Source organism: Pristiophorus japonicus, unplaced genomic scaffold, assembly GCF_044704955.1.
Source record: "Pristiophorus japonicus isolate sPriJap1 unplaced genomic scaffold, sPriJap1.hap1 HAP1_SCAFFOLD_199, whole genome shotgun sequence".
Taxonomy (NCBI): Eukaryota; Metazoa; Chordata; class Chondrichthyes; family Pristiophoridae; genus Pristiophorus; species Pristiophorus japonicus.
In genome coordinates this window covers 669,388-740,804 of record NW_027251684.1, presented here as the reverse complement: position 1 = coordinate 740,804, position 71,417 = coordinate 669,388, and positions in this window count along the sequence as shown.

Here is a 71,417-nt window from a genome sequence, read left to right as displayed (position 1 = left end):
ATAGGCTGCTCCGACACTGCTCCCGCTGGGTCTTTTATCGGCCTATCCGACACTGCTCCCACTGGGCCTTTAATAGGCTGCTCCGACACTGCTCCCACTGGGCCTTGTATAGGCTGCTCCAACACTGCTCCCGCTGGGTTTTTTACAGGCCTCTCCGCCACTGCTTCCACTGGGCCTTTTATAGGCTTCTCTGACACTGACTCTCGATCTGCCGCTGGGCCTTTTATAGGCATCTCCGTCACTGCTCCCGCTGGGCCTTTTATAGGCCTCACCGACACTGCTCCCGCTGGGCCTTTTATAGGCTGCTCCGACACTGCTCCCGCTGGACCTTTTATAGGCTGCTCCGTTACTGCTCCGCTGGGCCTTTATAGCCTGCTCCGACACTGCTCCCGCTGGGCCTTTTATAGGCCGCTCCGACACTGCTCCCGCTGGGCCTTTTATAGGCTGCTCCATCACTGCTCCCGCTGGGCCTCTTATAGGCTGCTCCGACACTGCTCCCACTGGGCCTTTTATAGGCTGCTCCGACACTGCTCCCGCTGGGTTTTTGATAGGCCTCTCCGACACTGCTCCCGCTGGGCCATTTATATGCTGCTCAGACACTGATCCCGCTGGGTCATTTATCGGCCTCTCCGACACTGCTCCCGCTGGGCCTTTTATAGGCTGCTCTGACACTACTCCCGCTGGGCCTTTATAGGCTGCTCCGACACTGCTCCCTCTGGGTCGTTTATCTGCCTCTCCGACACTACTCCCACTGGGCCTTTTATAGGCTGCTCCGACACTGCTCCCGCTGGGTCTTTTATCGGCCTATCCGACACTGCTCCCGCTGGGCCTTTAATAGGCTGCTCCGACACTGCTCCCGCTGGGCCTTGTATAGGCTGCTCCAACACTGCTCCCGCTGGGTTTTTTACAGGCCTCTCCGCCACTGCTTCCACTGGGCCTTTTATAGGCTTCTCTGACACTGACTCTCGATCTGCCGCTGGGCCTTTTATAGGCATCTCCGACACTGCTCCCGCTGGGCCTTTTATAGGCGTAACCGACACTGCTCCCGCTGGGCCTTTTATAGGCTGCTCCGACACTGCTCCCGCTGGGCCTTTTACAGTCCTCTCCGACACTGACTCTCGCTGGGCCTTTTATAGGCCTCTCCGACACTGCTCCCGCTGGGCCTTTAGAGTCCTCTCCGACACTGCACCCTCTGGGCCTTTATAGGCCGCTCCGACACTGCTCCTGCTGGGCCTTTTATAAGCCTCTCAGACACTCCTCCCGCTGGGCCTTTATAGGCCTCTACGTCACTGCTCCTGCTGGGCCTTTTATAGGCCTCTCAGACACAGCTTCCATTGGACCTTTCTACGCTGCTCGACACTGCTCCCGATGTGAAGTTTATAGGCTGCTCCGACACTGCTCGCGCTGGGCCTTTTTAGGCTGCTCCGATACTGCTCCCGCTGGGCCTTTGTAGGCTGCTCCGACACTGCTCCTGCTGGGCCTTTATAGGCTGCTCCGTCACAGCCCATGCTGGGCCTTTATAGGCCGCTCCGACATTGCTACCGCTGGGCCTTTTATAGGATGCTCCGACACTGCTCCCACTGGGCCTTTATAGGCCGCTCCGACATTGCTCCCGCTGGTCTTTTTATAGGCTGCTCCGACACTGCTCCCGCTGGGTCTTTTATACGATGCTCCGACACTGCTCCCACTGGGCCTTTATATGCAGCTCCGACACTGCTGCCGCTGGGCATTTTATCGGCCGCTCCTACACTGACTCTCGAGCTCCCGCTGGGCCTTTATAGGCCTCTCCGACACTGACTCTCGAGCTCCCGATGGGTCTATTATAGGCTGCTCCGACACTGCTCCCACTGGGTCTTTTATAGGCCTCTCCGACACTGCTCCCGCTGGGCCTTTTATAGGCTGCTCCGACACTGCTCCCGCTGGGCCTTTTATAGGCCTCTCCGACACTGCTCCCGCTGGGTCTTTTATACGCTGCTCCAACACTGCTCCCACTGGGCCTTTTATAGGCCACTCCGACACTGCTCCCGATGGGCCTTTGATAGGCTTATCCTACACTGCTCTCGCTGGGCTTTTTATAGTCTGCTCCGACACTGCTCCCGCTGGGCCTTTCATAGGCCTCTCCGACACTGACTCTCGCTGGGCCTTTTAAAGGCTTCTCCGACACTGCTCCCGCTGGGCCATTTATTGGCTGCTCCGACACAGCTCCCGCTGGGCCTTTTATAGGCTGCTCAGACACTACTCCCGCTGGGCCTTTTATAGGCCTCTCCGACACTGCTCCCGCTGGGCCTTTATAGGCTGCTCCGACACTGCTCCCGCTGGGCCTTTATAGGCTGCTCCGACACTGCTCCCGCTGGGCCTTTTGTAGGCTGCTCAGACACTACTCGCGCTGGGCTTTTTATTGGCCGCTCCGTCACTGCTCCCGCTGGGCCTTTATAGGCCGCTCCGACACTGCTCCCGCTGGGACTTTTATAGGCTGCTCCGACACTGCTCCCACTGGGCCTTTATATGCTGCTCCGACACTGCTGCCGCTGGGCCTTTTATAGGCCACTCCGACACTGATTCTCGAGCTCCCGTTGGGCCTTTATAGGCCTCTCCGACACTGACTCTCGAGCTCCCGATGGGTCTATTATAGGCTGCTCCGACACTGCTCCCACTGGGCCTTTTATAGGCCTCTCCGACACTGCTCCCGCTGGGCCTTTTATAGGCTGCTCCGACACTGCTCCCGCTGGGCCTTTTATAGGCCTCTCCGACACTGCTCCCGCTGGGTCTTTTATACGCTGCTCCAACACTGCTCCCGCTGGGCCTTTGATAGGCTTATCCTACACTGCTCTCGCTGGGCTTTTTATAGGCTGCTCCGACACTGCTCCCGCTGGGCCTTTCATAGGCCTCTCCGACACTGACTCTCGCTGGGCCTTTTAAAGGCTTCTCCGACACTGCTCCCGCTGGGCCTTTTATTGGCTGCTCCGACACAGCTCCCGCTGGGCCTTTTATAGGCTGCTCAGACACTACTCCCGCTGGGCCTTTTATAGGCCTCTCCGACACTGCTCCCGCTGGGCCTTTATAGGCTGCTCCGACATTGCTCCCGCTGGGCGTTTTATAGGCTGCTCTGACACTGCTCCCGCTGTGCCTTTATAGGCTGCTCCGACACTGCTCCCGCTGGGCCTTTTTAGGCTGCTCCGACACAGCTCCCGCTGGGCCTTTATAGACCGCTCCGACGCTGCTACCACTGGGCCTTTATAGGCCTCTCCAGCACAGCTCCCGCTGGGCCGTTATAGGCCGCTTCGACACTGCTACCGCTGGGCCTTTATAGGCCTCTCTGACATTGACTCTTGCTTGGCCATTTGTAGGCCTCTCCGACACTGCTCCCGCTGGGCCTTTTTAGGCTGCTCCGAAACAGTTCCCGCTGGGCCTTTATAGGCCGCTCCGACACTGCTACCGCTGGGCCTTTATAGGCCTCTCCGACACTGACTCTCGCTGGACCTTTTATAGGCCTCTCCGACACTGCTCCCACTGGGCCTTTTATAGGCCGCTCCGACATTGATCCCGCTGGGCATTTTATAGGCCTCTCCGACACTGCTCCCGCTGGGCCTTTATAGGCTGCTCCGACACTGCTCCCGCTGGGCCTTTTACAGGCCTCTCCGACACTGACTCTCGCTGGGCCTTTTATAGGCCTCTCCGACACTGCTCCCGCTGGGCCTTTAGAGTCCTCTCCGACACTGCACCCTCTGGGCCTTTATAGGCCGCTCCGACACTGCTCCTGCTGGGCCGTTTATAAGCCTCTCAGACACTCCTCCCGCTGGGCCTTTATAGGCCTCTACGTCACTGCTCCTGCTGGGCCTTTTATAGGCCTGTCAGACACAGCTTCCATTGGACCTTTCTACGCTGCTCGACACTGCTCCCGATGTGAAGTTTATAGGCTGCTCCGACACTGCTCCCACTGGGCCTTTATAGGCTGCTCCGACACTGCTCGCGCTGGGCCTTTATAGGCTGCTCCGACACTGCTACCGCTGGGCCTTTGTAGGCCGCTCCGACACTGCTCCCGCTGTGCCTTTTTGGCTGCTCCGACACTGCTCCTGCTGGGCCTTTATAGGCTGCTCCGTCACAGCCAAAGCTGGGCCTTTATAGGCCGCTCCGACATTGCTCCCGCTGGGCCTTTTATAGGATGCTCCGACACTGCTCCCACTGGGCCTTAATAGGCCGCTCCGACACTGCTACCGTTGGGCCTTTATAGGCCTCTCCGACACTGACTCTCGCTGGACCTTTTATAGGCCTCTCCGACACTGCTCCCGCTGGGCCTTTTATAGGCCGCTCCGACATTGATCCCGCTGGGCCTTTTATAGGCCTCTCCGACACTGCTCCCGCTGGGCCTTTTATAGGCTGCTCCGACACTGCTCCCGCTGGGCCTTTTACAGGCCTCTCCGACACTGCTCCCACTGGACCTTTTATCGGCTGCTACGACACTGCTCCCGCTGGGCCTTTTATAGGCTGCTCCGACACTGCTCCCGCTGGGCCTTTTACAGGCTGCTCCGTCACTGCTCCCGCTGGGCCTTTTATAGGCTGCTCCGACACTGCTCCCACTGGGCCTTTTATAGGCTGCTCCGACACTGCTCCCGCTGGGTTTTTGATAGGCCTTTCCGACTTTGCTCCCGCTGGGCCATTTATAGGCTGCTCCGACACATCTCCCGCTGGGCTTTTATAGGCTGCTCCGACACTGCTCCCACTGGGCCTTTTATATGCTGCTGCAACACTGCTCCCGCTGGGCCTTTTATAGGCCTCTCCGACACTGCTCCCCCTGGGCCTTTTATAGGCCTCTCCGACACTGCTCCCGCTGGGCCTTTTATAGGCTGCTCCGACACTGCTCCCGCTGGGCCTTTTACAGGCCTCTCCGACACTGACTCTCGCTGGGCCTTTTATAGGCCTCTCCGACACTGCTCCCACTGGGCCTTTTATAGGCTGCTCCGAAACTGCTCCCGCTGGACCTTTTATAGGCTGCTCCGTTACTGCTCCCGCTGGGCCTTTATAGCCTGCTCCGACACTGCTCCCGCTGGGCCTTTTATAGGCCGCTCCGACACTGCTCCCGCTGGGCCTTTTATAGGATGCTCCGTCACTGCTCCCGCTGGGCCTTTTATAGGCTGCTCCGACACTGCTCCCACTGGGCCTTTTATAGGCTGCTCCGACACTGCTCCCGCTGGGTTTTTGATAGGCCTCTCCGACACTGCTCCCGCTGGGCCATTTATATGCTGCTCAGACACTGATCCCGCTGGGTCATTTATCGGCCTCTCCGACACTGCTCCCGCTGGGCCTTTTATAGGCTGCTCCGACACTACTCCCGCTGGGCCTTTATAGGCTGCTCCGACACTGCTCCCTCTGGGTCGTTTATCGGCCTCTCCGACACTACTCCCGCTGGGCCTTTTATAGGCTGCTCCGACACTGCTCCCGCTGGGTCTTTTATCGGCCTATCCGACACTGCTCCCACTGGGCCTTTAATAGGCTGCTCCGACACTGCTCCCACTGGGCCTTGTATAGGCTGCTCCAACACTGCTCCCGCTGGCTTTTTTACAGGCCTCTCCGCCACTGCTTCCACTGGGCCTTTTATAGGCTTCTCTTACACTGACTCTCGATCTGCCGCTGGGCCTTTTATAGGCATCTCCGACACTGCTCCCGCTGGGCCTTTTATAGGCCTCATCGACACTGCTCCCGCTGGGCCTTTTATAGGCTGCTCCGACACTGCTCCCGCTGGACCTTTTATAGGCTGCTCCGTTACTGCTCCGCTGGGCCTTTATAGCCTGCTCCGACACTGCTCCCGCTCGGCCTTTTATAGGCCGCTCCGACACTGCTCCCGCTGGGCCTTTTATAGGCTGCTCCATCATTGCTCCCGCTGGGCCTCTTATAGGCTGCTCCGACACTGCTCCCACTGGGCCTTTTATAGGCTGCTCCGACACTGCTCCCGCTGGGTTTTTGATAGGCCTCTCCGACACTGCTCCCGCTGGGCCATTTATATGCTGCTCAGACACTGATCCCGCTGGGTCATTTATCGGCCTCTCCGACACTGCTCCCGCTGGGCCTTTTATAGACTGCTCTGACACTACTCCCGCTGGGCCTTTATAGGCTGCTCCGACACTGCTCCCTCTGGGTCGTTTATCTGCCTCTCCGACACTACTCCCGCTGGGCCTTTTATAGGCTGCTCCGACACTGCTCCCGCTGGGTCTTTTATCGGCCTATCCGACACTGCTCCCGCTGGGCCTTTAATAGGCTGCTCCGACACTGCTCCCGCTGGGCCTTGTATAGGCTGCTCCAACACTGCTCCCGCTGGGTTTTTTACAGGCCTCTCCGCCACTGCTTCCACTGGGCCTTTTATAGGCTTCTCTGACACTGACACTCGATCTGCCGCTGGGCCTTTTATAGGCATCTCCGACACTGCTCCCGCTGAGCCTTTTATAGGCCTCACCGACACTGCTCCCGCTGGGCCTTTTATAGGCTGCTCCGACACTGCTCCCGCTGGGCCTTTTACAGTCCTCTCCGACACTGACTCTCGCTGGGCCTTTTATAGGCCTCTCCGACACTGCTCCCGCTGGGCCTTTAGAGTCCTCTCCGACACTGCACCCTCTGGGCCTTTATAGGCCGCTGCGACACTGCTCTTACTGGGCCTTTTATAAGCCTCTCAGACACAGCTTCCATTGCACCTTTCTACGCTGCTCGACACTGCTCCCGATGTGAAGTTTATAGGCTGCTCCGACACTGCTCGCGCTGGGCCTTTTTAGGCTGCTCCGACACTGCTCCCGCTGGGCCTTTGTAGGCTGCTTGACACTGCTCCCGCTGTGCCTTTATAGGCTGCTCCGACACTGCTCCTGCTGGGGCTTTATAGGCTGCTCCGTCACAGCCCATGCTGGGCCTTTATAGGCCGCTCCGACATTGCTAACGCTGGGCCTTTTATAGGATGCTCCGACACTGCTCCCACTGGGCCTTTATAGGCCGCTCCGACATTGCTCCCGCTGGTCTTTTTATAGGCTGCTCCGACACTGCTCCCGCTGGGTCTTTTATAGGATGCTCCGACACTGCTCCCACTGGGCCTTTATATGCAGCTCCGACACTGCTGCCGCTGGGCATTTTATCGGCCGCTCCGACACTGACTCTCGAGATTCCGCTGGGCCTTTATAGGCCTCTCCGACACTGACTCTCGAGCTCCCGATGTGTCTATTATAGGCTGCTCCGACACTGCTCTTACTGGGCCTTTTATAAGCCTCTCAGACACAGCTTCCATTGGACCTTTCTACGCTGCTCAACGCTGCTCCCGATGTGAAGTTTATAGGCTGCTCCGACACTGCTCGCGCTGGGCCTTTTTAGGCTGCTCCGACACTGCTCCCGCTGGGCCTTTGTAGGCTGCTCCGACACTGCTCCCGCTGTGCCTTTATAGGCTGCTCCGACACTGCTCCTGCTGGGGCTTTATAGGCTGCTCCGTCACAGCCCATGCTGGGCCTTTATAGGCCGCTCCGACATTGCTACCGCTGGGCCTTTTATAGGATGCTCCGACACTGCTCCCACTGGGCCTTTATAGGCCGCTCCGACATTGCTCCCGCTGGTCTTTTTATAGGCTGCTCCGACACTGCTCCCGCTGGGTCTTTTATAGGATGCTCCGACACTGCTCCCACTGGGCCTTTATATGCAGCTCCGACACTGCTGCCGCTGGGCATTTTATCGGCCGCTCCGACACTGACTCTCGAGATTCCGCTGGGCCTTTATAGGCCTCTCCGACACTGACTCTCGAGCTCCCGATGTGTCTATTATAGGCTGCTCCGACACTGCTCCCACTGGGTCTTTTATAGGCCTCTCCGACACTGCGCCCTCTGGGCCTTTTATAGGCTGCTCCAACACTGCTCCCGCTGGGCCTTTTATAGGCCTCTCCGACACTGCTCCCGCTGGGTCTTTTATACGCAGCTCCAACACTGCTCCCACTGGGCCTTTTATAGGCCACTCCGACACTGCTCCCGATGGGCCTTTGATAGGCTTATCCTACACTGCTCTCGCTGGGCGTTTTATAGTCTGCTCCGACACTGCTCCCGCTGGGCCTTTCATAGGCCTCTCCGACACTGACTCTCGCTGGGCCTTTTAAAGGCTTCTCCGACACTGCTCCCGCTGGGCCATTTATTGGCTGCTCCGACACAGCTCCCGCTGGGCCTTTTATAGGCTGCTCAGACACTACTCCCGCTGGGCCTTTTATAGGCCTCTCCGACACTGCTCCCGCTGGGCCTTTTAGGCTGCTCCGACATTGCTCCCGCTTGGCGTTTTATAGGCTGCTCTGACACTGCTCCCGCTGTGCCTTTATAGGCTGCTCCGACTCTGCTCCCGCTGGGCCTTTTTAGGCTGCTCCGACACAGCTCCCGCTGGGCCTTTATAGACCGCTCCGACGCTGCTACCAATGGGCTTTTATAGGCCTCTCCAGCACAGCTCCCGCTGGGCCGTTATAGGCCGCTTCGACACTGCTACCGCTGGGCCTTTATAGGACTCTCCGACATTGACTCTCGCTTGGCCATTTGTAGGCCTCTCCGACACTGCTCCCGCTGGGCCTTTTTAGGCTGCTCCGAAACAGTTCCCGCTGGGCCTTTATAGGCCGCTCCGACACTGCTACCGCTGAGCCTTTATAGGCCTCTCCGACACTGACTCTCGCTGGACCTTTTATAGGCCTCTCCGACACTGCTCCCACTGGGCCTTTTATAGGCCGCTCCGATTTTGATCCCGCTGGGCCTTTTATAGGCCTCTCCGACACTGCTCCCGCTGGGCCTTTATAGGCTGCTCCGACACTGCTCCCGCTGGGCCTTTATAGGCTGCTCCGACACTGCTCCCGCTGGGCCTTTTGTAGGCTGCTCAGACACTACTCGCGCTGGGCTTTTTATAGGCCGCTCCGTCACTGCTCCCGCTGGGCCTTTATAGGCCGCTCCGACACTGCTCCCGCTGGGACTTTTATAGGCTGCTCCGACACTGCTCCCACTGGGCCTTTATATGCTGCTCCGACACTGCTGCCGCTGGGCCTTTTATAGGCCACTCCGACACTGATTCTCGAGCTCCCGTTGGGCCTTTATAGGCCTCTCCGACACTGACTCTCGAGCTCCTGATGGGTCTATTATAGGCTGCTCCGACACTGCTCCCACTGGGCCTTTTATAGGCCTCTCCGACACTGCTCCCGCTGGGCCTTTTATAGGCTGCTCCGACACTGCTCCCGCTGGGCCTTTTATAGGCCTCTCCGACACTGCTCCCGCTGGGTCTTTTATACGCTGCTCCAACACTGCTCCCGCTGGGCCTTTGATAGGCTTATCCTACACTGCTCTCGCTGGGCTTTTTATAGGCTGCTCCGACACTGCTCCCGCTGGGCCTTTCATAGGCCTCTCCGACACTGACTCTCGCTGGGCCTTTTAAAGGCTTCTCCGACACTGCTCCCGCTGGGCCTTTTATTGGCTGCTCCGACACAGCTCCCGCTGGGCCTTTTATAGGCTGCTCAGACACTACTCCCGCTGGGCCTTTTATAGGCCTCTCCGACACTGCTCCCGCTGGGCCTTTATAGGCTGCTCCGACATTGCTCCCGCTGGGCGTTTTATAGGCTGCTCTGACACTGCTCCCGCTGTGCCTTTATAGGCTGCTCCGACACTGCTCCCGCTGGGCCTTTTTAGGCTGCTCCGACACAGCTCCCGCTGGGCCTTTATAGACCGCTCCGACGCTGCTACCACTGGGCCTTTATAGGCCTCTCCAGCACAGCTCCCGCTGGGCCGTTATAGGCCGCTTCGACACTGCTACCGCTGGGCCTTTATAGGCCTCTCTGACATTGACTCTCGCTTGGCCATTTGTAGGCCTCTCCGACACTGCTCCCGCTGGGCCTTTTTAGGCTGCTCCGAAACAGTTCCCGCTGGGCCTTTATAGGCCGCTCCGACACTGCTACCGCTGGACCTTTTATAGGCCTCTCCGACACTGCTCCCACTGGGCCTTTTATAGGCCGCTCCGACATTGATCCCGCTGGGCATTTTATAGGCCTCTCCGACACTGCTCCCGCTGGGCCTTTATAGGCTGCTCCGACACTGCTCCCGCTGGGCCTTTATAGGCTTCTCCGACACTGCTCCCGCTGGGCCTTTATAGGCTGCTCCGACACTGCTCCTGCTGGGCCTTTGATAGGCTGCTCAGACACTACTCGCGCTGGGCTTTTTATAGGCCACTCCGTCACTGCTCCCGCTGGGCCTTTATAGGCTGCTCCGACACTGCTCCCGCTGGTATTTTTATAGGCTGCTCCGACACTGCTCCCACTGGGTCTTTTATCGGCCTATCCGACACTGCTCCCGCTGGGCCTTTTATAGGCTGCTCCGTCACTGCTCCCGCTGGGTCTTTTATCGGGCTCTCCGACACTGCTCCCGCTGGGCCTTTATAGGCCAATCCGACCGTGACTCTCGAGCTCCCGCTTGGCCTTTATAAGCTGCTCCGACACTGCTCCCGCTGGGCCTTTTATAGGCCGCTCCGATGCTGCACCCACTGAGCCTTTATAGGCCGCTCCGACACTGCTCCCGCTGGGCCTTTTTAGGCTGCTCCAACACTGCTACCGCTGGGCCTTGATAGGCCTCTCCAGCACAGCTCCCGCTGGGCCGTTATAGGCCGCTTCGACACTGCTACCGCTGGGCCTTTATAGGCCGCTCCGACATTGATTCTCACTGGGCCTTTTATAGGCCTCTCCGACACTGCTCCCGCTGGGCCTTTTTAGGCTGCTCCGAAACAGTTCTCGCTGGGCCTTTATAGGCCGCTCCGACACTGCTACCGCTGGGCCTTTATAGGCCTCTCCGACACTGACTCTCGCTGGACCTTTTATAGGCCTCTCCGACACTGCTCCCGCTGGGCCTTTTATAGGCCGCACCGACATTGATCCCGCTGGGCCTTTTATAGGCCTCTCCGACACTGCTCCCGCTGGGCCTTTTATAGTCTGCTCCGACACTGCTCCCGCTGGGCCTTTTACAGGCCTCTCCGACACTGACTCTCGCTGGGCCTTTTATAGGCCTCTCCGACACTGCTCCCACTGGGCCTTTTATAGGCTGCTTCGAAACTGCTCCCGCTGGACCTTTTATAGGCTGCTCCGTTACTGCTCCCGCTGGGCCTTTATCGGCTGCTACGACACTGCTCCCGCTGGGCCCTTTTATAGGCCGCTCCGACACTGCTCCCGCTGGGCCTTTTCTAGGCTGCTCCGACACTGCTCCCACTGGGCCTTTTATAGGCTGCTCCGACACTGCTCCCGCTGGGTTTTTGATAGGCCTCGCCGACTTTGCTCCCGCTGGGCCATTTATAGGCTGCTCCGACACATCTCCCGCTGCGCTTTTATAGGCTGCTCCGACATTGCTCCCACTGGGCCTTTTATATGCTGCTGCGACACAGCTCCCGCTGGGCCTTTTATAGGCCTCTCCGACACTGCTCCCGCTGGGCCTTTTACAGGCCTCTCCGACACTGACTCTCGCTGGGCCTTTTATAGGCCTCTCCGACACTGCTCCCACTGGGCCTTTTATAGGCTGCTCTGAAACTGCTCCCGCTGGACCTTTTATAGGCTGCTCCGTTACTGCTCCCGCTGGGCCTTTATAGCCTGCTCCGACACTGCTCCCGCTGGGCCTTTTATAGCCGCTCCGACACTGCTCCCGCTGGGCCTTTTATAGGCTGCTCCGTCACTGCTCCCGCTGGGCCTTTTATAGGCTGCTCCGACACTGCTCCCACTGGGCCTTTTATAGGCTGCTCCGACACTGCTCCCGCTGGGTTTTTGATAGGCCTCTCCGACACTGCTCCCGCTGGGCCATTTATATGCTGCTCAGACACTGATCCCGCTGGGTCATTTATCGGCCTCTCCGACACTGCTCCCGCTGGGCCTTTTATAGGCTGCTCCGACACTACTCCCGCTGGGCCTTTATAGGCTGCTCCGACACTGCTCCCTCTGGGTCGTTTATCGGCCTCTCCGACACTACTCCCGCTGGGCCTTTTATAGGCTGCTCCGACACTGCTCCCGCTGGGTCTTTTATCGGCCTATCTGACACTGCTCCCGCTGGGCCTTTAATAGGCTGCTCCGACACTGCTCCCGCTGGGCCTTGTATAGGCTGCTCCAACACTGCTCCCGCTGGGTTTTTTACAGGCCTCTCCGCCACTGCTTCCACTGGGCCTTTTATAGGCTTCTCTGACACTGACTCTCGATCTGCCGCTGGGCCTTTTATAGGCATCTCCGACACTGCTTCCGCTGGGCCTTTTATAGGCCTCACCGACACTGCTCCCGCTGGGCCTTTTATAGGCTGCTCCGACACTGCTCCCGCTGGGCCTTTTACAGGCCTCTCCGACACTGACTCTCGCTGGGTCTTTTATAGGCCTCTCCGACACTGCTCCCGCTGGGCCTTTATCAGCTGCTACGACACTGCTCCCGCTGGGCCTTTTATAGGCCGCTCCGACACTGCTCCCGCTGGGTCTTTTATAGGCTGCTCCGTCACTGCTCCCGCTGGGCTTTTTATAGGCTGCTCCGACACTGCTCCCACTGGGCCTTTTATAGGCTGCTCCGTCACTGCTCCCGCTGGGTTTTTGATAGGCCTCTCCGACTTTGCTCCCGCTGGGCCATTTATAGGCTGCTCCGACACATCTCCCGCTGGGCTTTTATAGGCTGCTCCGACACTGCTCCCACTGGGCCTTTTATATGCTGCTGCGACACTGCTCCCGCTGGGCCTTTTATAGGCCTCTCCGACACTGCTCCCCCTGGGCCTTTTATAGGCCTCTCCGACACTGCTCCCGCTGGGCCTTTTATAGGCTGCTCCGACACTGCTCCCGCTGGGCCTTTTACAGGCCTCTCCGACACTGACTCTCGCTGGGCCTTTTATAGGCCTCTCCGACACTGCTCCCACTGGGCCTTTTATAGGCTGCTCCGAAACTGCTCCCGCTGGACCTTTTATAGGCTGCTCCGTTACTGCTCCCGCTGGGCCTTTATAGCCTGCTCCGACACTGCTCCCGCTGGGCCTTTTATAGGCCGCTCCGACACTGCTCCCACTGGGCCTTTTATAGGCTGCTCCGTCACTGCTCCCGCTGGGCCTTTTATAGGCTGCTCCGACACTGCTCCCACTGGGCCTTTTATAGGCTGCTCCGACACTGCTCCCGCTGGGTTTTTGATAGGCCTCTCCGACACTGCTCCCGCTGGGCCATTTATATGCTGCTCAGACACTGATCCCGCTGGGTCATTTATCGGCCTCTCCGACACTGCTCCCGCTGGGCCTTTTATAGGCTGCTCCGACACTACTCCCGCTGGGCCTTTATAGGCTGCTCCGACACTGCTCCCTCTGGGTCGTTTATCGGCCTCTCCGACACTACTCCCGCTGGGCCTTTTATATGCTGCTCCGACACTGCTCCCGCTGGGTCTTTTATCGGCCTATCCGACACTGCTCCCGCTGGGCCTTTAATAGGCTGCTCAGACACTACTCCCGCTGGGCCTTTTATAGGCCTCTCCGACACTGCTCCCGCTGGGCCTTTTAGGCTGCTCCGACATTGCTCCCGCTGGGCGTTTTATAGGCTGCTCTGACACTGCTCCCGCTGTGCCTTTATAGGCTGCTCCGACTCTGCTCCCGCTATGCCTTTTTAGGCTGCTCCGGCACAGCTCCCGCTGGGCCTTTATAGACCGCTCCGACGCTGCTACCAATGGGCCTTTATAGGCCTCTCCAGCACAGCTCCCGCTGGGCCGTTATAGGCCGCTTCGACACTGCTACCGCTGGGCCTTTATAGGACTCTCCGACATTGACTCTCGCTTGGCCATTTGTAGGCCTCTCCGACACTGCTCCCGCTGGGCCTTTTTAGGCTGCTCCGAAACAGTTCCCGCTGGGCCTTTATAGGCCGCTCCGACACTGCTACCGCTGGGCCTTTATAGGCCTCTCCGACACTGACTCTCGCTGGACCTTTTATAGGCCTCTCCGACACTGCTCCCACTGGGCCTTTTATAGGCCGCTCCGACATTGATCCCGCTGGGCCTTTTATAGGCCTCTCCGACACTGCTCCCGCTGGGCCTTTATAGGCTGCTCCGACACTGCTCCCGCTGGGCCTTTATAGGCTGCTCCGACACTGCTCCCGCTGGGCCTTTTGTAGGCTGCTCAGACACTACTCGTGCTGGGCTTTTTATAGGCCGCTCCGTCACTGCTCCCGCTGGGCCTTTATAGGCCGCTCCGACACTGCTCCCGCTGGGACTTTTATAGGCTGCTCCGACACTGCTCCCACTGGGCCTTTATATGCTGCTCCGACACTGCTGCCGCTGGGCCTTTTATAGGCCGCTCCGACACTGATTCTCGAGCTCCCGTTGGGCCTTTATAGGCCTCTCCGACACTGACTCTCGTGCTCCCGATGGGTCTATTATAGGCTGCTCCGACACTGCTCCCACTGGGCCTTTCATAGGCCTCTCCGACACTGCTCCCGCTGGGCCTTTTATAGGCTGCTCCGACACTGCTCCCGCTGGGCCTTTTATAGGCCTCTCCGACACTGCTCCCGCTGGGTCTTTTATACGCTGCTCCAACACTGCTCCCGCTGGGCCTTTGATAGGCTTATCCTACACTGCTCTCGCTGGGCTTTTTATAGGCTGCTCCGACACTGCTCCCGCTGGGCCTTTCATAGGCCTCTCCGACACTGACTCTCGCTGGGCCTTTTAAAGGCTTCTCCGACACTGCTCCCGCTGGGCCTTTTATTGGCTGCTCTGACACAGCTCCCGCTGGGCCTTTTATAGGCTGCTCAGACACTACTCCCGCTGGTCCTTTTATAGGCCTCTCCGACACTGCTCCCGCTGGGCCTTTATAGGCTGCTCTGACATTGCTCCCGCTGTGCCTTTATAGGCTGCTCCGACACTGCTCCCGCTGGGCCTTTTTAGGCTGCTCCGACACAGCTCCCGCTGGGCCTTTATAGACCGCTCCGACGCTGCTACCACTGGGCCTTTATAGGCCTCTCCAGCACAGCTCCCGCTGGGCCGTTATAGGCCGCTTCGACACTGCTACCGCTGGGCCTTTATAGGCCTCTCTGACATTGACTCTCGCTTGGCCATTTGTAGGCCTCTCCGACACTGCACCCGCTGGGCCTTTTTAGGCTGCTCCGAAACAGTTCCCGCTGGGCCTTTATAGGCCGCTCCGACACTGCTACCGCTGGGCCATTATAGGCCTCTCCGACACTGACTCTCGCTGGACCTTTTATAGGCCTCTCCGACACTGCTCCCACTGGGCCTTTTATAGGCCGCTCCGACATTGATCCCGCTGGGCATTTTATAGGCCTGTCCGACACTGCTCCCGCTGGGCCTTTATAGGCTGCTCCGACACTGCTCCCGCTGGGCCTTTATAGGCTGCTCCGACACTGCTCCCGCTGGGCCTTTATAGGCTGCTCCGACACTGCTCCTGCTGGGCCTTTGATAGGCTGCTCAGACACTACTCGCGCTGGGCTTTTTATAGGCCGCTCCGTCACTGCTCCCGCTGGGCCTTTATAGGCTGCTCCGACACTGCTCCCGCTGGGATTTTTATAGGCTGCTCCGACACTGCTCCCACTGGGTCTTTTATCGGCCTATCCGACACTGCTCCCGCTGGGCCTTTTATAGGCTGCTCCGTCACTGCTCCCGCTGGGTCTTTTATCGGGCTCTCCGACACTGCTCCCGCTGGGCCTTTATAGGCCAATCCGTCCGTGACTCTCGAGCTCCCGCTTGGCCTTTATAAGCTGCTCCGACACTGCTCCCGCTGGGCCTTTTATAGTCCGCTCCGATGCTGCACCCACTGAGCCTTTATAGGCCGCTCCGACACTGCTCCCGCTGGGCCTTTTTAGGCTGCTCCAACACTGCTACCGCTGGGCCTTGATAGGCCTCTCCAGCACAGCTCCCGCTGGGCCGTTATAGGCCGCTTCGACACTGCTACCGCTGGGCCTTTATAGGCCGCTCCGACATTGATTCTCACTGGGCCTTTTATAGGCCTCTCCGACACTGCTCCCACTGGGCCTTTTATAGGCCGCTCCGACATTGATCCCGCTGGGCATTTTATAGGCCTCTCCGACACTGCTCCCGCTGGGCCTTTATAGGCTGCTCCGACACTGCTCCCGCTGGGCCTTTATAGGCTGCTCCGACACTGCTCCCGCTGGGCCTTTATAGGCTGCTCCGACACTGCTCCTGCTGGGCCTTTGATAGGCTGCTCAGACACTACTCGCGCTGGGCTTTTTATAGGCCGCTCCGTCACTGCTCCCGCTGGGCCTTTATAGGCTGCTCCGACACTGCTCCCGCTGGGATTTTTATAGGCTGCTCCGACACTGCTCCCACTGGGTCTTTTATCGGCCTATCCGACACTGCTCCCGCTGGGCCTTTTATAGGCTGCTCCGTCACTGCTCCCGCTGGGTCTTTTATCGGGCTCTCCGACACTGCTCCCGCTGGGCCTTTATAGGCCAATCCGACCGTGACTCTCGAGCTCCTGCTTGGCCTTTATAAGCTGCTCCGACACTGCTCTCGCTGGGCCTTTTATAGGCCGCTCCGATGCTGCACCCACTGAGCCTTTATAGGCCGCTCCGACACTGCTCCCGCTGGGCCTTTTTAGGCTGCTCCAACACTGCTACCGCTGGGCCTTGATCGGCCTCTCCATCACAGCTCCCGCTGGGCCGTTATAGGCCGCTTCGACACTGCTACCGCTGGGCCTTTATAGGCCGCTCCGACATTGATTCTCACTGGGCCTTTTATAGGCCTCTCCGACACTGCTCCCGCTGGGCCTTTTTAGGCTGCTCCGAAACAGTTCTCGCTGGGCCTTTATACGCCGCTCCGACACTGCTACCGCTGGGCCTTTATAGACCTCTCCGACACTGACTCTCGCTGGACCTTTTATAGGCCTCTCCGACACTGCTCCCGCTGGGCCTTTTATAGGCCGCTCCGACATTGATCCCGCTGGGCCTTTTATAGGCCTCTCCGACACTGCTCCCGCTGGGCCTTTTATAGTCTGCTCCGACACTGCTCCCGCTGGGCCTTTTACAGGCCTCTCCGACACTGACTCTCGCTGGGCCTTTTATAGGCCTCTCCGACACTGCTCCCACTGGGCCTTTTATAGGCTGCTTCGAAACTGCTCCCGCTGGACCTTTTATAGGCTGCTCCGTTACTGCTCCCGCTGGGCCTTTATCGGCTGCTACGACACTGCTCCCGCTGGGCCTTTTATAGGCCGCTCCGACACTGCTCCCGCTGGGCCTTTTATAGGCTGCTCCGTCACTGCTCCCACTGGGCCTTTTCTAGGCTGCTCCGACACTGCTCCCACTGGGCCTTTTATAGGCTGCTCCGACACTGCTCCCGCTGGGTTTTTGATAGGCCTCTCCGACTTTGCTCCCGCTGGGCCATTTATAGGCTGCTCCGACACATCTCCCGCTGGGCTTTTATAGGCTGCTCCGACACTGCTCCCACTGGGCCTTTTATATGCTGCTGCGACACAGCTCCCGCTGGGCCTTTTATAGGCCTCTCCGACACTGCTCCCGCTGGGCCTTTTATAGGCCTCTCCGACACTGCTCCCGCTGGGCCTTTTATAGGCTGCTCCGACACTGCTCCCGCTGGGCCTTTTACAGGCCTCTCCGACACTGACTCTCGCTGGGCCTTTTATAGGCCTCTCCGACACTGCTCCCACTGGGCCTTTTATAGGCTGCTCCGAAACTGCTCCCGCTGGACCTTTTATAGTCTGCTCCGTTACTGCTCCCGCTGGGCCTTTATAGCCTGCTCCGACACTGCTCCCGCTGGGCCTTTTATAGGCCGCTCCGACACTGCTCCCGCTGGGCCTTTTATAGGCTGCTCCGTCACTGCTCCCGCTGGGCCTTTTATAGGCTGCTCCGACACTGCTCCCACTGGGCCTTTTATAGGCTGCTCCGACACTGCTGCAGCTGGGTTTTTGATAGGCCTCTCCGACTTTGCTCCCGCTGGGCCATTTATAGGCTGCTCCGACACATCTCCCGCTGGGCTTTTATAGGCTGCTCCGACACTGCTCCCACTGGGCCTTTTATATGCTGCTGCGACACTGCTCCCGCTGGGCCTTTTATAGGCCTCTCCGACACTGCTCCCGCTGGGCCTTTTACAGGCCTCTCCGACACTGACTCTCGCTGGGCCTTTTATAGGCCTCTCCGACACTGCTCCCACTGGGCCTTTTATAGGCTGCTCCGAAACTGCTCCCGCTGGACCTTTTATAGGCTGCTCCGTTACTGCTCCCGCTGGGCCTTTATAGCCTGCTCCGACACTGCTCCCGCTGGGCCTTTTATAGGCCGCTCCGACACTGCTCCCGCTGGGCCTTTTATAGGCTGCTCCGTCACTGCTCCCGCTGGGCCTTTTATAGGCTGCTCCGACACTGCTCCCACTGGGCCTTTTATAGGCTGCTCCGACACTGCTCCCGCTGGGTTTTTGATAGGCCTCTCCGACACTGCTCCCGCTGGGCCATTTATATGCTGCTCAGACACTGATCCCGCTGGGTCATTTATCGGCCTCTCCGACACTGCTCCCGCTGGGCCTTTTATAGGCTGCTCCGACACTACTCCCGCTGGGCCTTTATAGGCTGCTCCGACACTGCTCCCTCTGGGTCGTTTATCGGCCTCTCCGACACTACTCCCGCTGGGCCTTTTATAGGCTGCTCCGACACTGCTCCCGCTGGGTTTTTATCGGCCTATCTGACACTGCTCCCGCTGGGCCTTTAATAGGCTGCTCCGACACTGCTCCCGCTGGGCCTTGTATAGGCTGCTCCAACACTGCTCCCGCTGGGTTTTTTACAGGCCTCTCCGCCACTGCTTCCACTGGGCCTTTTATAGGCTTCTCTGACACTGACTCTCGATCTGCCGCTGGGCCTTTTATAGGCATCTCCGACACTGCTCCCGCTGGGCCTTTTATAGGCCTCACCGACACTGCTCGCGCTGGGCCTTTTATAGGCTGCTCCGACACTGCTCCCGCTGGGCCTTTTACAGGCCTCTCCGACACTGACTCTCGCTGGGTCTTTTATAGGCCTCTCCGACACTGCTCCCGCTGGGCCTTTATCGGCTGCTATGACACTGCTCCCGCTGGGCCTTTTATAGGCCGCTTCGACACTGCTCCCGCTGGGCCTTTTATAGGCTGCTCCGTCACTGCTCCCGCTGGGCTTTTTATAGGCTGCTCCGACACTGCTCCCACTGGGCCTTTTATAGGCTGCTCCGTCACTGCTCCCGCTGGGTTTTTGATAGGCCTCTCCGACTTTGCTCCCGCTGGGTCATTTATAGGCTGCTCCGACACATCTCCCGCTGGGCTTTTATAGGCTGCTCCGACACTGCTCCCACTGGGCCTTTTATATGCTGCTGCGACACTGCTCCCGCTGGGCCTTTTATAGGCCTCTCCGACACTGCTCCCCCTGGGCATTTTATAGGCCTCTCCGACACTGCTCCCGCTGGGCCTTTTATAGGCTGCTCCGACACTGCTCCCGCTGGGCCTTTTACAGGCCTCTCCGACACTGACTCTCGCTGGGCCTTTTATAGGCCTCTCCGACACTGCTCCCACTGGGCCTTTTATAGGCTGCTCCGAAACTGCTCCAGCTGGACCTTTTATAGGCTGCTCCGTTACTGCTCCCGCTGGGCCTTTATAGCCTGCTCCGACACTGCTCCCGCTGGACCTTTTATAGGCCGCTCCGACACTGCTCCCACTGGGCCTTTTATAGGCTGCTCCGTCACTGCTCCCGCTGGGCCTTTTATAGGCTGCGTCGACACTGCTCCCACTGGGCCTTTTATAGGCTGCTCCGACACTGCTCCCGCTGGGTTTTTGATAGGCCTCTCCGACACTGCTCCCGCTGGGCCATTTATATGCTGCTCAGACACTGATCCCGCTGGGTCATTTATCGGCCTCTCCGACACTGCTCCCGCTGGGCCTTTTATAGGCTGCTCCGACACTACTCCCGCTGGGCCTTTATAGGCTGCTCCGACACTGCTCCCTCTGGGTCGTTTATCGGCCTCTCCGACCCTACTCCCGCTGGGCCTTTTATAGGCTGCTCCGACACTGCTCCCGCTGGGTCTTTTATCGGCCTATCCGACACTGCTCCCGCTGGGCCTTTAATAGGCTGCTCCGACACTGCTCCCGCTGGGCCTTGTATAGGCTGCTCCAACACTGCTCCCGCTGGGTTTTTTACAGGCCTCTCCGCCACTGCTTCCACTGGGCCTTTTATAGGCTTCTCTGACACTGACTCTCGATCTGCCGCTGGGCCTTTTATAAGCCTCTCAGACACTGCTCCCACTGGGCCTTTTATATGCTGCTGCGACACTGCTCCCGCTGGGCCTTTTATAGGCCTCTCCGACACTGCTCCCCCTGGGCCTTTTATAGGCCTCTCCGACACTGCTCCCGCTGGGCCTTTTATAGGCTGCTCCGACACTGCTCCCGCTGGGCCTTTTACAGGCCTCTCCGACACTAACTCTCGCTGGGCCTTTTATAGGCCTCTCCGACACTGCTCCCACTGGGCCTTTTATAGGCTGCTCCGAAACTGCTCCCGCTGGACCTTTTATAGGCTGCTCCGTTACTGCTCCCGCTGGGACTTTATAGCCTGCTCCGACACTGCTCCCGCTGGGCCTTTTATAGGCCGCTCCGACACTGCTCCCGCTGGGCCTTTTATAGGCTGCTCCGTCACTGCTCCCGCTGGGCCTTTTATAGGCTGCTCCGACACTGCTCCCACTGGGCCTTTTATAGGCTGCTCCGACACTGCTCCCGCTGGGTTTTTGATAGGCCTCTCCGACACTGCTCCCGCTGGGCCATTTATATGCTGCTCAGACACTGATCCCGCTGGGTCATTTATCGGCCTCTCCGACACTGCTCCCGCTGGGCCTTTTATAGGCTGCTCCGACACTACTCCCGCTGGGCCTTTATAGGCTGCTACGACACTGCTCCCACTGGGCCTTTTATAGGCCTCTCCGACACTGCTCCCGCTGGGCCTTTTATAGGCTGCTCCGACACTGCTCCCGCTGGGCCTTTTATAGGCCTCTCCGACACTGCTCCCGCTGGGTCTTTTATACGCTGCTCCAACACTGCTTCCGCTGGGCCTTTGATAGGCTTATCCTACACTGCTCTCGCTGGGCTTTTTATAGGCTGCTCCGACACTGCTCCCGCTGGGCCTTTCATAGGCCTCTCCGACACTGACTCTCGCTGGGCCTTTTAAAGGCTTCTCCGACACTGCTCCCGCTGGGCCTTTTATTGGCTGCTCCGACACAGCTCCCGCTGGGCCTTTTATAGGCTGCTCAGACACTACTCCCGCTGGGCCTTTTATAGGCCTCTCCGACACTGCTCCCGCTGGGCCTTTATAGGCTGCTCCGACATTGCTCCCGCTGGGCGTTTTATAGGCTGCTCTGACACTGCTCCCGCTGTGCCTTTATAGGCTGCTCCGACACTGCTCCCGCTGGGCCTTTTTAGGCTGCTCCGACACAGCTCCCGCTGGGCCTTTATAGACCGCTCCGACGCTGCTACCACTGGGCCTTTATAGGCCTCTCCAGCACAGCTCCCGCTGGGCCGTTATAGGCCGCTTCGACACTGCTACCGCTGGGCCTTTATAGGCCTCTCTGACATTGACTCTCGCTTGGCCATTTGTAGGCCTCTCCGACACTGCTCCCGCTGGGCCTTTTTAGGCTGCTCCGAAACAGTTCCCGCTGGACCTTTTATAGGCCTCTCCGACACTGCTCCCACTGGGCCTTTTATAGGCCGCTCCGACATTGATCCCGCTGGGCATTTTATAGGCCTCTCCGACACTGCTCCCGCTGGGCCTTTATAGGCTGCTCCGACACTGCTCCCGCTGGGCCTTTATAGGCTGCTCCGACACTGCTCCCGCTGGGCCTTTATAGGCTGCTCCGACACTGCTCCTGCTGGGCCTTTGATAGGCTGCTCAGACACTACTCGCGCTGGGCTTTTTATAGGCCGCTCCGTCACTGCTCCCGCTGGGCCTTTATAGGCTGCTCCGACACTGCTCCCGCTGGGATTTTTATAGGCTGCTCCGACACTGCTCCCACTGGGTCTTTTATCGGCCTATCCGACACTGCTCCCGCTGGGCCTTTTATAGGCTGCTCCGTCACTGCTCCCGCTGGGTCTTTTATCGGGCTCTCCGACACTGCTCCCGCTGGGCCTTTATAGGCCAATCCGACCGTGACTCTCGAGCTCCCGCTTGGCCTTTATAAGCTGCTCCGACACTGCTCCCGCTGGGCCTTTTATAGGCCGCTCCGATGCTGCACCCACTGAGCCTTTATAGGCCGCTCCGACACTGCTCCCGCTGGGCCTTTTTAGGCTGCTCCAACACTGCTACCGCTGGGCCTTGATAGGCCTCTCCAGCACAGCTCCCGCTGGGCCGTTATAGGCCGCTTCGACACTGCTACCGCTGGGCCTTTATAGGCCGCTCCGACATTGATTCTCACTGGGCCTTTTATAGGCCTCTCCGACACTGCTCCCGCTGGGCCTTTTTAGGCTGCTCCGAAACAGTTCTCGCTGGGCCTTTATAGGCCGCTCCGACACTGCTACCGCTGGGCCTTTATAGGCCTCTCCGACACTGACTCTCGCTGGACCTTTTATAGGCCTCTCCGACACTGCTCCCGCTGGGCCTTTTATAGGCCGCTCCGACATTGATCCCGCTGGGCCTTTTATAGGCCTCTCCGACACTGCTCCCGCTGGGCCTTTTATAGTCTGCTCCGACACTGCTCCCGCTGGGCCTTTTACAGGCCTCTCCGACACTGACTCTCGCTGGGCCTTTTATAGGCCTCTCCGACACTGCTCCCACTGGGCCTTTTATAGGCTGCTTCGAAACTGCTCCCGCTGGACCTTTTATAGGCTGCTCCGTTACTGCTCCCGCTGGGCCTTTATCGGCTGCTACGACACTGCTCCCGCTGGGCCTTTTATAGGCCGCTCCGACACTGCTCCCGCTGGGCCTTTTATATGCTGCTCCGTCACTGCTCCCACTGGGCCTTTTATAGGCTGCTCCGACACTGCTCCCACTGCGCCTTTTATAGGCTGCTCCGACACTGCTCCCGCTGGGTTTTTGATAGGCCTCTCCGACTTTGCTCCCGCTGGGCCATTTATAGGCTGCTCCGACACATCTCCCGCTGGGCTTTTATAGGCTGCTCCGACACTGCTCCCACTGGGCCTTTTATATGCTGCTGCGACACAGCTCCCGCTGGGCCTTTTATAGGCCTCTCCGACACTGCTCCCGCTGGGCCTTTTATAGGCCTCTCCGACACTGCTCCCGCTGGGCCTTTTATAGGCTGCTCCGACACTGCTCCCGCTGGGCCTTTTACAGGCCTCTACGACACTGACTCTCGCTGGGCCTTTTATAGGCCTCTCCGACACTGCTCCCACTGGGCCTTTTATAGGCTGCTCCGAAACTGCTCCCGCTGGACCTTTTATAGGCTGCTCCGTTACTGCTCCCGCTGGGCCTTTATAGCCTGCTCCGACACTGCTCCCGCTGGGCCTTTTATAGGCCGCTCCGACATTGCTCCCGCTGGCCTTTTATAGGCTGCTCCGTCACTGCTCCCGCTGGGCCTTTTATAGGCTGCTCCGACACTGCTCCCACTGGGCCTTTTATAGGCTGCTCCGACACTGCTGCAGCTGGGTTTTTGATAGGCCTCTCCGACTTTGCTCCCGCTGGGCCATTTATAGGCTGCTCCGACAGATCTCCCGCTGGGCTTTTAAAGGCTGCTCCGACACTGATCCCACTGGGCCTTTTATATGCTGCTGCGACACTGCTCCCGCTGGGCCTTTTATAGGCCTCTCCGACACTGCTCCCGCTGGGCCTTTTATAGGCCGCTCCGACACTGCTCCCACTGGGCCTTTTATAGGCTGCTCCGTCACTGCTCCCGCTGGGCCTTTTATAGGCTGCTCCGACACTGCTCCCACTGGGCCTTTTATAGGCTGCTCCGACACTGCTCCCGCTGGGTTTTTGATAGGCCTCTCCGACACTGCTCCCGCTGGGCCATTTATATGCTGCTCAGACACTGATCCCGCTGGGTCATTTATCGGCCTCTCCGACACTGCTCCCGCTGGGCCTTTTATAGGCTGCTCCGACACTACTCCCGCTGGGCCTTTATAGGCTGCTCCGACACTGCTCCCTCTGGGTCGTTTATCGGCCTCTCCGACACTACTCCCGCTGGGCCTTTTATAGGCTGCTCCGACACTGCTCCCGCTGGGTCTTTTATCGGCCTGTCTGACACTGCTCCCGCTGGGCCTTTAATAGGCTGCTCCGACACTGCTCCCGCTGGGCCTTGTATAGGCTGCTCCAACACTGCTCCCGCTGGGTTTTTTATAGGCCGCTCCGACACTGCTCCCGCTGGGCCTTTTATAGGCTGCTCCGTCACTGCTCCCGCTGGGCTTTTTATAGGCTGCTCCGACACTGCTCCCACTGGGCCTTTTATAGGCTGCTCCGTCACTGCTCCCGCTGGGTTTTTGATAGGCCTCTCCGACTTTGCTCCCGCTGGGCCATTTATAGGCTGCTCCGACACATCTCCCGCTGGGCTTTTATAGGCTGCTCCGACACTGCTCCCACTGGGCCTTTTATATGCTGCTGCGACACTGCTCCCGCTGGGCCTTTTATAGGCCTCTCCGACACTGCTCCCCCTGGGCCTTTTATAGGCCTCTCCGACACTGCTCCCGCTGGGCCTTTTATAGGCTGCTCCGACACTGCTCCCGCTGGGCCTTTTACAGGCCTCTCCGACACTGACTCTCGCTGGGCCTTTTATAGGCCTCTCCGACACTGCTCCCACTGGGCCTTTTATAGGCTGCTCCGAAACTGCTCCCGCTGGACCTTTTATAGGCTGCTCCGTTACTGCTCCCGCTGGGCCTTTATAGCCTGCTCCGACACTGCTCCCGCTGGGCCTTTTATAGGCCGCTCCGACACTGCTCCCACTGGGCCTTTTATAGGCTGCTCCGTCACTGCTCCCGCTGGGCCTTTTATAGGCTGCTCCGACACTGCTCCCAGTGGGCCTTTTATAGGCTGCTCCGACACTACTCCCGCTGGGTTTTTGATAGGCCTCTCCGACACTGCTCCCGCTGGGCCATTTATATGCTGCTCAGACACTGATCCCGCTGGGTCATTTATCGGCCTCTCCGACACTGCTCCCGCTGGTCCTTTTATAGGCTGCTCCGACACTACTCCCGCTGGGCCTTTATAGGCTGCTCCGACACTGCTCCCTCTGGGTCGTTTATCGGCCTCTCCGACACTACTCCCGCTGGGCCTTTTATAGGCTGCTCCGACACTGCTCCCGCTGGGTCTTTTATCGGCCTATCCGACACTGCTCCCGCTGGGCCTTTAATAGGCTGCTCCGACACTGCTCCCGCTGGGCCTTGTATAGGCTGCTCCAACACTGCTCCCGCTGGGTTTTTTACAGGCCTCTCCGCCACTGCTTCCACTGGGCCTTTTATAGGCTTCTCTGACACTGACTCTCGATCTGCCGCTGGGCCTTTTATAAGCCTCTCAGACACTGCTCCCACTGGGCCTTTTATATGCTGCTGCGACACTGCTCCCGCTGGGCCTTTTATAGGCCTCTCCGACACTGCTCCCCCTGGGCCTTTTATAGGCCTCTCCGACACTGCTCCCGCTGGGCCTTTTATAGGCTGCTCCGACACTGCTCCCGCTGGGCCTTTTACAGGCCTCTCCGACACTGACTCTCGCTGGGCCTTTTATAGGCCTCTCCGACACTGCTCCCTCTGGGCCTTTTATAGGCTGCTCCGAAACTGCTCCCGCTGGACCTTTTATAGGCAGCTCCGTTACTGCTCCCGCTGGGCCTTTATAGCCTGCTCCGACACTGCTCCCGCTGGGCCTTTTATAGGCCGCTCCGACACTGCTCCCACTGGGCCTTTTATAGGCTGCTCCGTCACTGCTCCCGCTGGGCCTTTTATAGGCTGCTCCGACACTGCTCCCACTGGGCCTTTTATAGGCTGCTCCGACACTGCTCCCGCTGGGTTTTTGATAGGCCTCTCCGACACTGCTCCCGCTGGGCCATTTATATGCTGCTCAGACACTGATCCCGCTGGGTCATTTATCGGCCTCTCCGACACTGCTCCCGCTGGGCCTTTTATAGGCTGCTCCGACACTACTCCCGCTGGGCCTTTATAGGCTGCTCCGACACTGCTCCCTCTGGGTCGTTTATCGGCCTCTCCGACACTACTCCCGCTGGGCCTTTTATAGGCTGCTCCGACACTGCTCCCGCTGGATCTTTTATCGGCCTATCTGACACTGCTCCCGCTGGGCCTTTAATAGGCTGCTCCGACACTGCTCCCGCTGGGCCTTGTATAGGCTGCTCCAACACTGCTCCCGCTGGGTTTTTTACAGGCCTCTCCGCCACTGCTTCCACTGGGCCTTTTATAGGCTTCTCTGACACTGACTCTCGATCTGCCGCTGGGCCTTTTATAGGCATCTCCGACACTGCTTCCGCTGGGCCTTTTATAAGCCTCACCGACACTGCTCCCGCTGGGCCTTTTATAGGCTGCTCCGACACTGCTCCCGCTGGGCCTTTTACAGGCCTCTCCGACACTGACTCTCGCTGGGTCTTTTATAGGCCTCTCCGACACTGCTCCCGCTGGGCCTTTATCGGCTGCTACGACACTGCTCCCGCTGGGCCTTTTATAGGCCGCTCCGACACTGCTCCCGCTGGGCCTTTTATAGGCTGCTCCGTCACTGCTCCCGCTGGGCTTTTTATAGGCTGCTCCGACACTGCTCCCACTGGGCCTTTTATAGGCTGCTCCGTCACTGCTCCCGCTGGGTTTTTGATAGGCCTCTCCGACTTTGCTCCCGCTGGGCCATTTATAGGCTGCTCCGACACATCTCCCGCTGGGCTTTTATAGGCTGCTCCGACACTGCTCCCACTGGGCCTTTTATATGCTGCTGCGACACTGCTCCCGCTGGGCCTTTTATAGGCCTCTCCGACACTGCTCCCCCTGGGCCTTTTATAGGCCTCTCCGACACTGCTCCCGCTGGGCCTTTTATAGGCTGCTCCGACACTGCTCCCGCTGGGCCTTTTACAGGCCTCTCCGACACTGACTATCGCTGGGCCTTTTATAGGCCTCTCCGACACTGCTCCCACTGGGCCTTTTATAGGCTGCTCCGAAACTGCTCCCGCTGGACCTTTTATAGGCTGCTCCGTTACTGCTCCCGCTGGGCCTTTATAGCCTGCTCCGACACTGCTCCCGCTGGGCCTTTTATAGGCCGCTCCGACACTGCTCCCACTGGGCCTTTTATAGGCTGCTCCGTCACTGCTCCCGCTGGGCCTTTTATAGGCTGCTCCGACACTGCTCCCACTGGGCCTTTTATAGGCTGCTCCGACACTGCTCCCGCTGGGTTTTTGATAGGCCTCTCCGACACTGCTCCCGCTGGGCCATTTATATGCTGCTCAGACACTGATCCCGCTGGGTCATTTATCGGCCTCTCCGACACTGCTCCCGCTGGGCCTTTTATAGGCTGCTCCGACACTAATCCCGCTGGGCCTTTATAGGCTGCTCCGACACTGCTCCCTCTGGGTCGTTTATCGGCCTCTCCGACACTACTCCCGCTGGGCCTTTTATAGGCTGCTCCGACACTGCTCCCGCTGGGTCTTTTATCGGCCTATCCGACACTGCTCCCGCTGGGCCTTTAATAGGCTGCTCAGACACTACTCCCGCTGGGCCTTTTATAGGCCTCTCCGACACTGCTCCCGCTGGGCCTTTTAGGCTGCTCCGACATTGCTCCCGCTGGGCGTTTTATAGGCTGCTCTGACACTGCTCCCGCTGTGCCTTTATAGGCTGCTCCGACTCTGCTCCCGCTATGCCTTTTTAGGCTGCTCCGACACAGCTCCCGCTGGGCCTTTATAGACCGCTCCGACGCTGCTACCAATGGGCTTTTATAGGCCTCTCCAGCACAGCTCCCGCTGGGCCGTTATAGGCCGCTTCGACACTGCTACCGCTGGGCCTTTATAGGACTCTCCGACATTGACTCTCGCTTGGCCATTTGTAGGCCTCTCCGACACTGCTCCCGCTGGGCCTTTTTAGGCTGCTCCGAAACAGTTCCCGCTGGGCCTTTATAGGCCGCTCCGACACTGCTACCGCTGGGCCTTTATAGGCCTCTCCGACACTGACTCTCGCTGGACCTTTTATAGGCCTCTCCGACACTGCTCCCACTGGGCCTTTTATAGGCCGCTCCGACATTGATCCCGCTGGGCCTTTTATAGGCCTCTCCGACACTGCTCCCGCTGGGCCTTTATAGGCTGCTCCGACACTGCTCCCGCTGGGCCTTTATAGGCTGCTCCGACACTGCTCCCGCTGGGCCTTTTGTAGGCTGCTCAGACACTACTCGCGCTGGGCTTTTTATAGGCCGCTCCGTCACTGCTCCCGCTGGGCCTTTATAGGCCGCTCCGACACTGCTCCCGCTGGGACTTTTATAGGCTGCTCCGACACTGCTCCCACTGGGCCTTTATATGCTGCTCCGACACTGCTGCCGCTGGGCCTTTTATAGGCCGCTCCGACACTGATTCTCGAGCTCCCGTTGGGCCTTTATAGGCCTCTCCGACACTGACTCTCGTGCTCCCGATGGGTCTATTATAGGCTGCTCCGACACTGCTCCCACTGGGCCTTTTATAGGCCTCTCCGACACTGCTCCCGCTGGGCCTTTTATAGGCTGCTCCGACACTGCTCCCGCTGGGCCTTTTATAGGCCTCTCCGACACTGCTCCCGCTGGGTCATTTATACGCTGCTCCAACACTGCTCCCGCTGGGCCTTTGATAGGCTTATCCTACACTGCTCTCGCTGGGCTTTTTATAGGCTGCTCCGACACTGCTCCCGCTGGGCCTTTCATAGGCCTCTCCGACACTGACTCTCGCTGGGCCTTTTAAAGGCTTCTCCGACACTGCTCCCGCTGGGCCTTTTATTGGCTGCTCCGACACAGCTCCCGCTGGGCCTTTTATAGGCTGCTCAGACACTACTCCCGCTGGTCCTTTTATAGGCCTCTCCGACACTGCTCCCGCTGGGCCTTTATAGGCTGCTCCGACATTGCTCCCGCTGGGCGTTTTATAGGCTGCTCTGACATTGCTCCCGCTGTGCCTTTATAGGCTGCTCCGACACTGCTCCCGCTGGGCCTTTTTAGGCTGCACCGACACAGCTCCCGCTGGGCCTTTATAGACCGCTCCGACGCTGCTACCACTGGGCCTTTATAGGCCTCTCCAGCACAGCTCCCGCTGGGCCGTTATAGGCCGCTTCGACACTGCTACCGCTGGGCCTTTATAGGCCTCTCTGACATTGACTCTCGCTTGGCCATTTGTAGGCCTCTCCGACACTGCTCCCGCTGGGACTTTTTAGGCTGCTCCGAAACAGTTCCCGCTGGGCCTTTATAGGCCGCTCCGACACTGCTACCGCTGGGCCTTTATAGGCCTCTCCGACACTGACTCTCGCTGGACCTTTTATAGGCCTCTCCGACACTGCTCCCACTGGGCCTTTTATAGGCCGCTCCGACATTGATCCCGCTGGGCATTTTATAGGCCTCTCCGACACAGCTCCCGCTGGGCCTTTATAGGCTGCTCCGACACTGCTCCCGCTGGGCCTTTATAGGCTGCTCCGACACTGCTCCCGCTGGGCCTTTATAGGCTGCTCCGACACTGCTCCTGCTGGGCCTTTGATAGGCTGCTCAGACACTACTCGCGCTGGGCTTTTTATAGGCCACTCCGTCACTGCTCCCGCTGGGCCTTTATAGGCTGCTCCGACACTGCTCCCGCTGGGATTTTTATAGGCTGCTCCGACACTGCTCCCACTGGGTCTTTTATCGGCCTATCCGACACTGCTCCCGCTGGGCCTTTTATAGGCTGCTCCGTCACTGCTCCCGCTGGGTCTTTTATCGGGCTCTCCGACACTGCTCCCGCTGGGCCTTTATAGGCCAATCCGTCCGTGACTCTCGAGCTCCCGCTTGGCCTTTATAAGCTGCTCCGACACTGCTCCCGCTGGGCCTTTTATAGTCCGCTCCGATGCTGCACCCACTGAGCCTTTATAGGCCGCTCCGACACTGCTCCCGCTGGGCCTTTTTAGGCTGCTCCAACACTGCTACCGCTGGGCCTTGATAGGCCTCTCCAGCACAGCTCCCGCTGGGCCGTTATAGGCCGCTTCGACACTGCTACCGCTGGGCCTTTATAGGCCGCTCCGACATTGATTCTCACTGGGCCTTTTATAGGCCTCTCCGACACTGCTCCCACTGGGCCTTTTATAGGCCGCTCCGACATTGATCACGCTGGGCATTTTATAGGCCTCTCCGACACTGCTCCCGCTGGGCCTTTATAGGCTGCTCCAACACTGCTCCCGCTGGGCCTTTATAGGCTGCTCCGACACTGCTCCCGCTGGGCCTTTATAGGCTGCTCCGACACTGCTCCTGCTGGGCCTTTGATAGGCTGCTCAGACACTACTCGCGCTGGGCTTTTTATAGGCCGCTCCGTCACTGCTCCCGCTGGGCCTTTATAGGCTGCTCCGACACGGCTCCCGCTGGGATTTTTATAGGCTGCTCCGACACTGCTCCCACTGGGTCTTTTATCGGCCTATCCGACACTGCTCCCGCTGGGCCTTTTATAGGCTGCTCCGTCACTGCTCCCGCTGGGTCTTTTATCGGGCTCTCCGACACTGCTCCCGCTGGGCCTTTATAGGCCAATCCGACCGTGACTCTCGAGCTCCCGCTTGGCCTTTATAAGCTGCTCCGACACTGCTCCCGCTGGGCCTTTTATAGGCCGCTCCGATGCTGCACCCACTGAGCCTTTATAGGCCGCTCCGACACTGCTCCCGCTGGGCCTTTTTAGGCTGCTCCAACACTGCTACCGCTGGGCCTTGATAGGCCTCTCCAGCACAGCTCCCGCTGGGCCGTTATAGGCCGCTTCGACACTGCTACCGCTGGGCCTTTATAGGCCGCTCCGACATTGATTCTCACTGGGCCTTTTATAGGCCACTCCGACACTGCTCCCGCTGGGCCTTTTTAGGCTGCTCCGAAACAGTTCTCGCTGGGCCTTTATAGGCCGCACCGACACTGCTCCCGCTGGGCCTTTTTAGGCTGCTCCAACACTGCTACCGCTGGGCCTTGATAGGCCTCTCCAGCACAGCTCCCGCTGGGCCGTTATAGGCCGCTTCGACACTGCTACCGCTGGGCCTTTATAGGCCTCTCTGACATTGACTCTCGCTTGGCCATTTGTAGGCCTCTCCGACACTGCTCCCGCTGGGCCTTTTTAGGCTGCTCCGAAACAGTTCCCGCTGGGCCTTTATAGGCCGCTCCGACACTGCTACCGCTGGGCCTTTATAGGCCTCTCCGACACTGACTCTCGCTGGACCTTTTATAGGCCTCTCCGACACTGCTCCCACTGGGCCTTTTAGAGGCCGCTCCGACATTGATCCCGCTGGGCATTTTATAGGCCTCTCCGACACTGCTCCCGCTGTGCCTTTATAGGCTGCTCCGACACTGCTCCCGCTGGGCCTTTATAGGCTGCTCCGACACTGCTCCCGCTGGGCCTTTATAGGCTGCTCCGACACTGCTCCTGCTGGGCCTTTGATAGGCTGCTCAGACACTACTCGCGCTGGGCTTTTTATAGGCCACTCCGTCACTGCTCCCGCTGGGCCTTTATAGGCTGCTCCGACACTGCTCCCGCTGGGATTTTTATAGGCTGCTCCGACACTGCTCCCACTGGGTCTTTTATCGGCCTATCCGACACTGCTCCCGCTGGGCCTTTTATAGGCTGCTCCGTCACTGCTCCCGCTGGGTCTTTTATCGGGCTCTCCGACACTGCTCCCGCTGGGCCTTTATAGGCCAATCCGTCCGTGACTCTCGAGCTCCCGCTTGGCCTTTATAAGCTGCTCCGACACTGCTCCCGCTGGGCCTTTTATAGTCCGCTCCGATGCTGCACCCACTGAGCCTTTATAGGCCGCTCCGACACTGCTCCCGCTGGGCCTTTTTAGGCTGCTCCAACACTGCTACCGCTGGGCCTTGATAGGCCTCTCCAGCACAGCTCCCGCTGGTCCGTTATAGGCCGCTTCGACACTGCTACCGCTGGGCCTTTATAGGCCGCTCCGACATTGATTCTCACTGGGCCTTTTATAGGCCTCTCCGACACTGCTCCCACTGGGCCTTTTATAGGCCGCTCCGACATTGATCCCGCTGGGCATTTTATAGGCCTCTCCGACACTGCTCCCGCTGGGCCTTTATAGGCTGCTCCAACACTGCTCCCGCTGGGCCTTTATAGGCTGCTCCGACACTGCTCCCGCTGGGCCTTTATAGGCTGCTCCGACACTGCTCCTGCTGGGCCTTTGATAGGCTGCTCAGACACTACTCGCGCTGGGCTTTTTATAGGCCGCTCCGTCACTGCTCCCGCTGGGCCTTTATAGGCTGCTCCGACACTGCTCCCGCTGGGATTTTTATAGGCTGCTCCGACACTGCTCCCACTGGGTCTTTTATCGGCCTATCCGACACTGCTCCCGCTGGGCCTTTTATAGGCTGCTCCGTCACTGCTCCCGCTGGGTCTTTTATCGGGCTCTCCGACACTGCTCCCGCTGGGCCTTTATAGGCCAATCCGACCGTGACTCTCGAGCTCCCGCTTGGCCTTTATAAGCTGCTCCGACACTGCTCCCGCTGGGCCTTTTATAGGCCGCTCCGATGCTGCACCCACTGAGCCTTTATAGGCCGCTCCGACACTGCTCCCGCTGGGCCTTTTTAGGCTGCTCCAACACTGCTACCGCTGGGCCTTGATAGGCCTCTCCAGCACAGCTCCCGCTGGGCCGTTATAGGCCGCTTCGACACTGCTACCGCTGGGCCTTTATAGGCCGCTCCGACATTGATTCTCACTGGGCCTTTTATAGGCCACTCCGACACTGCTCCCGCTGGGCCTTTTTAGGCTGCTCCGAAACAGTTCTCGCTGGGCCTTTATAGGCCGCTCCGACACTGCTACCGCTGGGCCTTTATAGGCCTCTCCGACACTGACTCTCGCTGGACCTTTTATAGGCCTCTCCGACACTGCTCCCACTGGGCCTTTTATAGGCCGCACCGACATTGATCCCGCTGGGCATTTTATAGGCCTCTCCGACACTGCTCCCGCTGGGCCTTTATAGGCTGCTCCAACACTGCTCCCGCTGGGCCTTTATAGGCTGCTCCGACACTGCTCCCGCTGGGCCTTTATAGGCTGCTCCGACACTGCTCCTGCTGGGCCTTTGATAGGCTGCTCAGACACTACTTGCGCTGGGCTTTTTATAGGCCGCTCCGTCACTGCTCCCGCTGGGCCTTTATAGGCTGCTCCGACACTGCTCCCGCTGGGATTTTTATAGGCTGCTCCGACACTGCTCCCACTGGGTCTTTTATCGGCCTATCCGACACTGCTCCCGCTGGGCCTTTTATAGGCTGCTCCGTCACTGCTCCCGCTGGGTCTTTTATCGGGCTCTCCGACACTGCTCCCGCTGGGCCTTTATAGGCCAATCCGTCCGTGACTCTCGAGCTCCCGCTTGGCCTTTATAAGCTGCTGCGACACTGCTCCCGCTGGGCCTTTTATAGTCCGCTCCGATGCTGCACCCACTGAGCCTTTATAGGCCGCTCCGACACTGCTCCCGCTGGGCCTTTTTAGGCTGCTCCAACACTGCTACCGCTGGGCCTTGATAGGCCTCTCCAGCACAGCTCCCGCTGGGCCGTTATAGGCCGCTTCGACACTGCTACCGCTGGGCCTTTATATGCCGCTCCGACATTGATTCTCACTGGGCCTTTTATAGGCCTCTCCGACACTGCTCCCACTGGGCCTTTTATAGGCCGCTCCGACATTGATCCCGCTGGGCATTTTATAGGCCTCTCCGACACTGCTCCCACTGGGCCTTTTTAGGCTGCTCCGACACTGCTCCCGCTGGGCCTTTATAGGCTGCTCCGACACTGCTCCTGCTGGGCCTTTGATAGGCTGCTCAGACACTACTCGCGCTGGGCTTTTTATAGGCCGCTCCGTCACTGCTCCCGCTGGGCCTTTATAGGCTGCTCCGACACTGCTCCCGCTGGGATTTTTATAGGCTGCTCCGACACTGCTCCCGCTGGGTCTTTTATCGGGCTCTCCGACACTGCTCCCGCTGGGCCTTTATAGGCCAATCCGACCGTGACTCTCGAGCTCCCGCTTGGCCTTTATAAGCTGCTCCGACACTGCTCCCGCTGGGCTTTTTATAGGCCGCTCCGATGCTGCACCCACTGAGCCTTTATAGGCCGCTCCGACACTGCTCCCGCTGGGCCTTTTTAGGCTGCTCCAACACTGCTACCGCTGGGCCTTGATAGGCCTCTCCAGCACAGCTCCCGCTGGGCCGTTATAGGCCGCTTCGACACTGCTACCGCTGGGCCTTTATAGGCCGCTCCGACATTGATTCTCACTGGGCCTTTTATAGGCCTCTCCGATACTGCTCCCGCTGGGCCTTTTTAGGCTGCTCCGAAACAGTTCTCGCTGGGCCTTTATAGGCCGCTCCGACACTGCTACCGCTGGGCCTTTATAGGCCTCTCCGACACTGACTCTCGCTGGACCTTTTATAGGCCTCTCCGACACTGCTCCCGCTGGGCCTTTTATAGGCCGCTCCGACATTGATCCCGCTGGGCCTTTTATAGGCCTCTCCGACACTGCTCCCGCTGGGCCTTTTATAGTCTGCTCCGACACTGCTCCCGCTGGGCCTTTTACAGGCCTCTCCGACACTGACTCTCGCTGGGCCTTTTATAGGCCTCTCCGACACTGCTCCCACTGGGCCTTTTATAGGCTGCTTCGAAACTGCTCCCGCTGGACCTTTTATAGGCTGCTCCGTTACTGCTCCCGCTGGGCCTTTATCGGCTGCTACGACACTGCTCCCGCTGGGCCTTTTATAGGCCGCTCCGACACTGCTCCCGCTGGGCCTTTTATAGGCTGCTCCGTCACTGCTCCCACTGGGCCTTTTCTAGGCTGCTCCGACACTGCTCCCACTGGGCCTTTTATAGGCTGCTCCGACACTGCTCCCGCTGGGTTTTTGATAGGCCTCTCCGACTTTGCTCCCGCTGGGCCATTTATAGGCTGCTCCGACACATCTCCCGCTGGGCTTTTATAGGCTGCTCCGACACTGCTCCCACTGGGCCTTTTATATGCTGCTGCGACACAGCTCCCGCTGGGCCTTTTATAGGCCTCTCCGACACTGCTCCCGCTGCGCCTTTTATAGGCCTCTCCGACACTGCTCCCGCTGGGCCTTTTATAGGCTGCTCCGACACTGCTCCCGCTGGGCCTTTTACAGGCCTCTCCGACACTGACTCTCGCTGGGCCTTTTATAGGCCTCTCCGACACTGCTCCCACTGGGCCTTTTATAGGCTGCTCCGAAACTGCTCCCGCTGGACCTTTTATAGACTGCTCCGTTACTGCTCCCACTGGGCCTTTATAGCCTGCTCCGTCACTGCTCCCGCTGGGCCTTTTATAGGCCGCTCCGACACTGCTCCCGCTGGGCCTTTTATAGGCTGCTCCGTCACTGCTCCCGCTGGGCCTTTTATAGGCTGCTCCGACACTGCTCCCACTGGGCCTTTTATAGGCTGCTCCGACACTGCTGCAGCTGGGTTTTTGATAGGCCTCTCCGACTTTGCTCCCGCTGGGCCATTTATAGGCTGCTCCGACACATCTCCCGCTGGGCTTTTATAGGCTGCTCCGACACTGCTCCCACTGGGCCTTTTATATGCTGCTGCGACACTGCTCCCGCTGGGCCTTTTATAGGCCTCTCCGACACTGCTCCCGCTGGGCCTTTTACAGGCCTCTCCGACACTGACTCTCGCTGGGCCTTTTATAGGCCTCTCCGACACTGCTCCCACTGGGCCTTTTATAGGCTGCTCCGAAACTGCTCCCGCTGGACCTTTTATAGGCTGCTCCGTTACTGCTCCCGCTGGGCCTTTATAGCCTGCTCCGACACTGCTCCCGCTGGGCCTTTTATAGGCCGCTCCGACACCGCTCCCGCTGGGCCTTTTATAGGCTGCTCCGTCACTGCTCCCGCTGGGCCTTTTATAGGCTGCTCCGACACTGCTCCCACTGGGCCTTTTATAGGCTGCTCCGACACTGCTCCCGCTGGGTTTTTGATAGGCCTCTCCGACACTGCTCCCGCTGGGCCATTTATATGCTGCTCAGACACTGATCCCGCTGGGTCATTTATCGGCCTCTCCGACACTGCTCCCGCTGGGCCTTTTATAGGCTGCTCCGACACTACTCCCGCTGGGCCTTTATAGGCTGCTCCGACACTGCTCCCTCTGGGTCGTTTATCGGCCTCTCCGACACTACTCCCGCTGGGCCTTTTATAGGCTGCTCCGACACTGCTCCCGCTGGGTCTTTTATCGGCCTATCTGACACTGCTCCCGCTGGGCCTTTAATAGGCTGCTCCGACACTGCTCCCGCTGGGCCTTGTATAGGCTGCTCCAACACTGCTCCCGCTGGGTTTTTTACAGGCCTCTCCGCCACTGCTTCCACTGGGCCTTTTATAGGCTTCTCTGACACTGACTCTCGATCTGCCGCTGGGCCTTTTATAGGCATCTCCGACACTGCTCCCGCTGGGCCTTTTATAGGCCTCACCGACACTGCTCGCGCTGGGCCTTTTATAGGCTGCTCCGACACTGCTCCCGCTGGGCCTTTTACAGGCCTCTCCGACACTGACTCTCGCTGGGTCTTTTATAGGCCTCTCCGACACTGCTCCCGCTGGGCCTTTATCGGCTGCTATGACACTGCTCCCGCTGGGCCTTTTATAGGCCGCTCCGACACTGCTCCCGCTGGGCCTTTTATAGGCTGCTCCGTCACTGCTCCCGCTGGGCTTTTTATAGGCTGCTCCGACACTGCTCCCACTGGGCCTTTTATAGGCTGCTCCGTCACTGCTCCCGCTGGGTTTTTGATAGGCCTCTCCGACTTTGCTCCCGCTGGGCCATTTATAGGCTGCTCCGACACATCTCCCGCTGGGCTTTTATAGGCTGCTCCGACACTGCTCCCACTGGGCCTTTTATATGCTGCTGCGACACTGCTCCCGCTGGGCCTTTTATAGGCCTCTCCGACACTGCTCCCCCTGGGCCTTTTATAGGCCTCTCCGACACTGCTCCCGCTGGGCCTTTTATAGGCTGCTCCGACACTGCTCCCGCTGGGCCTTTTACAGGCCTCTCCGACATTGACTCTCGCTGGGCCTTTTATAGGCCTCTCCGACACTGCTCCCACTGGGCCTTTTATAGGCTGCTCCGAAACTGCTCCCGCTGGACCTTTTATAGGCTGCTCCGTTACTGCTCCCGCTGGGCCTTTATAGCCTGCTCCGACACTGCTCCCGCTGGACCTTTTATAGGCCGGTCCGACACTGCTCCCACTGGGCCTTTTATAGGCTGCTCCGTCACTGCTCCCGCTGGGCCTTTTATAGGCTGCTCCGACACTGCTCCCACTGGGCCTTTTATAGGCTGCTCCGACACTGCTCCCGCTGGGTTTTTGATAGGCCTCTCCGACACTGCTCCCGCTGGGCCATTTATATGCTGCTCAGACACTGATCCCGCTGGGTCATTTATCGGCCTCTCCGACACTGCTCCCGCTGGGCCTTTTATAGGCTGCTCCAACACTACTCCCGCTGGGCCTTTATAGGCTGCTCCGACACTGCTCCCTCTGGGTCGTTTATCGGCCTCTCCGACCCTACTCCCGCTGGGCCTTTTATAGGCTGCTCCGACACTGCTCCCGCTGGGTCTTTTATCGGCCTATCCGACACTGCTCCCGCTGGGCCTTTAATAGGCTGCTCCGACACTGCTCCCGCTGGGCCTTGTATAGGCTGCTCCAACACTGCTCCCGCTGGGTTTTTTACAGGCCTCTCCGCCACTGCTTCCACTGGGCCTTTTATAGGCTTCTCTGACACTGACTCTCGATCTGCCGCTGGGCCTTTTATAAGCCTCTCAGACACTGCTCCCACTGGGCCTTTTATATGCTGCTGCGACACTGCTCCCGCTGGGCCTTTTATAGGCCTCTCCGACACTGCTCCCCCTGGGCCTTTTATAGGGCTCTCCGACACTGCTCCCGCTGGGCCTTTTATAGGCTGCTCCGACACTGCTCCCGCTGGGCCTTTTACAGGCCTCTCCGACACTGACTCTCGCTGGGCCTTTTATAGGCCTCTCCGACACTGCTCCCACTGGGCCTTTTATAGGCTGCTCCGAAACTGCTCCCGCTGGACCTTTTATAGGCTGCTCCGTTACTGCTCCCGCTGGGACTTTATAGCCTGCTCCGACACTGCTCCCGCTGGGCCTTTTATAGGCCGCTCCGACACTGCTCCCGCTGGGCCTTTTATAGGCTGCTCCGTCACTGCTCCCGCTGGGCCTTTTATAGGCTGCTCCGACACTGCTCCCACTGGGCCATTTATAGGCTGCTCCGACACTGCTCCCGCTGGGTTTTTGATAGGCCTCTCCGACACTGCTCCCGCTGGGCCATTTATATGCTGCTCAGACACTGATCCCGCTGGGTCATTTATCGGCCTCTCCGACACTGCTCCCGCTGGGCCTTTTATAGGCTGCTCCGACACTACTCCCGCTGGGCCTTTATAGGCTGCTACGACACTGCTCCCACTGGGCCTTTTATAGGCCTCTCCGACACTGCTCCCGCTGGGCCTTTTATAGGCTGCTCCGACACTGCTCCCGCTGGGCCTTTTATAGGCCTCTCCGACACTGCTCCCGCTGGGTCTTTTATACGCTGCTCCAACACTGCTCCCGCTGGGCCTTTGATAGGCTTATCCTACACTGCTCTCGCTGGGCTTTTTATAGGCTGCTCCGACACTGCTCCCGCTGGGCCTTTCATAGGCCTCTCCGACACTGACTCTCGCTGGGCCTTTTAAAGGCTTCTCCGACACTGCTCCCGCTGGGCCTTTTATTGGCTGCTCCGACACAGCTCCCGCTGGGCCTTTTATAGGCTGCTCAGACACTACTCCCGCTGGGCCTTTTATAGGCCTCTCCGACACTGCTCCCGCTGGGCCTTTATAGGCTGCTCCGACATTGCTCCCGCTGGGCGTTTTATAGGCTGCTCTGACACTGCTCCCGCTGTGCCTTTATCGGCTGCTCCGACACTGCTCCCGCTGGGCCTTTTTAGGCTGCTCCGACACAGCTCCCGCTGGGCCTTTATAGACCGCTCCGACGCTGCTACCACTGGGCCTTTATAGGCCTCTCCAGCACAGCTCCCGCTGGGCCGTTATAGGCCGCTTCGACACTGCTACCGCTGGGCCTTTATAGGCCTCTCTGACATTGACTCTCGCTTGGCCATTTGTAGGCCTCTCCGACACTGCTCCCGCTGGGCCTTTTTAGGCTGCTCCGAAACAGTTCCCGCTGGGCCTTTATAGGCCGCTCCGACACTGCTACCGCTGGGCCTTTATAGGCCTCTCCGACACTGACTCTCGCTGGACCTTTTATAGGCCTCTCCGACACTGCTCCCACTGGGCCTTTTATAGGCCGCTCCGACATTGATCCCGCTGGGCATTTTATAGGCCTCTCCGACACTGCTCCCGCTGGGCCTTTATAGGCTGCTCCGACACTGCTCCCGCTGGGCCTTTATAGGCTGCTCCGACACTGCTCCCGCTGGGCCTTTATAGGCTGCTCCGACACTGCTCCTGCTGGGCCTTTGATAGGCTGCTCAGACACTACTCGCGCTGGGCTTTTTATAGGCCGCTCCGTCACTGCTCCCGCTGGGCCTTTATAGGCTGCTCCGACACTGCTCCCGCTGGGATTTTTATAGGCTGCTCCGACACTGCTCCCACTGGGTCTTTTATCGGCCTATCCGACACTGCTCTCGCTGGGCCTTTTATAGGCTGCTCCGTCACTGCTCCCGCTGGGTCTTTTATCGGGCTCTCCGACACTGCTCCCGCTGGGCCTTTATAGGCCAATCCGACCGTGACTCTCGAGCTCCCGCTTGGCCTTTATAAGCTGCTCCGACACTGCTCCCGCTGGGCCTTTTATAGGCCGCTCCGATGCTGCACCCACTGAGCCTTTATAGGCCGCTCCGACACTGCTCCCGCTGGGCCTTTTTAGGCTGCTCCAACACTGCTACCGCTGGGCCTTGATAGGCCTCTCCAGCACAGCTCCCGCTGGGCCGTTATAGGCCGCTTCGACACTGCTACTGCTGGGCCTTTATAGGCCGCTCCGACATTGATTCTCACTGGGCCTTTTATAGGCCTCTCCGACACTGCTCCCGCTGGGCCTTTTTAGGCTGCTCCGAAACAGTTCTCGCTGGGCCTTTATAGGCCGCTCCGACACTGCTACCGCTGGGCCTTTATAGGCCTCTCCGACACTGACTCTCGCTGGACCTTTTATAGGCCTCTCCGACACTGCTCCCGCTGGGCCTTTTATAGGCCGCTCCGACATTGATCCCGCTGGGCCTTTTATAGGCCTCTCCGACACTGCTCCCGCTGGGCCTTTTATAGTCTGCTCCGACACTGCTCCCGCTGGGCCTTTTACAGGCCTCTCCGACACTGACTCTCGCTGGGCCTTTTATAGGCCTCTCCGACACTGCTCCCACTGGGCCTTTTATAGGCTGCTTCGAAACTGCTCCCGCTGGACCTTTTATAGGCTGCTCCGTTACTGCTCCCGCTGGGCCTTTATCGGCTGCTACGACACTGCTCCCGCTGGGCCTTTTATAGGCCGCTCCGACACTGCTCCCGCTGGGCCTTTTATAGGCTGCTCCGTCACTGCTCCCACTGGGCCTTTTCTAGGCTGCTCCGACACTGCTCCCACTGGGCCTTTTATAGGCTGCTCCGACACTGCTCCCGCTGGGTTTTTGATAGGCCTCTCCGACTTTGCTCCCGCTGGGCCATTTATAGGCTGCTCCGACACATCTCCCGCTGGGCTTTTATAGGCTGCTCCGACACTGCTCCCACTGGGCCTTTTATATGCTGCTGCGACACAGCTCCCGCTGGGCCTTTTATAGGCCTCTCCGACACTGCTCCCGCTGGGCCTTTTATAGGCCTCTCCGACACTGCTCCCGCTGGGCCTTTTATAGGCTGCTCCGACACTGCTCCCGCTGGGCCTTTTACAGGCCTCTCTGACACTGACTCTCGCTGGGCCTTTTATAGGCCTCTCCGACACTGCTCCCACTGGGCCTTTTATAGGCTGCTCCGAAACTGCTCCCGCTGGACCTTTTATAGGCTGCTCCATTACTGCTCCCGCTGGGCCTTTAAAGCCTGCTCCGACACTGCTCCCGCTGGGCCTTTTATAGGCCGCTCCGACACTGCTCCCGCTGGCCTTTTATAGGCTGCTCCGTCACTGCTCCCGCTGGGCCTTTTATAGGCTGCTCCGACACTGCTCCCACTGGGCCTTTTATAGGCTGCTGCGACACTGCTGCAGCTGGGTTTTTGATAGGCCTCTCCGACTTTGCTCCCGCTGGGCCATTTATAGGCTGCTCCGACAGATCGCCCGCTGGGCTTTTATAGGCTGCTCCGACACTGCTCCCGCTGGGCCTTTTATATGCTGCTGCGACACTGCTCCCGCTGGGCCTTTTATAGGCCTCTCCGACACTGCTCCCGCTGGGCCTTTTATAGGCCGCTCCGACACTGCTCCCACTGGGCCTTTTATAGGCTGCTCCGTCACTGCTCCCGCTGGGCCTTTTATAGGCTGCTCCGACACTGCTCCCACTGGGCCTTTTATAGGCTGCTCCGACACTGCTCCCGCTGGGTTTTTGATAGGCCTCTCCGACACTGCTCCCGCTGGGCCATTTATATGCTGCTCAGACACTGATCCCGCTGGGTCATTTATCGGCCTCTCCGACACTGCTCCCGCTGGGCCTTTTATAGGCTGCTCCGACACTACTCCCGCTGGGCCTTTATAGGCTGCTCCGACACTGCTCCCTCTGGGTCGTTTATCGGCCTCTCCGACACTACTCCCGCTGGGCCTTTTATAGGCTGCTCCGACACTGCTCCCGCTGGGTCTTTTATCGGCCTGTCTGACACTGCTCCCGCTGGGCCTTTAATAGGCTGCTCCGACACTGCTCCCGCTGGGCCTTGTATAGGCTGCTCCAACACTGCTCCCGCTGGGTTTTTTACAGGCCTCTCCGCCACTGCTTCCACTGGGCCTTTTATAGGCTTCTCTGACACTGACTCTCGATCTGCCGCTGGGCCTTTTATAGGCATCTCCGACACTGCTCCCGCTGGGCCTTTTATAGGCCTCACCGACACTGCTCGCGCTGGGCCTTTTATAGGCTGCTCCGACACTGCTCCCCTGGGCCTTTTACAGGCCTCTCCGACACTGACTCTCGCTGGGTCTTTTATAGGCCTCTCCGACACTGCTCCCGCTGGGCCTTTATCGGCTGCTACGACACTGCTCCCGCTGGGCCTTTTATAGGCCGCTCCGACACTGCTCCCGCTGGGCCTTTTATAGGCGAATCCGTCACTGCTCACGCTTGGCTTTTTATAGGCTGCTCCGACACTGCTCCCACTGGGCCTTTTATAGGCTGCTCCGTCACTGCTCCCGCTGGGTTTTTTGATAGGCCTCTCCGAATTTGCTCCCGCTGGGCCATTTATAGGCTGCTCCGACACATCTCCCGCTGGGCTTTTATAGGCTGCTCCGACACTGCTCCCACTGGGCCTTTTATATGCTGCTGCGACACTGCTCCCGCTGGGCCTTTTATAGGCCTCTCCGACACTGCTCCCCCTGGGCCTTTTATAGGCCTCTCCGACACTGCTCCCGCTGGGCCTTTTATAGGCTGCTCCGACACTGCACCCGCTGGGCCTTTTACAGGCCTCTCCGACACTGACTCTCGCTGGGCCTTTTATAGGCCTCTCCGACACTGCTCCCACTGGGCCTTTTATAGGCTGCTCCGAAACTGCTCCCGCTGGACCTTTTATAGGCTGCTCCATTACTGCTCCCGCTGGGCCTTTATAGCCTGCTCCGACACTGCTCCCGCTGGGCCTTTTATAGGCCGCTCCGACACTGCTCCCACTGGGCCTTTTATAGGCTGCTCCGTCACTGCTCCCGCTGGGCCTTTTATAGGCTGCTCCGACACTGCTCCCACTGGGCCTTTTATAGGCTGCTCCGACACTACTCCCGCTGGGTTTTTGATAGGCCTCTCCGACACTGCTCCCGCTGGGCCATTTATATGCTGCTCAGACACTACTCCCGCTGGGCCTTTATAGGCTGCTCCGACACTGCTCCCTCTGGGTCGTTTATCGGCCTCTCCGACACTACTCCCGCTGGGCCTTTTATAGGCTGCTCCGACACTGCTCCCGCTGGGTCTTTTATCGGCCTATCCGACACTGCTCCCGCTGGGCCTTTAATAGGCTGCTCCGACACTGCTCCCGCTGGGCTTTGTATAGGCTGCTCCAACACTGCTCCCGCTGGGTTTTTTACAGGCCTCTCCGCCACTGCTTCCACTGGGCCTTTTATAGGCTTCTCTGACACTGACTCTCGATCTGCCGCTGGGCCTTTTATAAGCCTCTCAGACACTGCTCCCACTGGGCCTTTTATATGCTGCTGCGACACTGCTCCCGCTGGGCCTTTTATAGGCCTCTCCGACACTGCTCCCCCTGGGCCTTTTATAGGCCTCTCCGACACTGCTCCCGCTGGGCCTTTTATAGGCTGCTCCGACACTGCTCCCGCTGGGCCTTTTACAGGCCTCTCCGACACTGACTCTCGCTGGGCCTTTTATAGGCCTCTCCGACACTGCTCCCTCTGGGCCTTTTATAGGCTGCTCCGAAACTGCTCCCGCTGGACCTTTTATAGGCAGCTCCGTTACTGCTCCCGCTGGGCCTTTATAGCCTGCTCCGACACTGCTCCCGCTGGGCCTTTTATAGGCCGCTCCGACACTGCTCCCGCTGGGCCTTTTATAGGCTGCTCCGTCACTGCTCCCGCTGGGCCTTTTATAGGCTGCTCCGACACTGCTCCCACTGGGCCTTTTATAGGCTGCTCCGACACTGCTCCCGCTGGGTTTTTGATAGGCCTCTCCGACACTGCTCCCGCTGGGCCATTTATATGCTGCTCAGACACTGATCCCGCTGGGTCATTTATCGGCCTCTCCGACTCTGCTCCCGCTGGGCCTTTTATAGGCTGCTCCGACACTACTCCCGCTGGGCCTTTATAGGCTGCTCCGACACTGCTCCCTCTGGGTCGTTTATCGGCCTCTCCGACACTACTCCCGCTGGGCCTTTTATAGGCTGCTCCGACACTGCTCCCGCTGGGTCTTTTATCGGCCTATCCGACACTGCTCCCGCTGGGACTTTAATAGGCTGCTCCGACACTGCTCCCGCTGGGCCTTGTATAGGCTGCTCCAACACTGCTCCCGCTGGGTTTTTTACAGGCCTCTCCGCCACTGCTTCCACTGGGCCTTTTATAGGCTTCTCTGACACTGACTCTCGATCTGCCGCTGGGCCTTTTATAGGCATCTCCGACACTGCTCCCGCTGGGCCTTTTATAGGCCTCACCGACACTGCTCCCGCTGGGCCTTTTATAGGCTGCTCCGACACTGCTCCCGCTGGGCCTTTTACAGGCCTCTCCGACACTGACTCTCGCTGGGCCTTTTATAGGCCTCTCCGACACTGCTCCCGCTGGGCCTTTAGAGTCCTCTCCGACACTGCACCCTCTGGGCCTTTATAGGCCGCTCCGACACTGCTCCTGCTGGGCCTTTTATAAGCCTCTCAGACACTTCTCCCGCTGGGCCTTTATAGGCCTCTACGTCACTGCTACTGCTGGGCCTTTTATAGGCCTCTCAGACACAGCTTCCATTGGACCTTTCTACGCTGCTCGACACTGCTCCCGATGTGAAGTTTATAGGATGCTCCGACACATCTCCCGCTGGGCTTTTATAGGCTGCTCCGACACTGCTCCCACTGGGCCTTTTATATGCTGCTGCGACACTGCTCCCGCTGGGCCTTTTATAGCCCTCTCCGACACTGCTCTCGCTGGGCCTTTTATAGGCCTCTCCGACACTGCTCCCACTGGGCCTTTTATAGGCTGCTCCGACACTGCTCCCGCTGGGCCTTTTACAGGCCTCTCCGACACTGACTCTCGCTGGGCCTTTTATAGGCCTCTCCGACATTGCTCCCGCTGGGTCTTTTATAGGATGCTCCGACACTGCTCCCACTGGGCCTTTTATAGGCTGCTCCGTTACTGCTCCCGCTGGGCCTTTATAGCCTGCTCCGGCACTGCTCCCGCTGGGTTTTTTACAGGCCTCTCCGCCACTGCTTCCACTGGGCCTTTTATAGGCTTCTCTGACACTGACTCTCGATCTGCCGCTGGGCCTTTTATAGGCATCTCCGACACTGCTCCCGCTGGGCCTTTTATAGGCCTCACCGACACTGCTCCCGCTGGGCCTTTTATAGGCTGCTCCGACACTGCTCCCGCTGGGCCTTTTACAGGCCTCTCCGACACTGACTCTCGCTGGGCCTTTTATAGGCCTCTCCGACACTGCTCCCGCTGGGCCTTTAGAGTCCTCTCCGACACTGCACCCTCTGTGCCTTTATAGGCCGCTCCGACACTGCTCCTGCTGGGCCTTTTATAAGCCTCTCAGACACTCCTCCCGCTGGGCCTTTATAGGCCTCTACGTCACTGCTCCTGCTGGGCCTTTTATAGGCCTCTCAGACACAGCTTCCATTGGACCTTTCTACGCTGCTCGACACTGCTACCGATGTGAAGTTTATAGGCTGCTCCGACACTGCTCCCACTGGGCCTTTATAGGCTGCTCTGACACTGCTCGCTCTGGGACTTTATAGGCTGCTCTGACACTGCTCCCGCTGGGCCTTTGTAGGCCGCTCCGACACTGCTCCCGCTGTGCCTTTTTGGCTGCTCCGACACTGCTCCTGCTGGGCCTTTATAGGCTGCTCCGTCACAGCCAAAGCTGGGCCTTTATAGGCCGCTCCGACATTGCTCCCGCTGGGCCTTTTATAGGATGCTCCGACACTGCTCCCACTGGGCCTTTATAGGCCGCTCCGACACTGCTACCGTTGGGCCTTTATAGGCCTCTCCGACACTGACTCTCACTGGACCTTTTATAGGCCTCTCCGACACTGCTCCCGCTGGGCCTTTTATAGGCCGCTCCGACATTGATCCCGCTGGGCCTTTTACAGGCCTCTCCGACACTGACTCTCGCTGGGCCTTTTATAGGCCTCTCCGACACTGCTCCCACTGGGCCTTTATAGGCTGCTCCGACACTGCTCCCTCTGGGTCGTTTATCGGCCTCTCCGACACTACTCCCGCTGGGCCTTTTATAGGCTGCTCCGACACTGCTCCCGCTGGGTCTTTTATCGGCCTTTCCGACACTGCTCCCGCTGGGCCTTTAATAGGCTGCTCCGACACTGCTCCCGCTGGGCCTTGTATAGGCTGCTCCAACACTGCTCCCGCTGGGTTTTTTACAGGCCTCTCCGCCACTGCTTCCACTGGGCCTTTTATAGGCTTCTCTGACACTGACTCTCGATCTGCCGCTGGGCCTTTTATAGGCATCTCCGACACTGCTCCCGCTGGGCCTTTTATAGGCCTCACCGACACTGCTCCCGCTGGGCCTTTTATAGGCTGCTCCGACACTGCTCCCGCTGGGCCTTTTACAGGCCTCTCCGACACTGACTCTCGCTGGGCCTTTTATAGGCCTCTCCGACACTGCTCCCGCTGGGCCTTTAGAGTCCTCTCCGACACTGCACCCTCTGGGCCTTTATAGGCCGCTCCGACACTGCTCCTGCTGGGCCTTTTATAAGCCTCTCAGACACTCCTCCCGCTGGGCCTTTATAGGCCTCTACGTCACTGCTACTGCTGGGCCTTTTATAGGCCTCTCAGACACAGCTTCCATTGGACCTTTCTACGCTGCTCGACACTGCTCCCGATGTGAAGTTTATAGGATGCTCCGACACATCTCCCGCTGGGCTTTTATAGGCTGCTCCGACACTGCTCCCACTGGGCCTTTTATATGCTGCTGCGACACTGCCCCCGCTGGGCCTTTTATAGGGCTCTCCGACACTGCTCCCGCTGGGCCTTTTATAGGCCTCTCCGACACTGCTCCCACTGGGCCTTTTATAGGCTGCTCCGACACTGCTCCCGCTGGGCCTTTTACAGGCCTCTCCGACACTGACTCTCGCTGGGCCTTTTATAGGCCTCTCCGACTTTGCTCCCGCTGGGTCTTTTATAGGATGCTCCGACACTGCTCCCACTGGGCCTTTTATAGGCTGCTCCGACACTGCTCCCGCTGGGTTTTTGATAGGTCTCTCCGACACTGCTCCCGCTGGGCCATTTATATGCTGCTCAGACACTGATTCCGCTGGGTCATTTATCGGCCTCTCCGACACTGCTCCCGCTGGGCCTTTTATAAGCTGCTCCGACACTACTCCCGCTGGGCCTTTATAGGCTGCTCCGACACTGCTCCCTCTGGGTCGTTTATCGGCCTCTCCGACACTACTCCCGCTGGGCCTTTTATAGGCTGCTCCGACACTGCTCCCGCTGGGTCTTTTATCGGCCTATCCGACACTGCTCCCGCTGGGCCTTTAATAGGCTGCTCCGACACTGCTCCCGCTGGGCCTTGTATAGGCTGCTCCAACACTGCTCCCGCTGGGTTTTTTACAGGCCTCTCCGCCACTGCTTCCACTGGGCCTTTTATAGGCTTCTCTGACACTGACTCTCGATCTGCCGCTGGGCCTTTTACAGGCATCTCCGACACTGCTCCCGCTGGGCCTTTTATAGGCCTCACCGACACTGCTCCCGCTGGGCCTTTTATAGGCTGCTCCGACACTGCTCCCGCTGGGCCTTTTACAGGCCTCTCCGACACTGACTCTCGCTGGGCCTTTTATAGGCCTCTCCGACACTGCTCCCGCTGGGCGTTTAGAGTCCTCTCCGACACTGCACCCTCTGGGCCTTTATAGGCCGCTCCGACACTGCTCCTGCTGGGCCTTTTATAAGCCTCTCAGACACTCCTCCCGCTGGGCCTTTATAGGCCTCTACGTCACTGCTCCTGCTGGGCCTTTTATAGGCCTCTCAGACACAGCTTCCATTGGACCTTTCTACGCTGCTCGACACTGCTACCGATGTGAAGTTTATAGGCTGCTCCGACACTGCTCCCACTGGGCCTTTATAGGCTGCTCCGACACTGCTCGCGCTGGGCCTTTATAGGCTGCTCCGACACTGCTCCCGCTGGGCCTTTGTAGGCCGCTCCGACACTGCTCCCGCTGTGCCCTTTTGGCTGCTCCGACACTGCTCCTGCTGGGCCTTTATAGGCTGCTCCGTCACAGCCAAAGCTGGGCCTTTATAGGCCGCTCCGACATTGCTCCCGCTGGGCCTTTTATAGGATGCTCCGACACTGCTCCCACTGGGCCTTTATAGGCCGCTCCGACACTGACTCTCGCTGGACCTTTTATAGGCCTCTCCGACACTGCTCCCGCTGGGCCTTTTATAGGCCGCTCCGACATTGATCCCGCTGGGCCTTTTATAGGCCTCTCCGACACTGCTCCCGCTGGGCCTTTTATAGGCTGCTCCGACACTGCTCCCGCTGGGCCTTTTACAGGCCTCTCCGACACTGACTCTCGCTGGGCCTTTTATAGGCCTCTCCGACACTGCTCCCACTGGGCCTTTTATAGGCTGCTCCGAAACTGCTCCCGCTGGACCTTTTATCGGCTGCTCCGTTACTGCTCCCGCTGGGCCTTTATCGGCTGCTACGACACTGCTCCCGCTGGGCCTTTTATAGGCTGCTCTGACACTGCTCCCGCTGGGCCTTTTACAGGCTGCTCCGTCACTGCTACCGCTGGGCCTTTTATAGGCTGCTCCGACACTGCTCCCACTGGGCCTTTTATAGGCTGCTCCGACACTGCTCCCGCTGGGTTTTTGATAGGCCTTTCCGACTTTGCTCCCGCTGGGCCATTTATAGGCTGCTCCGACACATCTCCCGCTGGGCTTTTATAGGCTGCTCCGACACTGCTCCCACTGGGCCTTTTATATGCTGCTGCGACACTGCTCCCGCTGGGCCTTTTATAGGCCTCTCCGACACTGCTCCCCCTGGGCCTTTTATAGGCCTCTCCGACACTGCTCCCGCTGGGCCTTTTATAGGCTGCACCGACACTGCTCCCGCTGGGCCTTTTACAGGCCTCTCCGACACTGACTCTCGCTGGGCCTTTTATAGGCCTCTCCGACACTGCTCCCACTGGGCCTTTTATAGGCTGCTCCGAAACTGCTCCCGCTGGACCTTTTATAGGCTGCTCCGTTACTGCTCCCGCTGGGCCTTTATAGCCTGCTCCGACACTGCTCCCGCTGGGCCTTTTATAGGCCGCTCCGACACTGCTCCCGCTGGGCCTTTTATAGGCTGCTCCGTCACTGCTCCCGCTGGGCCTTTCATAGGCTGCTCCGACACTGCTCCCACTGGGCCTTTTATAGGCTGCTCCGACACTGCTCCCGCTGGGTTTTTGATAGGCCTGTCCGACACTGCTCCCGCTGGGCCATTTATATGCTGCTCAGACACTGATCCCGCTGGGTCATTTATCGGCCTCCCCGACACTGCTCCCGCTGGGCCTTTTATAGGCTGCTCCGACACTACTCCCGCTGGGCCTTTTATAGGCTGCTCCGACACTGCTCCCACTGGGCCTTTTATAGGCTGCTCCGACACTGCTCCCGCTGGGTTTTTGATAGGCCTCTCCGACACTGCTCCCGCTGGGCCATTTATATGCTGCTCAGACACTGATTCCGCTGGGTCATTTATCGGCCTCTCCGACAATGCTCCCGCTGGGCCTTTTATAGGCTGCTCCGACACTACTCCCGCTGGGCCTTTTATAGGCTGCTCCGACACTACTCCCGCTGGGCCTTTATAGGCTGCTCCGACACTGCTCCCGCTGGGTCTTTTATCGGCCTATCCGACACTGCTCCCGCTGGTCCTTTAATAGGCTGCTCCGACACTGCTCCCGCTGGGCCTTGTATAGGCTGCTCCAACACTGCTCCCGCTGGGTTTTTTACAGGCCTCTCCGCCACTGCTTCCACTGGGCCTTTTCTAGGCTTCTCTGACACTGACTCTCGATGTGCCGCTGGGACTTTTATAGGCATCTCCGACACTGCTCCCGCTGGGCCTTTTATAGGCCTCACCGACACTGCTCCCGCTGGGCCTTTTATAGGCTGCTCCGACACTGCTCCCGCTGGGCCTTTTACAGGCCTCTCCGACACTGACTCTCGCTGGGCCTTTTATAGGCCTCTCCGACACTGCTCCCGCTGGGCCTTTAGAGTCCTCTCCGACACTGCACCCTCTGGGCCTTTATAGGCCGCTCCGACACTGCTCCTGCTGGGCCTTTTATAAGCCTCTCAGACACTCCACCCGCTGGGCCTTTATAGGCCTCTACGTCACTGCTACTGCTGGGCCTTTTATAGGCCTCTCAGACACAGCTTCTATTGGACCTTTCTACGCTGCTCGACACTGCTCCCGATGTGAAGTTTATAGGCTGCTCCGACACTGCTCCCACTGGGCCTTTATAGGCTGCTCCGACACTGCTCGCGCTGGGCCTTTATAGGCTGCTCCGACACTGCTCCCGCTGGGCCTTTTTAGGCCGCTCCGACACTGCTCCCGCTGTGCCTTTTTGGCTGCTCCGACACTGCTCCTGCTGGGCCTTTATAGGCTGCTCCGTCATAGCCAAAGCTGGGCCTTTATAGGCCGCTCCGACATTGCTCCCGCTGGGCCTTTTATAGGATGCTCCGACACTGCTCCCACTGGGCCTTTATAGGCCGCTCCGACACTGCTACCGTTGGGCCTTTATAGGCCTCTCCGACACTGACTCTCGCTGGACATTTTATAGGCCTCTCCGACACTGCTCCCGCTGGGCCTTTTATAGGCCGCTCCGACATTGATCCCGCTGGGCCTTTTATAGGCCTCTCCGACACTGCTCCCGCTGGGCCTTTTATAGGCTGCTCCGACACTGCTCCCGCTGGGCCTTTTACAGGCCTCTCCGACACTGACTCTCGCTGGGCCTTTTATAGGCGTCTCCGACACTGCTCCCACTGGACCTTTTATCGGCTGCTACGACACTGCTCCCGCTGGGCCTTTTATAGGCTGCTCCGACACTGCTCCCGCTGGGCCTTTTACAGGCTGCTCCGTCACTGCTCCCGCTGGGCCTTTTATAGGCTGCTCCGACACTGCTCCCACTGGGCCTTTTATAGGCTGCTCCGACACTGCTCCCGCTGGGTTTTTGATAGGCCTTTCCGACTTTGCTCCCGCTGGGCCATTTATAGGCTGCTCCGACACATCTCCCGCTGGGTTTTTATAGGCTGCTCCGACACTGCTCCCACTGGGCCTTTTATATGCCGCTGCGACACTGCTCCCGCTGGGCCTTTTATAGGCCTCTCCGACACTGCTCCCCCTGGGCCTTGTATAGGCCTCTCCGACACTGCTCCCGCTGGGCCTTTTATAGGCTGCTCCGACACTGCTCCCGCTGGGCCTTTTACAGGCCTCTCCGACACTGACTCTCGCTGGGCCTTTTATAGGCCTCTCCGACACTGCTCCCACTGGGCCTTTTATAGGCTGCTCCGAAACTGCTCCCGCTGGACCTTTTATAGGCTGCTCCGTTACTGCTCCCGCTGGGCCTTTATAGCCTGCTCCGACACTGCTCCCGCTGGGCCTTTTATAGGCCGCTCCGACACTGCTCCCGCTGGGCCTTTTATAGGCTGCTCCGTCACTGCTCCCGCTGGGCCTTTTATAGGCTGCTCCGACACTGCTCCCACTGGGCCTTTTATAGGCTGCTCCGACACTGCTCCCGCTGGGTTTTTGATAGGCTGCTCCGACACTGCTCCCGCTGGGTCTTTTATCGGCCTATCCGACACTGCTCCCGCTTGGCCTTTAATAGGCTGCTCCGACACTGCTCCCGCTGGGCCTTGTATAGGCTGCTCCAACACTGCTCCCGCTGGGTTTTTTACAGGCCTCTCCGCCACTGCTTCCACTGGGCCTTTTATAGGCTTCTCTGACACTGACTCTCGATCTGCCGCTGGGCCTTTTATAGGCATCTCCGACACTGCTCCCGCTGGGCCTTTTATAGGCCTCACCGACACTGCTCCCGCTGGGCCTTTTATAGGCTGCTCCGACACTGCTCCCGCTGGACCTTTTATAGGCTGCTCCATTACTGCTCCGCTGGGCCTTTATAGCCTGCTCCGACACTGCTCCCGCTGGGCCTTTTATAGGCCGCTCCGACACTGCTCCCGCTGGGCCTTTTATAGGCTGCTCCATCACTGCTCCCGCTGGGCCTTTTATAGGCTGCTCCGACACTGCTCCCACTGGGCCTTTTATAGGCTGCTCCGACACTGCTCCCGCTGGGTTTTTGATAGGCCTCTCCGACACTGCTCCCGCTGGGCCATTTATATGCTGCTCAGACACTGATCCCGCTGGGTCATTTATCGGCCTCTCCGACACTGCTCCCGCTGGGCCTTTTATAGGCTGCTCTGACACTACTCCCGCTGGGCCTTTATAGGCTGCTCCGACACTGCTCCCTCTGGGTCGTTTATCTGCCTCTCCGACACTACTCCCGCTGGGCCTTTTATAGGCTGCTCCGACACTGCTCCCGCTGGGTCTTTTATCGGCCTATCCGACACTGCTCTCGCTGGGCCTTTAATAGGCTGCTCCGACACTGCTCCCGCTGGGCCTTGTATAGGCTGCTCCAACACTGCTACCGCTGGGTTTTTTACAGGCCTCTCCGCCACTGCTTCCACTGGGCCTTTTATAGGCTTCTCTGACACTGACTCTCGATCTGCCGCTGGGCCTTTTATAGGCATCTCCGACACTGCTCCCGCTGGGCCATTTATAGGCCTCACCGACACTGCTCCCGCTGGGCCTTTTATAGGCTGCTCCGACACTGCTCCCGCTGGGCCTTTTACAGTCCTCTCCGAAACTGACTCTCGCTGGGCCTTTTATAGGCCTCTCCGACACTGCTCCCGCTGGGCCTTTAGAGTCCTCTCCGACACTGCACCCTCTGGGCCTTTATAGGCCGCTCCGACACTGCTCCTGCTGGGCCTTTTATAAGCCTCTCAGACACTCCTCCCGCTGGGCCTTTATAGGCCTCTACGTCACTGCTCCTGCTGGGCCTTTTATAGGCCTCTCAGACACAGCTTCCATTGGACCTTTCTACGCTGCTCGACACTGCTCCCGATGTGAAGTTTATAGGCTGCTCCGAAACTGCTCCCACTGGGTCTTTATAGGCTGCTCCGACACTGCTCACGCTGGGCCTTTATAGGCTGCTCCGACACTGCTCCCGCTGGGCCTTTGTAGGCTGCTCCGACACTGCTCCCGCTGTGCCTTTATAGGCTGCTCCGACACTGCTCCTGCTGGGCCTTTATAGGCTGCTCCGTCACAGCCCAAGCTGGGCCTTTATAGGCCGCTCCGACATTGCTACCGCTGGGCCTTTTATAGGATGCTCCGACACTGCTCCCACTGGGCCTTTATAGGCCGCTCCGACATTGCTCCCGCTGGTCTTTTTATAGGCTGCTGCGACACTGCTCCCGCTGGGTCTTTTATAGGATGCTCCGACACTGCTCCCACTGGGCCTTTATATGCAGCTCCGACACTGCTGCCGCTGGGCCTTTTATCGGCCGCTCCGACACTGACTCTCGAGCTCCCGCTGGGCCTTTATAGGCCTCTCCGACACTGACTCTCGAGCTCCCGATGGGTCTATTATAGGCTGCTCCGACACTGCTCCCACTGGGCCTTTTATAGGCCTCTCCGACACTGCTCCCGCTGGGCCTTTTATAGGCTGCTCCGACACTGCTCCCGCTGGGCCTTTTATAGGCCTCTCCGACACTGCTCCCGCTGGGTCTTTTATACGCTGCTCCAACACTGCTCCCACTGGGCCTTTTATAGGCCACTCCGACACTGCTCCCGCTGGGCCTTTGATAGGCTTATCCTACACTGCTCTCGCTGGGCTTTTTATAGGCTGCTCCGACACTGCTCCCGCTGGGCCTTTCATAGGCCTCTCCGACACTGACTCTCGCTGGGCCTTTTAAAGGCTTCTCCGACATTGCTCCCGCTGGGCCTTTTATAGGCTGCTCTGACACTGCTCCCGCTGTGCCTTTATAGGCTGCTCCGACTCTGCTCCCGCTGGGCCTTTTTAGGCTGCTCCGACACAGCTCCCGCTGGGCCTTTATAGACCGCTCCGACGCTGCTACCAATGGGCCTTTATAGGCCTCTCCAGCACAGCTCCCGCTGGGCCGTTATAGGCCGCTTCGACACTGCTACCGCTGGACCTTTATAGGCCTCTCCGACATTGACTCTCGCTTGGCCATTTGTAGGCCTCTCCGACACTGCTCCCGCTGGGCCTTTTTAGGCTGCTCCGAAACAGTTCCCGCTGGGCCTTTATAGGCCGCTCCGACACTGCTACCACTGGGCCTTTATAGGCCTCTCCGACACTGACTCTCGCTGGACATTTTATAGGCCTCTCCGACACTGCTCCCACTGGGCCTTTTATAGGCCGCTCCGACATTGATCCCGCTGGGCCTTTTATAGGCCTCTCCGACACTGCTCCCGCTGGGCCTTTATAGGCTGCTCCGACACTGCTCCCGCTGGGCCTTTATAGGCTGCTCCGACACTGCTCCCGCTGGGCCTTTTGTAGGCTGCTCAGACACTACTCGCGCTGGGCTTTTTATAGGCCGCTCCGTCACTGCTCCCGCTGGGCCTTTATAGGCCGCTCCGACACTGCTCCCGCTGGGACTTTTATAGGCTGCTCCGACACTGCTCCCACTGGGCCTTTATATGCTGCTCCGACACTGCTGCCGCTGGGCCTTTTATAGGCCGCTCCGACACTGATTCTCGAGCTCCCGTTGGGCCTTTATAGGCCTCTCCGACACTGACTCTCGAGCTCCCGATGGGTCTATTATAGGCTGCTCCGACACTGCTCCCACTGGGACTTTTATAGGCCTCTCCGACACTGCTCCCGCTGGGCCTTTTATAGGCTGCTCCGACACTGCTCCCGCTGGGCCTTTTATAGGCCTCTCCGACACTGCTCCCGCTGGGTCTTTTATACGCTGCTCCAACACTGCTCCCGCTGGGCCTTTGATAGGCTTATCCTACACTGCTCTCGCTGGGCTTTTTATAGGCAGCTCCGACACTGCTCCCGCTGGGCCTTTCATAGGCCTCTCCGACACTGACTCTCGCTGGGCCTTTTAAAGGCTTCTCCGACACTGCTCCCGCTGGGCCTTTTATTGGCTGCTCCGACACAGCTCCCGCTGGGCCTTTTATAGGCTGCTCAGACACTACTCCCGCTGGGCCTTTTATAGGCCTCTCCGACACTGCTCCCGCTGGGCCTTTATAGGCTGCTCCGACATTGCTCCCGCTGGGCGTTTTATAGGCTGCTCTGACACTGCTCCCGCTGTGCCTTTATAGGCTGCTCCGACACTGCTCCCGCTGGGCCTTTTTAGGCTGCTCCGACACAGCTCCCGCTGGGCCTTTATAGACCGCTCCGACGCTGCTACCACTGGGCCTTTATAGGCCTCTCCAGCACAGCTCCCGCTGGGCCGTTATAGGCCGCTTCGACACTGCTACCGCTGGGCCTTTATAGGCCTCTCCGACATTGACTCTCGCTTGGTCATTTGTAGGCCTCTCCGACACTGCTCCCGCTGGGCCTTTTTAGGCTGCTCCGAAACAGTTCCCGCTCGGCCTTTATAGGCCGCTCCGACACTGCTACCGCTGGGCCTTTATAGGCCTCTCCGACACTGACTCTCGCTGGACCTTTTATAGGCCTCTCCGACACTGCTCCCACTGGGCCTTTTATAGGCCGCTCCGACATTGATCCCGCTGGGCATTTTATAGGCCTCTCCGACACTGCTCCCGCTGGGCCTTTATAGGCTGCTCCGACACTGCTCCCGCTGGGCCTTTATAGGCTGCTCCGACACTGCTCCCGCTGGGCCTTTATAGGCTGCTCCGACACTGCTCCCGCTGGGCCTTTGATAGGCTGCTCAGACACTACTCGCGCTGGGCTTTTTATAGGCCGCTCCGTCACTGCTCCCGCTGGGCCTTTATAGGCTGCTCCGACACTGCTCCCGCTGGGATTTTTATAGGCTGCTCCGACACTGCTCCCACTGGGTCTTTTATCGGCCTATCCGACACTGCTCCCGCTGGGCCTTTTATAGGCTGCTCCGTCACTGCTCCCGCTGGGTCTTTTATCGGCCTCTCCGACACTGCTCCCGCTGGGACTTTATAGGCCAATCCGACCGTGACTCTCGAGCTCCCGCTTGGCCTTTATAAGCTGCTCCGACACTGCTCCCGCTGGGCCTTTTATAGGCCGCTCCGATGCTGCACCCACTGAGCCTTTATAGGCCGCTCTGACACTGCTCCCGCTGGGCCTTTTTAGGCTGCTCCAACACTGCTACCGCTGGGCCTTGATAGGCCTCTCCAGCACAGCTCCCGCTGGGCCGTTATAGGCCGCTTCGAAACTGCTCCCGCTGGACCTTTTATAGGCTGCTCCGTTACTGCTCCCGCTGGGCCTTTATCGGCTGCTACGACACTGCTCCCGCTGGGCCTTTTATAGGCCGCTCCGACACTGCTCCCGCTGGGCCTTTTATAGGCTGCTCCGACACTGCTCCCGCTGGGTTTTTGATAAGCCTCTCAGACACTCCTCCCGCTGGGCCTTTATAGGCCTCTACGTCACTGCTCCTGCTGGGCCTTTTATAGGCCTCTCAGACACAGCTTCCATTGGACCTTTCTACGCTGCTCGACACTGCTCCCGATTTGAAGTTTATAGGCTGCTCCGAAACTGCTCCCACTGGGCCTTTATAGTCTGCTCCGACACTGCTCACGCTGGGCCTTTATAGGCTGCTCCGACACTGCTCCCGCTGGGCCTTTGTAGGCTGCTCCGACACTGCTCCCGCTGTGCCTTTATAGGCTGCTCCGACACTGCTCCTGCTGGGCCTTTATAGGCTGCTCCGTCACAGCCCAAGCTGGGCCTTTATAGGCCGCTCCGACATTGCTACCGCTGGGCCTTTTATAGGATGCTCCGACACTGCTCCCACTGGGCCTTTATAGGCCGCTCCGACATTGCTCCCGCTGGTCTTTTTATAGGCTGCTGCGACACTGCTCCCGCTGGGTCTTTTATAGGATGCTCCGACACTGCTCCCACTGGGCCTTTATATGCAGCTCCGACACTGCTGCCGCTGGGCCTTTTATCGGCCGCTCCGACACTGACTCTCGAGCTCCCGCTGGGCCTTTATAGGCCTCTCCGACACTGACTCTCGAGCTCCCGATGGGTCTATTATAGGCTGCTCCGACACTGCTCCCACTGGGCCTTTTATAGGCCTCTCCGACACTGCTCCCGCTGGGCCTTTTATAGGCTGCTCCGACACTGCTCCCGCTGGGCCTTTTATAGGCCTCTCCGACACTGCTCCCGCTGGGTCTTTTATACACTGCTCCAACACTGCTCCCACTGGGCCTTTTATAGGCCACTCCGACACTGCTCCCGCTGGGCCTTTGATAGGCTTATCCTACACTGCTCTCGCTGGGCTTTTTATAGGCTGCTCCGACACTGCTCCCGCTGGGCCTTTCATAGGCCTCTCCGACACTGACTCTCGCTGGGCCTTTTAAAGGCTTCTCCGACATTGCTCCCGCTGGGCCTTTTATAGGCTGCTCTGACACTGCTCCCGCTGTGCCTTTATAGGCTGCTCCGACTCTGCTCCCGCTGGGCCTTTTTAGGCTGCTCCGACACAGCTCCCGCTGGGCCTTTATAGACCGCTCCGACGCTGCTACCAATGGGCCTTTATAGGCCTCTCCAGCACAGCTCCCGCTGGGCCGTTATAGGCCGCTTCGACACTGCTACCGCTGGACCTTTATAGGCCTCTCCGACATTGACTCTCGCTTGGCCATTTGTAGGCCTCTCCGACACTGCTCCCGCTGGGCCTTTTTAGGCTGCTCCGAAACAGTTCCCGCTGGGCCTTTATAGGCCGCTCCGACACTGCTACCACTGGGCCTTTATAGGCCTCTCCGACACTGACTCTCGCTGGACATTTTATAGGCCTCTCCGACACTGCTCCCACTGGGCCTTTTATAGGCCGCTCCGACATTGATCCCGCTGGGCCTTTTATAGGCCTCTCCGACACTGCTCCCGCTGGGCCTTTATAGGCTGCTCCGACACTGCTCCCGCTGGGCCTTTATAGGCTGCTCCGACACTGCTCCCGCTGGGCCTTTTGTAGGCTGCTCAGACACTACTCGCGCTGGGCTTTTTATAGGCCGCTCCGTCACTGCTCCCGCTGGGCCTTTATAGGCCGCTCCGACACTGCTCCCGCTGGGACTTTTATAGGCTGCTCCGACACTGCTCCCACTGGGCCTTTATATGCTGCTCCGACACTGCTGCCGCTGGGCCTTTTATAGGCCGCTCCGACACTGATTCTCGAGCTCCCGTTGGGCCTTTATAGGCCTCTCCGACACTGACTCTCGAGCTCCCGATGGGTCTATTATAGGCTGCTCCGACACTGCTCCCACTGGGACTTTTATAGGCCTCTCCGACACTGCTCCCGCTGGGCATTTTATAGGCTGCTCCGACACTGCTCCCGCTGGGCCTTTTATAGGCCTCTCCGACACTGCTCCCGCTGGGTCTTTTATACGCTGCTCCAACACTGCTCCCGCTGGGCCTTTGATAGGCTTATCCTACACTGCTCTCGCTGGGCTTTTTATAGGCAGCTCCGACACTGCTCCCGCTGGGCCTTTCATAGGCCTCTCCGACACTGACTCTCGCTGGGCCTTTTAAAGGCTTCTCCGACACTGCTCCCGCTGGGCCTTTTATTGGCTGCTCCGACACAGCTCCCGCTGGGCCTTTTATAGGCTGCTCAGACACTACTCCCGCTGGGCCTTTTATAGGCCTCTCCGACACTGCTCCCGCTGGGCCTTTATAGGCTGCTCCGACATTGCTCCCGCTGGGCGTTTTATAGGCTGCTCTGACACTGCTCCCGCTGTGCCTTTATAGGCTGCTCCGACACTGCTCCCGCTGGGCCTTTTTAGGCTGCTCCGACACAGCTCCCGCTGGGTCTTTATAGACCGCTCCGACGCTGCTACCACTGGGCCTTTATAGGCCTCTCCAGCACAGCTCCCGCTGGGCCGTTATAGGCCGCTTCGACACTGCTACCGCTGGGCCTTTATAGGCCTCTCCGACATTGACTCTCGCTTGGTCATTTGTAGGCCTCTCCGACACTGCTCCCGCTGGGCCTTTTTAGGCTGCTCCGAAACAGTTCCCGCTCGGCCTTTATAGGCCGCTCCGACACTGCTACCGCTGGGCCTTTATAGGCCTCTCCGACACTGACTCTCGCTGGACCTTTTATAGGCCTCTCCGACACTGCTCCCACTGGGCCTTTTATAGGCCGCTCCGACATTGATCCCGCTGGGCATTTTATAGGCCTCTCCGACACTGCTCCCGCTGGGCCTTTATAGGCTGCTCCGACACTGCTCCCGCTGGGCCTTTATAGGCTGCTCCGACACTGCTCCCGCTGGGCCTTTATAGGCTGCTCCGACACTGCTCCCGCTGGGCCTTTGATAGGCTGCTCAGACACTACTCGCGCTGGGCTTTTTATAGGCCGCTCCGTCACTGCTCCCGCTGGGCCTTTATAGGCTGCTCCGACACTGCTCCCGCTGGGATTTTTATAGGCTGCTCCGACACTGCTCCCACTGGGTCTTTTATCGGCCTATCCGACACTGCTCCCGCTGGGCCTTTTATAGGCTGCTCCGTCACTGCTCCCGCTGGGTCTTTTATCGGCCTCTCCGACACTGCTCCCGCTGGGACTTTATAGGCCAATCCGACCGTGACTCTCGAGCTCCCGCTTGGCCTTTATAAGCTGCTCCGACACTGCTCCCGCTGGGCCTTTTATAGGCCGCTCCGATGCTGCACCCACTGAGCCTTTATAGGCCGCTCTGACACTGCTCCCGCTGGGCCTTTTTAGGCTGCTCCAACACTGCTACCGCTGGGCCTTGATAGGCCTCTCCAGCACAGCTCCCGCTGGGCCGTTATAGGCCGCTTCGAAACTGCTCCCGCTGGACCTTTTATAGGCTGCTCCGTTACTGCTCCCGCTGTGCCTTTATCGGCTGCTACGACACTGCTCCCGCTGGGCCTTTTATAGGCCGCTCCGACACTGCTCCCGCTGGGCCTTTTATAGGCTGCTCCGTCACTGCTCCCACTGGGCCTTTTCTAGGCTGCTCCGACACTGCTCCCACTGGGCCTTTTATAGGCTGCTCCGACACTGCTCCCGCTGGGTTTTTGATAGGCCTCTCCGACTTTGCTCCCGCTGGGCCATTTATAGGCTGCTCCGACACATCTCCCGCTGGGCTTTTATAGGCTGCTCCGACACTGCTCCCACTGGGCCTTTTATATGCTGCTGCGACACAGCTCCCGCTGGGCCTTTTATAGGCCTCTCCGACACTGCTCCCGCTGGGCCTTTTATAGGCCTCTCCGACACTGCTCCCGCTGGGCCTTTTATAGGCTGCTCCGACACTGCTCCCGCTGGGCCTTTTACAGGCCTCTCCGACACTGACTCTCGCTGGGCCTTTTATAGGCCTCTCCGACACTGCTCCCACTGGGCCTTTTATAGGCTGCTCCGAAACTGCTCCCGCTGGACCTTTTATAGGCTGCTCCGTTACTGCTCCCGCTGGGCCTTTATAGCCTGCTCCGACACTGCTCCCGCTGGGCCTTTTATAGGCCGCTCCGACACTGCTCCCGCTGGGCCATTTATAGGCTGCTCCGACACATCTCCCGCTGGGCTTTTATAGGCTGCTCCGACACTGCTCCCACTGGGCCTTTTATATGCTGCTGCGACACTGCTCCCACTGGGCCTTTTATAGGCCTCTCCGACACTGCTCCCGCTGGGCCTTTTATAGGCCTCACCGACACTGCTCCCGCTGGGCCTTTTATAGGCCTCTCTGACACTGACTCTCGAGCTCCCACTGGGCCTTTTATAGGCCTCTCCGACACTGCTCCCGCTGGGACTTTATAGGCTGCTCCATCACTGCTCCCGCTGGGCTTTTTATAGGCCTCTCTGACACTGCTCCAGCTGGGCCTTTTATAGGCTGCTCCGACACTGCTCCCTCTGGGCTTGTTATAGGCTGCACCGACACTGCTCCCGCTGGGCCGTTCATAGGCCTCTCCGACACTGAATCTCTCTGGGCCTTTTATAGGCTTCTCCGACACTGCTCCCGCTGGGCCTTTTATTGGCTGCTCCGACACAGCTCCCGCTGGGCCTTTTGTAGGCTGCTCAGACACTACTCCCGCTGGGCCTTTTATAGGCCACTCCGTCACTGCTCCCGCTGGGCCTTTATAGGCTGCTCCAACACTGCTCCCGCTGGGCCTTTTATAGGCCTCTCCGACACTGCTCCCGCTGGGCCTTTATAGGCTGCTCCGACATTGCTCCCGCTGGGCGTTTTATAGGCTGCTCTGACACTGCTCCCGCTGGGCCTTTATAGGCTGCTCCAACACTGCTCCCGCTTGGCCTTTTTAGGCTGCTCCAACACAGCTCCCGCTGGGCCTTTATAGACCGCTCCGACACTGCTACCACTGGGCCTTTATAGGCCTCTCCAGCACAGCTCCCGCTGGGCCGTTATAGGCCGCTTCGACACTGCTACCGCTGGGCCTTTATAGGCCTCTCCGACATTGACTCTCGCTTGGCTATTTATAGGCCTCTCCGACACTGCTCCCGCTGGGCCTTTTTAGGCTGCTCCGAAACAGTTCCCCCTGGGCCTTTATAGGCCGCTCCGACACTGCTACCGCTGGGCCTTTATAGGCCTCTCCGACACTGACTCTCGCTGGACCTTTTATAGACCTCTCCGACACTGCTCCCGCTGGGCCTTTTATAGGCCGCTCCGACATTGATCCCGCTGGGCCTTTTATAGGCCTCTCCGACACTGCTCCCGCTGGGCCTTTTATAGGCTGCTCCGACACTGCTCCCGCTGGGCCTTTTACAGGTCTCTCCGACACTGACTCTCGCTGGGCCTTTTATAGGATTCTCCGACACTGCTCCCGCTGGGCCTTTTATAGGCTGCTCCGAAACTGCACCCGCTGGACCTTTTATAGGCTGCTCCGTTACTGCTCCCGCTGGGCCTTTATAGGCTGCTCCGACACTGCTCCCGCTGGGCCTTTTATAGGCCGCTCTGACACTGCTCCCGCTGGGCCTTTTATAGGCTGCTCCGTCACTGCTCCCGCTGGGCCTTTTATAGGCTGCTCCGACACTGCTCCCGCTGGGCCTTTTATAGGCTGCTCCATCACAGCTCCCGCTGGGTTTTTTATAGGCCTCTCCGACTTTGCTCCCGCTGGGCCATTTATAGGCTGCTCCGACACATCTCCCGCTGGGCTTTTATAGGCTGCTCCGACTCTGCTCCCACTGGGCCTTTATAGGCCTCTCCGACACTGCTCCCGCTGGGCCTTCTATAGGCCTCTCCGACACTGCTCCCGCTGGGCCTTTTATAGGCTGCTCCGACACTGCTCCCGCTGGGCCTTTTATAGGCCTCTCCGACACTGCTCCCACTGGGCTTTTTATAGGCTGCTCCGACACTGCTCCCGCTGGGCCTTTTACAGGCCTCTCCGACACTGACTCTCGCTGGGCCTTTTATAGGCCTCTCCGACACTGCTCCCGCTGGGCCTTTTATAGGCTGCTCCGTTACTGCTCCCGCTGGGCCTTTATAGTCTGCTCCGACACTGCTCCCGCTGGGCCTTTTATAGGCCGCTCCGACACTGCTCCCGCTGGGCCTTTTATAGGCTGCTCCGTCACTGCTCCCGCTGGGCCTTTTATATGCTGCTCCGACACTGCTCCCGCTGGGCCTTTTATAGGCTGCTCCGACACTTCTCCCGCTGGGTTTTTTATAGGCCTCTCCGACTTTGCTCCCGCTGGGCCATTTATAGGCTGCTCCGACACATCTCCCGCTGGGCTTTTATAGGCTGCTCCGACACTGCTCCCACTGGGCCTTTATAGGCCTCTCCGACACTGCTCCCGCTGGGCCTTCTATAGGCCTCTCCGACACTGCTCCCGCTGGGCCTTTTATAAGCTGCTCCGACACTGCTCCCGCTGGGCCTTTTATAGGCCTCTTCGACACTGCTCCCACTGGGCCTTTTTTATGCTGCTGCGACACTGCTCCCGCTGGGACTTTTATAGGCCTCTCCGACACTGCTCCCGCTGGGCCTTTTATAGGCCTCTCCGACACTGCTCCCGCTGGGCCTTGTAGAGGCCTCTCCGACACTGACTCTCGAGCTCCCACTGGACCTTTTATAGGCCTCTCCGACACTGCTCCCGCTGGGACTTTATAGGCTGCTCAATCACTGCTCCCGCTGGGCTTTTTATAGGCCTCTCCGACACTGCTCCCGCTGGGCCTTTTATAGGCTGCTCCGACACTGCTCCCTCTGAGCTTTTTATAGGCTGCTCCGACACTGCTCCCGCTGGGCCTTTCATAGGCCTCTCCGACACTGACTCTCGCTGGGCCTTTATAGGCTGCTCCGACACTGCTCCCGCTGGGCCTTTTATAGGCCACTCCGTCACTGCTCCTGCTGGGCCTTTATAGGCTGCTCCGACACTGCTCCCGCTGGGCCTTTTATAGGCCTCTCCGACACTGCTCCCGCTGGGTCTTTATAGGCTGCTCCGACATTGCTCCCGCTGGGCGTTTTATAGGCTGCTCTGACACTGCTCCCGCTGGGCCTTTATAGGCTGCTCCGACACTGCTCCCACTGGGCCTTTATAGGCTGCTCCGACACTGATCCCACTGGGCCGTTTATAGGCTGCTCAGACACTTCTCCCACTGGGCCTTTTATACGCCGCTCCGTCACTGCTCCCGCTGGCACTTTTATAGGCTGCTCCGACACTGCTCCCGCTGGGCCTTTTATAGGCCGCTCCGACGCTGCTCCCGCTGGGCCTTTATAGGCCGCTCTGACACTGCTCCCGCTGGGCCTTTATAGGCTGCTCCGGCACTGCTCCCACTGGGCCTTTTACAGGCTGCTCCGAACTCTGCTCCCGCTGGGCCTTTTATAGGCTGCTCCAACACTGCTCCCGCTGGGCCTTTATAGGCCTCTCCGACACTGCTCCCGGTGGGCCTTAATAGGCTGCTCTGACACTGCTCCCACTGGGCCTTTATAGGCTGCTCCGACACAGCTACTGCTGGGCCTTTATAGGCCGCTCCGACACTGCTGCCGCTGGGCCTTTAGAGGCCTCTCCGACTCTGATTCTCGCTGGGCCTGTTAAAGGCCTCTCCGACACTGCACCCGCAGGGCCTTTTATAGGCCGCTCCGACACTGCTCCCGCTGGGCCTTTACAGGCCTCTCCGACACTGCTCCCGCTGAGCCTTTTATAGGGCTCTCTGACACTGCTCCCGCTGGGACTTTTATAGGCTGCTCCGACACTGCTCCCGTTGGGCCTTTTATAGGCCTCTCCGACACTGCTCCCGTTGGGCCTTTTATAGTCTGCTCCGACACTGCTCTCGCTGGGCCTTTTATAGGCTGCTCTGACACTGTTCCCGCTGGGCCTTTTATAGGCCTCTCCGACACTGACTCTCGCAGGGCCTTTTATAGGCCTCTCCGACACTGCTCCCGCTGGAGCTTTGATAGGCTGCTCCAACACAGCTCCCGACGGGCCATTATAGGCTGCTCTGACACTGCTCCCGCTGGGCCTTTTATAGGCCTCTCCGACACTGCTCCCGCTGGGCTTTAATAGGCTGCTCCAACACTGCTCCCGCTGGGCCTTTTATAGGCATCTGCGACACTGCTCCCGCTGGGGCTTTTATAGGCTGCTCCGACACTGCTCCCGCTGGGATTTTTATAGGCCTCTCTTACACTGACTCTCGCTGGGCCTTTTATAGGCCTCTCCGACACTGCTCCCGTTGGGCCTTTTATAGTCTGCTCCGACACTGCTCTCGCTGGGCCTTTTATAGGCTGCTCTGACACTGTTCCCGCTGGGCCTTTTATAGGCCTCTCCGACACTGCTCCCACTGGGCCTTTATAGGCCTCTCCGACACTGCTCCCGCTGGGCCTTCTATAGGCCTCTCCGACACTGCTCCCGCTGGGCCTTTTATAAGCTGCTCCGACACTGCTCCCGCTGGGCCTTTTATAGGCCTCTTCGACACTGCTCCCACTGGGCCTTTTTTATGCTGCTGCGACACTGCTCCCGCTGGGACTTTTATAGGCCTCTCCGACACTGCTCCCGCTGGGCCTTTTATAGGCCTCTCCGACACTGCTCCCGCTGGGCCTTGTAGAGGCCTCTCCGACACTGACTCTCGAGCTCCCACTGGACCTTTTATAGGCCTCTCCGACACTGCTCCCGCTGGGACTTTATAGGCTGCTCAATCACTGCTCCCGCTGGGCTTTTTATAGGCCTCTCCGACACTGCTCCCGCTGGGCCTTTTATAGGCTGCTCCGACACTGCTCCCTCTGAGCTTTTTATAGGCTGCTCCGACACTGCTCCCGCTGGGCCTTTCATAGGCCTCTCCGACACTGACTTTCGCTGGGCCTTTATAGGCTGCTCCGACACTGCTCCCGCTGGGCCTTTTATAGGCCACTCCGTCACTGCTCCTGCTGGGCCTTTATAGGCTGCTCCGACACTGCTCCCGCTGGGCCTTTTATAGGCCTCTCCGACACTGCTCCCGCTGGGTCTTTATAGGCTGCTCCGACATTGCTCCCGCTGGGCGTTTTATAGGCTGCTCTGACACTGCTCCCGCTGGGCCTTTATAGGCTGCTCCGACACTGCTCCCACTGGGCCTTTATAGGCTGCTCCGACACTGATCCCACTGGGCCGTTTATAGGCTGCTCAGACACTTCTCCCACTGGGCCTTTTATACGCCGCTCCGTCACTGCTCCCGCTGGCACTTTTATAGGCTGCTCCGACACTGCTCCCGCTGGGCCTTTTATAGGCCGCTCCGACGCTGCTCCCGCTGGGCCTTTATAGGCCGCTCTGACACTGCTCCCGCTGGGCCTTTATAGGCTGCTCCGGCACTGCTCCCACTGGGCCTTTTACAGGCTGCTCCGAACTCTGCTCCCGCTGGGCCTTTTATAGGCTGCTCCAACACTGCTCCCGCTGGGCCTTTATAGGCCTCTCCGACACTGCTCCCGGTGGGCCTTAATAGGCTGCTCTGACACTGCTCCCACTGGGCCTTTATAGGCTGCTCCGACACAGCTACTGCTGGGCCTTTATAGGCCGCTCCGACACTGCTGCCGCTGGGCCTTTAGAGGCCTCTCCGACTCTGATTCTCGCTGGGCCTGTTAAAGGCCTCTCCGACACTGCACCCGCAGGGCCTTTTATAGGCCGCTCCGACACTGCTCCCGCTGGGCCTTTACAGGCCTCTCCGACACTGCTCCCGCTGAGCCTTTTATAGGGCTCTCTGACACTGCTCCCGCTGGGACTTTTATAGGCTGCTCCGACACTGCTCCCGTTGGGCCTTTTATAGGCCTCTCCGACACTGCTCCCGTTGGGCCTTTTATAGTCTGCTCCGACACTGCTCTCGCTGGGCCTTTTATAGGCTGCTCTGACACTGTTCCCGCTGGGCCTTTTATAGGCCTCTCCGACACTGACTCTCGCAGGGCCTTTTATAGGCCTCTCCGACACTGCTCCCGCTGGAGCTTTGATAGGCTGCTCCAACACAGCTCCCGACGGGCCATTATAGGCTGCTCTGACACTGCTCCCGCTGGGCCTTTTATAGGCCTCTCCGACACTGCTCCCGCTGGGCTTTAATAGGCTGCTCCAACACTGCTCCCGCTGGGCCTTTTATAGGCATCTGCGACACTGCTCCCGCTGGGGCTTTTATAGGCTGCTCCGACACTGCTCCCGCTGGGATTTTTATAGGCCTCTCTTACACTGACTCTCGCTGGGCCTTTTATAGGCCGCTCCGACACTGCTCCCGCTGGGCCTTTTATAGGCTGCTCCGACACAGCTCCCGCTGGGCCTTCATAGGCTGCTCCGATACTGCTCCCGCTGGGCCTTTTATAGACCTCTCCGACACTGCTCACACTGGGCCTTTTATAGGCCTCTCCGACACTGACTCTCGAGCTCCCGCTAGGCCTTTTATAGGCAGCTCCGACACTGCTCCCGCTGTGCCTTTTATAGGCTGCTCTGACTCAGCTCCCGCTGGGCCTTTTATAGTCTGCTCCGGCACTGCTCCCGCTGGGTCTTTTATAGGCCTCTCCGACACTGACTCTCGAGCTCCAGCTGGACCTTTTATAGGCCTCTCCGACACTGCTGCCGCTGGGCCTTTATAGGCTGCTCAGTCATTGCTCCCGCTAGGTGCTTTACAGGCTGCTCTGATACTGCTCCCACTGGGCCTTTTATAGCCTGCTCCGACACTGCTCCCGCTGGACCTTTATAGGCTGCACCGACACTGCTCCCGCTGGGCCTTTATAGGCCGCTCCGACACTGCTCCTGCTGGGCCTTTTATAAGCCTCTCAGACACTCCTCCCGCTGGGCCTTTATAGGCCTCTCTGACACTGCTCCCACTGGGCCTTTATAGGCCTCTACGTCACTGCTCCTTCTGGGCCTTTTATAGGCCTCTCAGACACAGCTCCCACTGGGCCTTTATAGGCTGCTCCGACAATGCTCCCGCTGTGCCATTTATAGGCTGCTCCGACACTGCTCCCATTGGGCCTTTATAGGCTGCTCCGACACTGCTCCCGCTGGGCCTCTTATAGGCTGCACCGACACTGCTGCCGCTGGGTCTTTTATCGGCCGCTCCGACACTGCTCCCGCTGGGACTTTTATAGGCCTATCCGACACTGCTCCAGCTGGGTCTTTTATAGCCTGCTCCGACACTGCTCCCGCTGGGACTTTTATAGGCTGCTCCAACACTGCTCCCAATTGGGCCTTTATAGGCTGCTCCGACACTGTTCCCGCTGGGCCTTTTATAGGCCGCTCCGACACTTACTCTCGAGCTCCCGCTGGGCCTTTATAGGCCTCTCCGACCCTGACTCTCGAACTCCCGCTGGGTCTTTTATAGGCTGCTCCGACACTGCTCCCGCTGGGCTTTTTATAGGCTGCTCCGACACTGCTTCCGCTGGGCCTTTTATAGGCTGCTCCGACACTACTCCCGCTGGGCCTTTTATAGGCCTCTCCGACACTGACTCTCACTGGGCGTTTTATAGGCCTCTCCGACACTGCTCCCGCTGGGCCTTTTATACACCTCTCCGACACTGCTCCCGCTGGGCCCTTTATAGGCCTCTCGACACTGCTCCCGCTGGGCCTTTTATAGGCCGCTCCAACACTGCTCCCGCTGGGCCTTTTATAGGCCTCTCCGACACTGCTCCCGCTGGGCCTTTTATAGGCTGCTCCGACACTGCTCCCGCTGGGTCTTTTATCGGCCGCTCCGACACTGCTCCCGCTGGGCCTTTATAGGCTGCACCGACACTGCTCCCGCTGGGCCTTTTATAGGCCTCTCCGACACTGCTCCCGCTGGGCCTTTATAGGTTGCTCCGACATTGCTCTCGCTGGGCGTTTTATAGGCTGCTCTGACACTGCTCCCGCTGGGCCGTTATAGGCTGCTCCGACACTGCTCCCGCTGGGCCTTTATAGGCTGCTCCGACACTGCTCCCGCTGGGCCTTTATAGGCTGCTCCGACACTGCTCCCGCTGGGCCTTTTATAGGCTGCTCAGACACTACTCGCGCTGGGCTTGGTGCAGGCTCGAGGGGCCGAATGGCCTGCTCCTGCACCTATTTCTTGTGTTCTTACAGGCAAGAAATATTTTACATATAGATTAGATATGGATACAGATGCTCCATGACTACTCCCCATAATGGTGAAGGCAAAAGTTACTACTGAAAATAAATTTGAAGTCCTAGCAAAATCGTAATTCACTGCCAGTACTTACAAAGTTCACAAGAGTTCTTTATTTTATAAAGCGAAACTCCATTCACTCTCACGCCCTGTTAGTTCCTCTTTTGGCAGTGCTGATCTTTATAAGCCACTCCAGCCAGGTTAACATTTCAGAGATTTGCAGAGCCAACGATAGGCAAACATGATACGTTCTTTCCTGTTCCTCATGTTTGGTGAGTGCTTTACTTTTTTGCCAATCAATTCCTGCAAATACTAGGGATAAATCGGGGCAAAGAGCCACCGGAACATTTCTCACAGGAATCTGATTTTCTGGAATATGATTCCATTGTCTAAGGCAAGTTTGGCTTTGCTCACTCCCAGTACCTGGGGTTATTGTCCTTGGAGCAGAGAAGGTTGAAGGGGGGTTGACCAGAATGGTCCCAGGCAGGATGGATTCAGGTACGTGGAGAGACTGGAGAAGCTGGGATCATTCTCATTAGATCAGATAGAACTGGGAGGAGATTTGATTTGAGATGTTCAAAATCATATTTCCAAGTCAGTATGTTGTGTAACCTGGAGGGGAACTTGCAGGTGATGGTGTTCCCATGCACCTGCTGCCCTTGTCCTAGGTGGTAGAGGTCGCGGGTTTGGGAGGTGCTGCTGAAGAATCGGTGGCAAGTTGCTGCAGTACATCCTGTAGAGGTACACACTGCAGTCATGGTGTGCTGGTGGTGGAGGGAGTCATTGTTCAACATGTTGAACGGGGGGCCTATCAAGTATGCTGCTTTTTCCTGGATGGTGTTGACCTTCTCGAGTGTTGTTTGAGCTGCAGTCAAGCAGGCACGTGGGGAGTATTCCATCCCTCTCCTGATTTGTGCCTTGTCCATGGTGGAAAGGGAGTCAGGAGGTGAGACACTCACCACAGAATACCCAGCCTCTGAGCTGCTCTTGTATCCACAGTGTTTATGTGGCTGGTCCAGTTAAGTTTCTAGTCAATGGTGACTGCCAGTTTGTTGATGGTAATATTGATATTGATATTGTTATAGATATTGATATAGATATATATACAAATATATTGAAATATATTTGAGGATGTAACTAGCACTAAAACGGAACCAGTGGATGTAGTATATTTGGATTTCCAAAAGACATTCGATAAGTTGCCACATAAAAGGTTATTACACAAGATAAGCGACCATGGGATTAGAGGATTGGATATTGGAACTAAAAAGAGAGTAGTGATAAAGGGGTCATTTTCGGGTTGGCAGGCTGTAACGAGTGGGCTGTCTCAAGGATCAGTCCTGTAGCTGCAGCGAGTTACAATCTGTATTAATGACCTCAATGAAGGGACCGAGTGTAATGTATCCAAGTTTGCTGACCATACAAACTGGGTGTATCAGTAAGCTGTGAGGAGAACACAAAGCATCTGCAAAGGGTTATAGATAGATTAAATGAATGGGAATTATTTGGTAGATGAAGAATAACGCAGGGAAATGTGAGATCATTCACTTTGGTAGGAAGAATAGAAAATACACATTTTTTAATGGTGAGAAACGTTTAAATGTTGGTATTCAGAGAGATTTGTGTCTCCTTATGCAAGACACACACAAAGCTAGCATGCAGTTAGATTAAGCAACAAGGAAGGCAAATTACATTTTGGCCTTTAATGCAAGTGGGTTGGAGTATAAGGAAAAGAATGCCTTGCTACAGGGTCTTGGAGAGACCACATCTGGAGTACTGTGGCAGGTTTGGCCACCTTATCTGAGGAAGGATATGTTTGCCTTGGAGGCAGTGCAATGGAGGATAACTAGATTGATTCCTGGGATGAGAGGGCTGTCATGGGATGACAGATTGTGAGTGGGCCGATAGTTTCTGGAGTTTAGATGAATCAGTGGCGATCTCATTGAAACATACAAGATTCTGAAGGGGATTGACAGGGTAGATGCTGAGAGGTTGCTTCCCCGGGCTGGAGGGTCTAGAACCAGGGGTCACAGTCTCAGGATAGTGGGACTGCCATTTAGGACTGAGAGAAGGAAACAAATCTTCACTGAGTGGTGAATATTTGCAATTCTCTACCCCAGAGGCCTGTGGATGCTGAGTCTCGGAACATATTCAAGGCTGAGAATGAAAGATTTTTGGAGTCGAGAGGAATGATGTGATATGGAGATCGGGCGGGAAAGTGGAGTTGAGGTAGAAGATCAGCCATGATCTTATTGAATTTATTAGCAGGCTCGAGGGGCCATGTGGCCTACACCTGCTCCTATTTCTTGTATGCGTACAGACAAAAATAACTTGGCTATAGGTTAGATATGGAGTAATCCCCAGAATGGTGAAGGCGAAGTTCATGACCGAAAGTTGCTACTGAAAGTAAAACTGCACGTCTAGCTGAATCATAGAGCACTGCCTCTACTTAAGAAGTTCACAAGAGTCATTTATTTTGTAAATCGAAACTCCAATCGCTCTCCTGCCCTGGTAGTTCCTCTTTCAGCTGTGCTGATCATTATAAGCCACTCCAGCCAGGTTAACATTTCAGAGACTTGCAGAGCAAATGACAGGCTAACATGATGCGCTCATTCCTCTTCCCCATCTTTTGTGAGTGCTTTACTTCTTTGCAATCGATTCCTGCAAATACGAGGGATAAATCGGCACAAACTCCCAGCTGAACATTTCTCACAGGATTCTGATTTTATGCAATATGATTCATTGTCTACAACATGTTTGGCATTGCTCCCTCCCATTACCTGAGGTTATTCTCCTCAGAGCTCAGAAGGTTAAGGGGAGATTGACCAGAATGGTAGCAGGGATGAGGGACTTCAGTGATGTGCAGAGACTAACGGAACATG